This window comes from Myotis daubentonii, chromosome 3, assembly GCF_963259705.1.
Source record: "Myotis daubentonii chromosome 3, mMyoDau2.1, whole genome shotgun sequence".
In the NCBI taxonomy this organism is placed as follows: Eukaryota; Metazoa; Chordata; class Mammalia; order Chiroptera; family Vespertilionidae; genus Myotis; species Myotis daubentonii.
The window spans coordinates 199,717,276-199,787,098 of record NC_081842.1 but is presented as its reverse complement, the minus strand read 5'-3'; the positions used below and the strand labels follow the sequence as shown (position 1 = coordinate 199,787,098).

Below are 69,823 nucleotides of genomic sequence, written 5' to 3'. Positions count from 1 at the left end.
CAAGCACATCACACATTCCAAACAGACCTCTTGGTTATTTCTCCATAGATGTGTTTCTCCCTGTCTACCTCATTCGAGTAAATGCCACCATAATTCACTTGGATGTTCAGTCTAAAAACCTAGTCATCACTGGCTCCTTCCTTTCTTTCAACCGCCGCCCCCGCCCCGCTCCCCCCGCACAACCACCACCATCCTATTGATTCTACCCCAAAATACAGCCCGTATCCACCCACTTCTCCCCACCCTCGCCCAAGCCACCACCCTCTTTTGCCCGGATTATTGTAGGAGCTTCCCAACTTCCATTTCCCACCCAGCAGCCAGCAGGACCTTTCCAATCTGTAGCTGTTGATTTTAGGCTTCTGCTTCCATCTTCCCGGTCTCATTTCACCCATAATACAAGCCAACGTCTTTCCCTGGCCTTACCAAGTCCTTCATGATCTGGCCTCTACCTTCCTATCCAACACCTCACCCAGAAGCTGCAGAAGCTGCGGCCCCGCCCTGAATTTGCCAACCTGGTTTTCTCCACGGGGCTTTCGCACCAACGCTCCCCTCCTCCTGCGAGGACTTGTCCCTGAGCCTTGCTAGGCTGGCTCTCCAACACGTCTCACCTCGTAAGCCCCTTCCCAGAGTGGCCTTTCCTGACCACCAGATCGAGAGGAGCCCCAAGTCGCTTCCTATCACAGGATTCTGTTTTAATTCTTTTTATTTCTTTTCTTGATTTCAGGGAGGAAGGGAGAGGGAGAAAGAGACAGAGACATCAGTGATGAGAGAGAATCATTGATCGGCTGCCTCCTGCAGGCCCCCTCCTGGGGATCGAGCCCACAACCCGGGCATGTGCCCCTGACTGGAATCAAACCCGGGACCCTTCAGTCCACAGGCTGACGCTCTATCCACTGAGCCAAACCAGCGAGGGCCACATGACTCTGTTTTAAATCTCTGCCTGGCTCTGGCATGTCTTCGTTTGTGTATTGTCCTCTACTAATAAACATGAGGCTCCATGAGGGGCCCTGTCCGCGGGTCTCTCTGCCTTACAGCTGAGCCTGGCACCCCTGGCACCCACTGGGGAGCCAGCGGGCCAATGCACATGAGCACCGTGCGCTGTCTGAGCTCAGACACAGACATGCACCCATAGGCGGTGTGACATGCGGTAAAGCACAAACATGAATGTACACGCCCTGGCTGGCGAAGCTCAAAGTGTCGGCCCACGCACCAAAGGGTCTCGGTTCCATTCCCGATCAAGGACACATACTTGGGTTGCACATTTGATCCCCAGCCCCAGTTCATTCCCCAGCCCCAGTGGGAGGCAACCAATCAATGTTTCTCTTTCTCTCTCTTCCTCCCCCTCCTTCCCCCTCCCTCTCTCTTCCTCTCTCCTTCCCAATCTCTCTAAGAATCAATGGAAAAAATATCCTCGGGTGATGACTAGCAAAAAACAAACAAACATGAATGTACACGTGTGCGGAGATACACACGCGCAGTGTCTGGGTCACAGCGGAGACTGTGAGCAGCGGACAAGGCGTGTCCACCTCCTCTGGTTTCTCTGGGTGTCTCTGGCCTGGCTCCTGCCTACACCGCCTCTCTCGCCACCCCTGTCCTCTTTTCCCTGTGTCCGTGTCCCATCTCTGGTTCTCCAGCTCTCTCCTCCCTCTCTGTGACTCGCTCCTCTCCAGCACTCTCTCACCTTGGTCTCTCTCTACTCCTGCTTCCCTCTGCTCTTGGATCTGTGTCTCTAACTCTGCGTCTCTGTCTCTCTGTGTCTCTGGCCTTTGTCTTTTGCTCGCACTTCCTGTGTCTTTATGTCCCTGTCTCCTGTCCCCGCTTATCTCAGAGCTGCCCTGCTCTTTGCTCTCTCCACCCTGACTCGTCTCTGTCTGCCCGCGTCCCTGTTTCTGGCTCTGTCTCTCTGACTCTCTGACTCCTCTCTCATGCTCCCTCCCGCCCTCTCCTGGCCCTACATCAGCCCTGCCACCATGTCTCATGGCTGTCTGCATCCCTGTGGCAGGGAGACCCATCATTCAGCTCTGATGGCAGCTTTATGGTCTCAGTGGGCAAACTGGTGCGCCACTCCGCCGATGCCCGCCTTCCCTGCAGGGCCCTGGTGAGCTCCACACCCTGGGCCCTGGCAGCTCTGGCCTCGGCAACAGTTTCCGATGCCCGACCAGGGCATCCTCCTTCAGTAGCTCATGGCACCAGGCACCTGCTTGGTTTGATAACCCGGGTGCTTCTGGAGAGGTCAGCCCAGACTCTGGTGGATGTGGCAGTGGTCAGGCAGGAAGGAGGCAGAACACTGCAGGCCCCAGCTTGGCTGTCTCCTGGCTCTGCCTGTCCTGAGGGACCCCTGGCGAGGTGACAGGCACTGGAGCCCTGGGTTCCTGTCCTGGCTCCACCCGCTGTGTGACCCTGGGCACCCCCATACCATGAGGTACACTGTAGGTTCCCCTGTTAATCCACCTGGTGTGTGAAAGCACCAAAAAGCACCAAAAAGGCCTGATTGCTTCAGTAGTTCTCAGTAGTTCTCAACCCGGGCAACTTTGCTCCCCAGGGGACTTGGGGCAATGTCCACAGACAATGCCTGGAGGGTAGTGGCCAGGGACGCTGCTAAACACTGGCCCTGCAGAGGACGGCCCCACACGGCAGAATTATCCAACCCAAAATGTCACAGTGCCAAGGCGGAGAAAGCCTGCTTCTCAGAACTCCCACACTCCCTGACCCCCTTTCAACTCTTAATCATTCTCTGACCAGGGGAGGGGGCCATGAGGAGACACCAGAGTTTGATCCCGGCTCTGCCTTTAATAACAGCAGCTAACAGCCATTGAGCCCTTCTGAAGAGCTGGCCGGCACCACGCGCAGAGAAACTCATTTTAGTCTCACAGTAACCACGGGAGGCCAGGCACTCTCTCCATCCCCTCCTGCGCATGAGGAGGCAGGCGGAGAGCAGGTGAGTAATGGCTCTGGGTCACACGGCTGGCAAGGACAGAGCTGGATTTGAACTGGTCATTTTGGGACCAACCCACGGGGCAGAGCCCTCCCTGGGAAAGAGCCCACACAAAAGAGGTCTCGCCCTGACCAGTTTGGCTCAGTGGCTAGAGCAGCCGTGGGCAAACTACGGCCCGCGGGCCGGATCCGGCCCGTTTGAAATGAATAAAACTAAAAAAAAAAAAAAAAGACCATACCCTTTTATGTAATGATGTTTACTTTGAATTTATATTAGTTCACACAAACACTCCATCCATGCTTTTGTTCCGGCCCTCCGGTCCAGTTTAAGAACCCATTGTGGCCCTCAAGTCAAAAAGTTTGCCCACCCCTGGGCTAGAGCATCGGCCTGTGGACTGAAGGGTCCTGGGTTCGATTCCAGTCAAGGTCATATACCTTGGTTGCGGGCACATCCCCAGTGGGGGGTGTGCAGGAGGCAGCTGATCAGTGTTTCTCTCCCATTGATGTTTCTAACTCTCTATCCCTCTCCCTTTCTCTCTGTAAAAAATCAATAAAACATATATATAAAAGAGGTCTGGGCAAGTCCTTTCCCCTCTCTGAGCCTTTATTTTGTCATCTGCCAAATAGGGTTCAAGATTGAAGTCTCGAGGTCACAGGGCTGGGAAGCGGTGGAGCAGAGCTTTGGACCTGACCCAAGGGCCGTGGTCTCAAACAGGTCCCCCGGAGCCCTCCGGGGCCACTGAGCAGCGGAGCATACGTTCTCGGGCTCAGAGGACTTAAGCGGCTGGTCAGGCCTCACCCCAGAGTTTCTGATTCAGTGGTTTGCTTTTTGAACAAGTTCCCGAGCGATGCTGACGCTGCTGGCCCAGGGGCCACGCTGGAGAACCCTCGCGGACAGCGTGGTGCTAGAGCACCTGTACCTGGGTTCGAATCCTGCCTCCGGCTCTTGCCGGCTTGATACCTTGGAGGTATTGCTTAGCCTCTTCCTCTGAAAAGCAGAAATAACAGCCGTATCTACCGCGTCGGGTTTGCTGACAGGATTAAAGAGATAATGCCGGCACCTGGTAAAAGCTCAGACATGCTCGCTGCTGAACGATCCCCAGCACAGGCAGTCCCCCTTTCTCCAGGCGGACTGACAGCTCCCAGAGGATGAAGGGCTAAAACTTCCCTTCCCGTCTCCCGGCCACCTCCCCGGGCCTGCGCACAGATGGCACAGAGGTGACAGCTCAGAACAGCAGAGGACGGACAGTGGGGTGTAGCCCACATCTGCAAGGCGTCCCCGAGGCCTCAGCGCCATAGCACAGGGCCTGCGGAGCAGGGGTGAGGGTAGAGCCAGGCAGCACTGAGGACACCCAGGCTGACCTTGACCCCAGCCTTCCTCAAGACCCTGCCCACCCCCAGTGGTCCCTTTGGGGCAAGAGTTGCTTCCCACGGCCTGATGGGATGGTTTGCACACCCTCACCCAGCCATCCCTTTGGCTACCAATCGTCAACTCAAGTCAGTCCTACTGTGCTGTGGGCCTTTAGCCACCCCAAGGATCTCAGTTTGCTCGCCTAAAACTCAAATAAGAACTCAGCATAGTGGCTAAGGGTGGGGGCTCCAGCCCCAGAATAACTGGGTTCAAACCCCACCTCAACCACTTACTAGCTGTGTGAATTTTGGCAAATCACTTCCCCTCTTGGAGTGAGTTTCGTTTTCCTCGCTGGTAAAACAGAATTGTCCACCGCTCACAAGGACGCTGTGACGGTTGCCTGAGATGATACGAACAAAGCAGTGAGCCCAGTTCCTGGAACTCAGCGGATCCAGCTATTCCGCACGTAACCTCCCCACAACACCCGCAATCTGCTGGCAGGCTTCCCTCCCCTCCTGCCCCACCCCAACGTCTAGCTTACAGACTGTCTTCACCTTCCTTCCCACTAGGGGGTGAGGAAGGCAGCTGGGAGGGTACGTCTGAACAGAAGCTTGGGAGAGGGAGGGGTGTAATCAATTATCAGCCACTGACTCATTTGAGTGTCTTTGCCCTGCTAGACTGTATGCCACAGAAAGAGCCGCTTTGGCTACTGTTTTATCCCCAGAGCCTATGACAGAGGCTAGGCACTTTATGAAGATTTGCTGGATGAATGAAAGAGGGGCCCTGACCGGTTTGGCTCAGTGGATAGAGCATCAGCCTACAGACTGAGGGGTCCCAGGTTCGATTCCGGTCAAGGGCATGTACCTTGGTTGCGGGCACATCCCCAGTGGGGGGTGTGCAGGAGGCAACTGATTGTTGCTTCTAATTCTCTATCCCTCTCTCTTCCTTTCTGTAAAAAATCAATAAAATATATTTTAAAAGAAAAAAAAGAAAGAAAGAAAGAGGGGCTCAGCTCCTTTCAGGAGAAACTCCCTCCACGGAGTGTCCTAGGTGCGGTGTGGTGAGGAAGGGAGCATTCGGGGACTCCCAGATTCTTTCCTTGCATGTTAGAGACGGAGACAGTTGGACTCGTAATTTCTTCGAATTCTGGAATCTCTGGGTGGAGAGAAGCTTTTGCGGTTGCCCAGTCCCAGTGCCTGCTCCAGCTCCTCCAAATAGTGCCCTGGGCTGGGCTCAGGAGGCCTGACAACCTAGCCCAGAAGAGAGGCTGAAGGAGAGGAAGTTCAGAGTGAAAACCCAACTTTTTCATCAAGGCAGAAAATAAAATCAAAGATCTGAGAGGGTTTGGTTCTGGGCCTGCTACTTCTGCTTCCTGGCTTTATTCTCTTAGGCAAATCCCTTCACTTCTCTGAGCCCTTAGTTTCCATACCTGTAAAATGGGGTGATAAGAACACCTAACCAGGTGGAATTTGGGGGAGGATTAAATGAGATACTATGAAACTAAGCCAAACCCATAGTAGACACTCAAACGTGTCATTATTAACATTATGCTCCTGGAGGAAGGAGAGTAATTCACTAGGTACTCTTGCCCTGCCCCTCACACCCATATTCATTTCTGAGTCTCCCTGCCCCCTTAAATATTTACATAGCTGATCTCATGTAGCCTTAAGAGGTAAATGATATATCTGATAAATATAAGACAGGGTTTGGTTTTGTTTGTTTTTTTCCACAAAGTGACCTAAGTAGCAAATACTATGTAAAGAAATAAAACCACTTGGAGTATTGTCAGCCTTGACCATTCAGAAAGCCTGACTCTGATGCGAGGATCGGTGGCTGAAGACAGGAGGAAAGAGCTTGGACTGAACTGGGTTCAAGAACAAGATTTCCCGTGGTGCATTATTTGCCCTGAGGAGGGTCCATGCCCTTTGACAAGGGAAAGCTGAACCTGAGGACTCGTGAGCTCCTTCCATTCCCCAAGTTTGATGGTAACTAACTTGCCAAGCTGGGCTTGAAGCCAGGCACACTGTAACTCCTAACATGCCTATGCTGTTTTTAAAAAAATAATTTTAACCGTCAGGACAATCCTAAATATCTGTCATTATTCCCATCTTACAGATTCATGGGTGTCACCCTCAATGTGAGCACTTTACAGCAAGACCACAGGCCCTAAGAAGTGTTTTGCTAAGAGGCAGAGCTGGGATTTGAGTCTCTACTGTGTGATATGCCCCTTCCTCTCTTTGGGACTCAGTTTCCTCATCTGTAGAATGGGCATGTTAGCTCCAGAATCTCTAAGATCCAAGTTGGGACTTTCTGTTCCTTCAAGCCCAGGTCCCCACCCAGAGAACAGTCCCTTGGGCCTGGGCGGGAGAGAAAGGCAGGTGTAGACACGACTGTCCCGCCAAAGAAGGCGGGGGGGGGGGGGGGGGGGAGGTTTGCTTTACGCAGCCGCCAGACACACGAAAACAACTAAATAAATCAGGGCCAGGAACTCCTAATCCTTCCCGGCTGTGGCTGCTACTGCGCAGCTCGGCGGCCTGGGCCCCCATTGCCTGGCCCGCTCCCTGGCGACATGGCTCGGCCAAGAGCACTGAGTTGGGCCAAGAGAGTGATGCCTGGCCGTCAAGGCGGCCTGGGCTCCAGAGAAGGGCGGGATGCCCTCCCTGCAGGGTGACTCAGGCCTCCCAGACCCCCTCCTGGGTGGGCAGGTCCCCAGCCTTGGTCTATTTTTAGAGCCGGCTCCAGGCCCGAGCTGTGAGGGGCAGGGAAGGGGGGCCTCGTGGGGGCGCAGGCGCCTGACCAACTCCTCCGCTCGGCTGGGCTCGGGAGCTCAGTCCTCAGGCGCTCCAGCCGACAACTAGAAGAGAAGGGGAGCACTTGGGTGGGAGTGGGGAGTGCGGGGTGAGGCGCAGGCCCGAGACTGCGTCCCTGACCCCTTTTCCCGGCCTCCCCGCAAGGCCTGGCAGCTCTGGGGAGCCGGGCGCCGCCTCCCAAGAAATGAGCCCTGTTAAATGGGGCCAGACAGTCGGTCTGTCCCGCTATTGAACTGGGGGCCAGAGCGGGCGGGTGACTGTGGGTGGAAACTCAGAGAGGCTTCCAGGTTGGGGATCCGGCCCCGCCCTGCCGCTGGCCACGCCCCGGCCCACTCTGGCCACGCCCCGGCCCACTCTGGCCACGCCCCGGCCCGCCCTGGCCACGCCCCGGCCCGCTCTGGCCACGCCCCTGACCTGCCTCGGGCCACACCCACGGCTCCACCCAGGCCCGCCTCCTAACTGGCCCCGCCCAGCTCTGGTCAACCTCGTATCTTGCTCCCAAGATCCAGAACGGCCTGGATGCTGGACATCTGACAGCCTGGGCCTGGGCCTGGGCCTGCCTCTGGGGCCTGGGGCAGAAGTGAAAGGAAAGGGGGCCTCCTCGCCCGGCGTGGGGTCAGGGAGAAGGAGAGCGTGGGGGAGGAAGGGCAACAATGGCGCCCTTGACGTGGCCTGGACCGGGAGGCCTCTAGGCTGAGGACGTGTCTGCGGAAGGCCTAACAGGCCGGGTGGCTGAGGCATCCCCGAGCACGGAGACACCCCTATATACACAGAGGTCTCTGGGCTGATGCTCCTATACTGGACCCCCATTGGCTGAGGTCACTGACCTGGGGTGTGGGGGCAGCTGATGGCCCCCAATACATGCGCTTGCCTGGCGAATTCAGGGACACGGGGTTTGAGGAGGCCTAAGCGGAGGCCCATCCCACTGGGGGCTGAGGGGCGGAGGATGGGAAGAGGAGCCGGTCTCCCAGCACCAGCCCTCCATCTAGTGGAAAGTTTGGGAACCTCCCTCCGGATGCAGAGGTGGGGTGGTGGGAGGGATCCATGGCACCGGAATCCCTCCGCTCCCTGGTTGTCCCACTGGCATCTGCACCCCACCATCCTGCTCAGGCTGCTCCATCTCAGGGATTCACCCACAGTCACTTGAAGATCTGTCCTCCCCACTCCCCCCCGCCACCACCACCACCAAGTCCTGTCCTTTCTTCCTTATACTTAACTATGGATAATGCCCTCTCTCTCCTCCACCACCACCACCACCACCACCACCACCACCACCACCGATCCAGGCAGCCACCATCCTTTGCCTGGATCCCTGCAGCTCCTGCCAGTGGCTCCCCTTCCTCCAATTTTACCCTCTCTCCAACTACTAGCCAACTAGTGTTTCTAAACCAGAAATCTGGTAATGCCACTTCTTTTTTTTTTTTTTTGGAGGGACTGGTTCTTTATTTTAAAAAGATACTTGTTCAATTTTCAGTATCAAAACAGTTGCACTATTGGTTTCTCTTTCTCCCAATTGGCCCCCAAAGGGACCACACCAAAGGAGAGTACACTTTAAGCCAATAAGCTGCAGGATGCGCACCTAACAGAACCTCACAGAAACCTCACTAAAAACGGGGCATTAGGTAGGGAAAGAAACTTAAAGATCAGCACACTGCCAGCCCGGACTGTAGCGAGCTCTCACAGCCAGACGGGGTGGCCAGTATGCCCCAACCCCAAAGAAGCAAGGTTTCAAAATAATACAAGATTTAAAAAGTTTTGTACATAAACTATTCAAGATTTCTCCAGCACTAACTGGTACCAAGCACAATGAGATGGCACTTTTAGAGACAGCAGCTTCAGACCCAGAGGAGGGTAATGAGATGAGTTTCATTTGTGGTAATGCCACTTCTTGATTAAAATCTTTCAATGGCTTCTCATAGTCAAGATGAACCCTAAACCTTGGCTTGGGACTTAGAAGGCTCCACCACCCAGCCCCATCTCCTTCAGTCCTAGCGGTTCTCACAGAGCAGCTAGCTGTTGGTCACACCCCCCTGTAGGCTCTTACCTTGAGACCTTCACACCTGCTGTTCCCTCTTCCTAAAACTTTTCCTTGCTGTCCTCAGGGCTCAGTTTGGCAAAAACAAACAACTCCCCTCCTTGGGAGGCCTTTCTTGGCCCCCAGGTGTGAGTTAGATATCCCCTGTCTGCGCTCCCAGGTGCCTCTCTGCCCTCTCGGAGCATCACTGGCTAGGTCTCTCCTATCTATCCACTCTGGAAGCAGGAGAATTTGTTGCAATGTTAATTTTCTTGCTTTCCTCCCAGTTCCAAGCTGGTAGCCATGCCCTTTGATTTTCCTAGCCTCGGGGAACTGTGCGGGGCTGAACACCAAAGCTGCTGGAAGCCTGATGGCTCTTCCTGACTTTTAAAAAAGCTAACCTCCTGGATGTGACTGTGCTCGGTGTTCCCAAGGGACGGGGAGAAGAGGGCAGCCTGTGTGGGCAGAGAGAGGAGAGAGAGCAGCTAGCTGGAGAGGGAGCAGGAGTGGGGGTTCCGTTGAGCAGTGGGGACCTGTGTCCAGCAGCACCACTCCTGACAGATGACCGGAGCTGTGGGAGACAGGTGGTCATGTATCTGGGGAGGCTGGAGCCCAAGCACTGGGGTACTAGCCTCAGTGCCTCCAAGTGGCAGAGGAGCAGCTGAGTTGCTGAATCTCAAGGGACCATGTAGACCAGGACAATCGCCATCTCTGTGTGACCAATGTAGACCCAAGACAAGGCCCTCCTCCCTGCGTAGGCCCAGGTGGGACAGCAGGTCCTCGCACAAGCTGCACAGCGGGCACCGGTGACGGCCGAGGTAGAATTTTCTGTCAACTCAAAGGAAAGGGCTTAGACTCTAAGCCTTAGAGTGAGTCAGATTGGAGCTGATTTAACAAAAAAAAAGGGGAGATTTCTTGAGTTTGTGCGCCAAGCATCCTACCTGCTCCACCTGTCTGTTGTATTCGCACTGCTGGGCTGAGGTGTGCGTGCCTCATGCAGGACTCAGTCCTCAGGACCCAGCACGGTGCCTGGCACAGAGTAAGCGCTCAAAACGTTATTTGTTGAATTTACTTTCCCTTGATAACTACACAAATCTTTCTAAAACCCACGTTGGTTTCAGTGATGCCCGGGAAATCCTCAAAATAAAATCCAGACCCCTATCACGGCCCCCCAGGCCCACTCTGATCAGAACCTATTCCCTCGCAGCCTCGGATGGGCAGCCCAGCATCCTCCCAGCATTCTCCTCTGCAGCCAAACCACACGGTTTGCAATTCCCCAAACTTGCCAGGTAGTTTCATGCCTCGTGCCCTGGCTTACGTGGCACCCTCCACCTGGGGTGCCCTTTCCCCTTTCTCTGCCTGCTGAGCTTTCCATTCCTTTTCAAAGCTCAGCGCAAGTGTTTCCTTCTTTTAGCCTCCCCCTGAAGGCTAAATGAGGAGACCCCCTACTCATGTCCATGTCCCTCTCCCTCTTCCTTCAGCCCCTTATCCTGGACTATGGGCTTCTCTAGTGTGGCAAGTCCCCAGTGCCCAGCACAGTGCCAGGTACACATTTGGTTCTCCATAAATGCTCACTGCCCACTAAGCACTAGCCCTGACCCTCCATGGACTCTCTAAGGGCCCTTCCTTCCCTCCGTTGGGTTTAGAAGTGATGGCATGTGAAAGAGAAGTACCTAGTGCACTGCAGGCCAGTTAAAGGGCCAGCACACTCAGATATGCGCTGCACGTGTAGCATCCATGCATGGCCACCTAGGAGCAAGTCCCCCTTAAATGGCTGCAAATGATACTGACACAAAAAGTGTACATGGCCTTCCTTCTGAACTTGGATTCTCTGTCCTCCCAACCCCCACTCTCAAGCAACCATTTGCCCTGATACTGAAAAATTCAGCAGGAGTGGGAGCTGCCGGTCCAGCAGCAAGTTAATATGCAGGGAATGAGCCTCCTGCAATATGCATGCCCTGAGGCTGGAATCCTGCGGGGCTCTCCCCTTCCCAGGCCGACACGTGCAACACCATCCCCCCTACGTACTCCCCAGGACTAGATACAGACACAGGTGGCCTGTGGCAGGGAACTGACGGCCAGAGCTTCAGCTCTGCTTCCAGGATACCCACCCTCGTGATGTCCTGTGGGAACCTTAAGCACTACATTCATTCATCATTCATTCAACAATATCCTTTAAGTTCCACTCATGTACCAGGCAATGGTGTATATATATGTCAGTGAACCTCACTCTGTTCTGCCCTCAGGCTCAGTCTAGTGAGGGAGACAGACGCTAAAGAGGAAACAGGTGCTATCATTTCAGATTGGGAGAAGCAGTACTAGGGATTAGGGCAGTGGTTCTCAACCTTCTGCCCCTTTAAATACAGTTCCTCATGTTGTGACCCAACCATAAAATTATTTTCGTTGCTACTTCATAACTGTAATGTGGCTACTGTTATGAATTGTCATGTAAATATCTGATATGCAGGATGGTCTTAGGCGACCCCTGTGAAAGGGTCCTTCCACCGCCAAAGGGGTCGCGACCCACAGGTTGAGAACCGCTGGATTAGGGTGATGTGATCAAAAATGACTCAATGGGGCAAGGGGTATGCAAGGAAGGCCTTTCTGAGGAGGTGACATTAGCGCTTCAATCGAAAGATGAGGCTCCAGAGGAGACTTTTAAGTGGCGGGTACAGAACATGCAAAGGCCCTGGGGTGGGAAAAACCATGGAATGTGTTGGAGGAGCCGAAAGAAGGCCACAAGACTAGAGCTCCATCAGTGAGGGGCGTGGTAAGAGACTCAGTCAGTGCTGTGGGAGGGGCCAGACCAGGCCACACCTCTTGGGCTGCAGTGTGGAGCCTTAACTTTATTCTAAGAGCAATGGGAGGTTCGGGGCAGAGAAAACAAAATCCATCCCTTCCCGCTGCTTCCCTCCTCCTTGGTATCCTTCCTGGAGACCGTGCCTTCCTCATCTTTACTCTGTCAGTGTCCAGCTCAGGGCCTGGCAAGATGACTTGGCATCTGACACTGTTTACTGAGTAAATGAATGACTAAGTCAGGCTCTTCTGGTTCAAGGCTAGACAGAGTGGCTCAGAGGTCAGCTGGGTAGTCCTAGGGCAGCTCAGGACAAGAGTCATCTGGGTCAGATTAAGGCATTTAGATGCCCTACTCATTGAAAAGAGTCTGGTGTTCCCCATACATAATTCATAATAGAAATGATATTAGTCCATGAAGCACAATACATACACATGTGCTGAAATGAAAACAATTTCTTTTTGGGTTTTCAGTTGCACAATTCTGGATGTGATCATCAAAGCAGAATTTCTTCCACTCGTGAGTGTGCGTGCACATGTTGCACAGCCCTTGGCCTCTCACCTTGCTTGCATGGTGGTGGCGTACTCCACGGGTCCTATCCTTCCCTCAGTCATTCAACCCCCCACCACACCTGCTCTGGTTCCGGGCCATGCAGGGAATTAGACTCGGCCTACCTGGGAGGAAAGTGGACCTTCCCCCAACACTCCACCACACACCACTGCCACCCCTTCCCTGTCACCTCCCTCCCCGGAGACAAGGCTCAGGAAACTCAAACACAGCAGATCAGTGATTCTTAGGGAGAAAGAAAGCTGGGTAGCAGAACCCTCACACGCAGGCCAGGTTCCCCAAGCCAACCCTAGGCTGAGTTCTGCCTCGACTGAGTCCAGGCCCTGCCCCTCTCCCCAGTGGGAAGTGACAAATGAGCCTGAGGCAGTGGAGGGGGGAGTCAGTAATCGAAGGCATTAACATGGTGCCCAAATTAAATATTGACTTTCTTGGTGGACTCCAGGGACTCCTGGATTGATGGCTGGGGCTGAGCCACACCACCACAGGGGATGGGGACATACCCGCCTGGAGCAGGCCCATGGCAGCTGAGGCTTGGGGTAGGGCTTACCTCTGCTCCTGTCTGATCAGGGGGAGCAGGGCAAGGGCTGCAGAGAGCCGGGGCACCTTGTCTCTGTCTCCACCTTGTGCCCTGGGTGCGCCCCATGGAGCCCAGCATCCCCTCCTCCCAGCAGGTCTGAGGTTTTGTGGAGCGCCCACCTCATCGCCTCTCCCCCACCTTCAGGAACATGGCTGGCCTGCAGCCCCCAAAATGAGCAGAATCAATCTCTGTGATGATGTCTATTATCAGGTCTCAGGACCCTGCCTCCCAGGACCGTGGGGCTGGTTATTTTTGGTCTGTCATTATGTAGGATCTTGGGGAGGGGTTAAGGGCCTCTCCATTCCTGGAAACATTCCATCACCCTCTCCAGCTAATTCACCTTCAGAGCCTACAGAGGGCCCTGAGCTTTATCTCCCTCTTTTCATAGCCCCACTTCAAGAACTGTCTACACACCATCTTCATTTCCTCCCACTCACTCTACGGCCGGCTCCCATCCAACTTCCTGCCCAGCCCTTCTGAGTTCCAGTCCTGTCCTACCACCCACTTCACACTCAAAACTCCCCCTTGACCATCTCTAAGGTATTTCAAGGTAAACATGCCCAAGGCCAAAGTCATGATTGTCTCCCCCAAATCTGGTCCTCTTCCTGTACCCCAAATCCATTGGCAAGGTCATCCAGGTGTATAAGACACAAGCTGACAGGTCATCCTTGGCTCCTCCCATCCATCCACACCAGGGCTAACAATTCCACCTACTACATACATATAGGTCCCATGCCTCCTGATGGCACCCCACTAGTTAAGTTTCCTTCACATGAATGGTCTCCTCACTGGTCTCTCCACATCCACTCTCACTCTTCAGTAACCCCCCACCCCAGTCCATTTCCCATCCACCCAGAGCAATCCTGTTAATATACAAATCTGATCATGCCAGTCCCCTGCTCAACACCCTGTTTTACATCCCACTAGTCTGAAGTCCCTTATTAGAGTCTCCACTGGACACTTAGCACACCTTAGGACCTGAGAGGGCATGGGTCTTCCTGGGATTGGTAGCCTTGGAGGAATACAGGGGAAATAATGGGAATACTGGGAGATGGCCCTGAAAAACACCAACTGTGGATCCATGAGCTGCTGTGATGGGCAAGAGAATGCCTCACGGGGAATGAGTCCAGAGAAGCAGGAGTTGGCAGCATGCCACAACCAGGCTTTCCCCCAGGCCACCTAGGCCACTTAAGTTCATTTTATTTGGTATCTAATGGAAGGAAATTAAATCCAAGTGAGTTTTAATGTGTCTGTTCAAGTGCCAGTCCCATCTGCCCCCGTTCCCCCAGGGTCTGGGGCAATAGGTGGGAAGAGGGAAGGCAGGCTCCAGGGGTGCTTGTTGGGGGAGGGGGAGTATAGCCTCCCCAAGCTCTGCTAAGGTAGGCCCAATACCAGTCCATGGGTTTCAAGACCTCCTTCTGCTTCCCCTCCCTGACCACCTGTAGATTCCAGGAACGCTGGCTCAGGGCCTGGATCCTTCCCTCCCTCGCCTCTTGAGCCCTCACCAGGATCCAGGGATGCAAGGTAGGACTCATACCTCCTTTTCACAGAGGACACAGCATCGACTTGTCCAAGGTCACTGCCTTTTCTCTGTCTGGAGCTGTGCTATCCAATACGGTAGCCGCTAGCCACATGTGGTTATGGAGCACTCACAACGTGGCCAGATTGAATTGAGATGTGCTGTACATGTAAGGCACACTAGATTTCAAAGACGTAGTACAGGAGAGGAACCAAGATGGCGGCATAGGTAAATGCCTATACTTGCCGCCTCCCCTAAAATACAGAACCACCGTCATCCAGAACCACCGGAAAGGAGGCTGAATGGAAGTCCTACAACTAGAGAAGTAAAGAAGAAAGCACACTGAAACTGGTAGGAGGTACAGAGGCGTGGAACGGACTGGTCCTGCACCCACGTGAGCCACTTCTTTAATCAAGAGGGAGATTGTCTCTTTGGAGACCGTCCGGAGAAGCAAGGGGTCCCAGCCCCACACCAGACCCCCAGCCCAGAGTCCCAGAGCTGGGAAAAGACGTCCCTGTAACTGCGGACTGTAAAAACCAATGTGGGTTAGAGCTCAGTGACACTGAGGCTGCTTGGAGGCCCAGCTGTTCCTCTTAAAGGCCGGCACCATGAACTGAACTTACAAGGTCCTGCTTCCTCTGAGCTCCAGCACCACGGCGAGGCTCTGGGGGACACATTTGTCTGGCATCGGGGCAGGAACTTGGGGGTGGCTTTCTCCCAGACAGAGGTACTCACAGGGATCATTGTTCCTTGCCAGGTCCTCCCTGGTCATAGGGCTGACTGGCAGCCATTTCTGCTTGCTCCGCCCTGGTGATTCTCTAAGACCCAGCCTCATCCAATTTACAACCCCACCCCAGCTGCCTGCAGCAGCTTTTGCATATGAATGGCCTGTCCTTGAAAATCTCAAACAAGCTGCAGCTGGGTCAGGGAGTCCCAAACCTATCAATAAAAGGCCCAAGACCCAGCACTAGCACCAGCCTTCCTTGCTTCACAGCTGGGCCTCATGTGGGCACTTCCAAACTGTATATAAAGAGGTGGAATCTGCAGATCTCTCTGTAGCTCCTGCTGGGTGGCCCCAGGCAATGGCTGACTTTGCACCTCCCCGGAGACCCAAGAGCCAGTGTACCCAGTGGTCAGTGTCAGGCCATTCCAGATTACAACTCTACACATCCATAAGTGACACACTTAAGGGGAAGACTCAGTGAGCACCAAAGCCCCACTGAAGCAAGTCCTGCACAGCAGCTCTCCCACTGTAGTTGCAGCTGGTCCCCACAGCCAATTGGCCTGGAGGTCAATTCCTCCCAGTGACACCAACAGCAATCAAGTCTCAACTACAAGACTGTGCACATAGCCCACATAGGGGTGCATCTAGAGCTCCCAGCTCAGGTGACTGGGGAGGCTGAGCCATGGGCCCTATAGAACACCTACTACACAAGGCCACTCTACCAACTCAAGGAGACATAGCAGCTCTACCCAATACATAGAAACAAACATAGGGAAGCAGCCAAAATGCAGAGACAAAGAAACATGTCACAAATGAAAGGTATGGAAGAAAGCAAACTACTGGGTATAGAGATCAAAACTACAGTTATAAGGTTACTCAAGAATCTTCTAGAAACATCCAAGGGAGTTAGTGAAACTTTCAAGGATCTTAGTGAGGCCAACACATGGAAAAGGACCAGTCAGACATTAAGCATACACTAATTGAAATAAATAATAACATACAGGGATTCAACAGTAGACTGGAGGATTCTGATAATCAAAGCAATGACGTGAAATATGAGGAAACAAACGAACATCCAACCAGAAGAGTAAAAAGAAATAAGAATCCAAAAATATGAAGATAGTGTAAGGAGCCTCTGGGACTTCAAGTGTACCAACATTCATATTATGGGGGTGCCAGAAGAAGAGAGAGCAAGATATTGAAAACCTATCTGAAGAAATAATGACAGAAAACTTCCCCTACCTGGTGAAAGAAATAGACTTACAAGTCCAGGAAGCACAGAGAGTCCCATACAAGAGGAACCCAAAGAGGACCACACCAAGACACATCACAATTAAAATGCCAAGGGCTAAAGACAAAAAAATCTTAAAAGCAGCAAGAGAAAAGCAGTTAGTTACCTACAACTGAATGCCCATACGACTGACTGTCAGCTGATTTCTCAACAGAAACTATGTAGGCCAGAGGGAGTGGCAAGAAATATTCCAAGTGATAGATAGCAAGGACCTAAAACCAAGATTACTCTACCCAGCAAAGCTATCATTTAGAATTGAAGGTCAGATAAAGAGCTTCACAGACAAGAAAAAGCTAAAGGAGTTCATCACCACCAAACCAGTATTATATGACATGTTGAAGGGTATTCTTTAAGAAGAGGAAGAAGAAAAAGATAAAAAATATGAACAACAAAATGGCAACAAATAAGTACCTATCAACAATTGAATCTAAAAATCAAAAGAAATGAATAAGAAATCTAATGAACAGAATAAACGAATAAACTGGTGAATAAAATAGAATCAGAGGCATGGAAATGAAACAGACTGACAATTCTCAGAGAGAAGGGGGGTGGGGTGGGAAGAGATTAAACAAAGATCTTATATGGATATATGCATTTCCTATGGACACAGACAACAGGGTGGTGAAGGCCTGGGGCGGGGCTGGAGCCAGGTGGAAGGAGACAATTGGGGGGTGGGGGAGGGAGGGACATCTGTAATAATCTCAACAATAAAGATTTAAAAATATATAAAATATAAAATAAATTTAAAAAAAAGATGTAGTACAAAAAAAGAATGTTGAGCCCTAGCTGGTTTGGCTCAGTGAATAGAGTGTCGGCCTGCGGAATAAAGGGTCCCAGATTCAATTCTGGTCAAGGGCATATGCCCAGGTTGTGGGCTCAGTCCCCAGTGTGGGGTATGCACGAGGTAGCCGATCAATGATTCTCTCTCATCATTGATGTTTCTCTCTCTCCCCCTCTTCCTTCCTCTCTGAGATCAATAAAAAATATATATATATTTTTAAAAAGTATCTTGTTGATAATTTGATTATGAGTTAGGCTGTCTGCTCACCTATGACCCTGCCACAGTCTGGAAGGCAAGGAGAGGCTGCAGCTGAGCTTGGGTGAGCCTCTCAGGCGGTCTCCTTATCTCTTGGGAGGGCAGCGGGTCACTTTCAGAACCCTGGACAGCGCCCAGGACTGGCTTCCCACTTGGGGTCCTAGAATAGCACCCAGGCCCAGGAAGGACTAACCAGGGAGGGGTAGATAAGCTCACATTGATTTCTGGATACCCAGTGAGGAAGGCTGGGTTCACTCAGGCATATAGAGAACATGCCCCAGCAATGAGCCTCCTGTCCTGGTCCTCTGACACCAAGCCAGCCTGTCCCTTCCCCCCACACCCACCCTGAGCCTGGAACCTGAGGCTCCACCACACCCAGCTCCCTGCAGCCATGAAGATCAGGCACCGAGAAGCTGTGCTCAAGCTCCCTGTCCTACCAGGGGATATTAATGACGGTGAGGTCCCAGCCCTGCCTCTGACTGTGGCCTTGAGCAAGTCACGCCCTTCTCTGGCCTCGTCCCATCCACAAAATGGGCAACCTAAAACCTTCCAGCCAGGTTGTGGTGAGGGGTCAGGGGCTGTGTGTGTGAAGCTCCTAACACGAGACCACGTGCCAAGGACTAACAGCTGATACTTACCGAGCTTACTCAGTGCCAGGCACTCACTATGCTTTTTACATAGTCATTTGTTTTATCTTCTTAACGACCCGAAGAGGTAAGTGAAAGGGTTAAAGAGGATAAAACGGGGCAAAGAAAAACGTATTGTGCTTAGCAGATACCTTGCAGAAAGCTTGCAGCCTTGAGCACAGCACAGCTCAGATAACCAGAAGACACCTGGCCTGGGAGGAACCAAGGACGGACCAGACCCTGCATCAGCAGAGCGGCTTGCAGCCAGCAAAAATTAATAAAAACCTATCTCTCCCTGCTCTCTCCGCTGATGCCTTTCTCGGTCTCAGCCCACCTGCACCCAGGTGTCGGGAATAAAATCTCTTTTCATACATTATGGTCTCATGTCATAGGTGTGCGACCCCGGCCCAACTCCGGACCTTTCAGTGAGGATTAGTTCCATCGCCATTTCACGGATGGGGAAACTGAGGTCACTCAAGCCTGGCCTTTGGGTCCCAGGGAAAGGCAGCCACAACCATCACAGCCACTGGGGAAGGCCAGCTGCAAGGGGCCCCACCCACATTCCCAACCTGCTAACCCCAGGTCTCAACAGGGAAAGGGGTGCGCCCCAGGTCACCCAGGGATTCCAGGGCAAAGACAGGGTCAGAGCCCAGGCGCCCCTCACTCCAACTCAGGGCTGGACTGACCCATCACACACTCTGATGAGACCAAGCGAGGTGAACCGAGGAGATAAACAAAGCTGTTGGGATCCCAGGGCTGGGCCCTCCCCTCAGGGAAGCAAACAGCTCAGCAGCAAAATCCACAGAGTGAAGTTTATTCCCAACAAAGTTTCCCTCCCCCCTCCCCAGCCCAGGACAGAGACAGACAGGCTGGGGCCAAGATGGGGCTCCAGTGCCTGAGGGGCCCCTAAGAAACAGGGAAGGGCCCTGGCCCCCGCCAGGCGACACCGAGTCTGGCTCCCCCAGACCAGCTGAGTCCACCGCACGTCCTGCCCAGCCCTCGGGAGAGGGGAGGGGGCGCTGGCTCCCGGGTAGTTCCAAAGTGGAGTGTGAAAATAGAGAGATATATGTATTTTTATTCGCAGAGGGCAGTCTGGCGTGGCACTCACACCTCTGTCTGGAAGTCACCATCCGGTGGTTCTGTGGGCTCCCAGGCCGCTGCCCGGTGCAGGGCCAGCCGTTCTCGGGGCTTGGGGGGCAGTGAGCCCAGCGTCATAGACTTGAAGGTGCTCCAACTCTGATGTCGCCGATGTTGGGACAAGCTAGGGCGCTCCCCCGGACTGGGTTTCTCCTGTGGAGGGAGCAGGAGGGACCCATGGAGATGGAGCGATACCTTCTCACCCACTGCACAGAACAACAAACTGAGGAGGCCCAGAGAAAGCCAGTGATGCTAGTGATGCACAGAGTTACTAAGCAATCAGGTGCGAAAACAGGGTTCACATCCTGATCTGCCTGGCTCCAGAGTGGGGGTCCGGACCCCTGTGCTCTGCCCATGCTCCTCAAGACCACGGAGGAGCCCCCATCAATGCTCCCTACCCCCGTGCAACCCCAGAACTGTTGCTTATGGTATGGGTAGGCCCTTGGCGGGGGAGGCTGCGTTTGCCCAGGCAGGGGCGGTGGACAGAGCCCACTCACCCCCACCCAGCCCGGGGGGACTTACGCTGGACAGAGTCCGTTCGGCCGCCCCACCCGAGGACACACTCCAGCGCTTCTCCCTCTGTAACGGGGGCCATGGGTCAGGGTCTGACCCCCGGGGCCACTGCACCAGATGGGGCCTGAGCTTCGGGCAGGGCAGCCACAGGAAGAGCCCTCACCTTGGCCGTGGACTGGCTGCGGTAGCGGTCGAAGGTGTGGAACTTCTGGTTAAGCTCGTGGTAGAGTTCCGAGTGCCGTTTCCGGGTGTGCATCACCTTCTGGGAGCCACAGGGCGTCAGAAGCCGTGCCCGCCTGGGGCAGCACCGTGAGCCAGCCCCGCACTCAGCGCACTCGGCACCCTGGGTCCCCACATCCCTGACGGTTGCTGGCCCCTCTGGGACAAGGCCCAGCTCTCTCTTCACCCAGAGCTACGGGATAGGGCAGGGAGGGGATGCTGGGAGGACCCCACAGGTCAGGCTCTGCAGTGGGGCTTGGGCTAACTTCAGGAGTGGACCCTCCAGGGACAACCCCCACCCCCTCACCACACACATACACACAGCACTGACCTCAAAGTCCAGGTCTGAATACCGCAGCTTCTTCCTCTGGAAGGAGCAGCAAGGAGGCCGTGAAGGAGAAGAAGGTTTATTACCACACGCAGGGGCTGCCCACTGCCTGTGCCTAGGAGCTCAGAATCCTTAAAAGGCAGCCCCCGGGGTTGTGGGTAGAGGGGCTGAGGCCTGGGGGACGAGGAGAAGAGGAGCCGAGGCACCACCCTGCCACAGGGCTGCAGCTCTGCCCCAGGCCACCCTGCAAAGCACACATGCAGGCAGACGCTCACAGGAGGCACACACGGGCACACTCGCAGACACGCAACCGCACGTGGGGGCAGGGACACGATTCCCACACGGGGCCACAGAGCAGACGCTCCTGCCTCCGTGCCCTGGACTCTACCCCTCTGCCCGCCTTGCCCCTTTCTCCTTGCCAGCCCCGGGCTCCCCTCCCCCCAGAGCCCTCCATTTGTCCAGCAAACACAGGGCGAGGGTTTTTAGTCCTTTTAACCCTGCCTTGCCCTTTTCCCTCAAAAACCAGGCCCCGGCTCCCTGGCCTCCCCACCCCCTCACTGGCCTCTCTGGCCCTCATTTGCCCAAGACCCACCTCCAAGGCCCTAACAACCCACTCAGTGTCCAGTGCCACCCAAGGAGGAGGCCTTCGAGTCTCAGAATGTTGGCACGGAGCACTCACGAAACCAAGGCCAACTTTCCCCGGTTACACTGGGGAAACTGAGGTCCGTTGAGGAGAAGGGACTGGCCCCAAGGCCCTCAAGGATGCCGCTCAAACACCATCTAGCTCTCCCAAGTCCCAGGCCTGCAGACATGTCCCCCACCACCGGCCTTCAGGGCACCACTCCCCTGGCTGCCTGCTTTCCCCCACCGGCTTCCCCAGCACTAGGCCCTGCACATCTGCCCTGGACCTTCTCCTGCATGTGTGTTCTCCCTGCTCCCAGCCACGCCTCTATTTCTGGAGGCAGCACACCTCTCCCTTCCCAATGCCCACAGCTGTGCCCAATGGAATGGATTCAGAACCCGCCCCCTCCCCCCACCACAAATCCACTCCTCCACCTCTGCCTTCTTGCAGTTATGCACACCAGAACTTGGGATGCCATCCTTGACCCCTAAAGATGCTGCCACATTTATTGCCACCTCCCACACAAGGAGCCCAATGCTGGCCCCTCCTGTGTGGTCCAACCATAGGCAGGTGCCCACAGATGGAAACCATGATGCTGAGCTCACCCCCAAGCCCAATGCCGGTACTGGGTTTTGTCTTTGTTACGCCTTCCTGTTTTGCCATCTGTAACAGGAGCCGGCACCAAATGTTCAAGAAACATTTTGGGAAAAAATCTAAACTTGTGAAGCTCCTCGATGCTAACTTAACTTCCTTCGTGCGGAGGATGGGGAGCAGGATTCTGAGGCCGCGCATGAGCAGCCAACGGTGTCTGAGCCCTGACTCCTGCCCCCTTCCTTACCCCTCATCCCTCCAACTAGAATGTTCCAGAGTTCTATATCACTACCATCTGCCTGTTCCCAGTGACTCTGTGCAGGGAGCAGGTCTGAGGAGGCCAGAGGGAATGTGGGGCATCCACAGAAGCCACACAGGTGGGCAGAGAGCGGGGCTGACATTTTCTCAGAAAGGGGAGGGTCAGTTGCCACAGGCCGACAGCCATGCTGAGGCTGATTCAGGGATGATGATTGCAGCGATCCCCAATCGTCTAGCACTTTCTACCCGCCCCACAGAGATCAATGTTTTATGTCACTCAATTAGTCCTCGCAGCAACTCCATCCACAAAGAAGTTGCTGTTATCTCCACTTTACAAATGAGGAAACAGAGGCTCAGAGATATGAATGCTAAGCGAGATCTACTGAGGCTCAGAGAGAGATTTTGCTCAACATCTCACTGCTGACCAGAGCGCTCTGACCTGAACCCAGATCTGTGTGACCAGGAGGCCCAGGCTCTCAGGCCCCTTAAAGGAAGACCCATTCTAACCGTTCACCCCCAAGCAGGCACTAAAGCAAGTGAGAATGCATCGAACAGGGCACCCTCAGAGCGTGAAGTCCAAGCCCCCTTGAGGAGTTCAGAGGAGCCAGGATTCCTGTGGATTTGCCGTGGGCACTAACAGAGGAAGAGATGCACAGTGACTTGGTACAAGGATGCTGCTCTGGGGCAGTTGCTGGCTGTCCCTTCCCGGCTGCTGCCTAGGACTTAGTCTCAGGCACCTGGTGGCAGGCCTCCCAGGCACTACAGTCCCTTACCTCCAAGGAGCCCAGCTTCATGGTGGAGCCGGGCACAGTGCGGGGCATGGTCCGGCTGCGCTCTCCCGGCTCGGGCACTTGGCGGACGCTGGGCGTCGGTGGTGGCGGTTGGAAGGTCATCCCGTAGGGGTTCTGTAGAGACCCGTAGGCAGGGCCCAGCCCCAGGCCCGAGTGGTCCACGGATAAGAAGCTGGGGTAGCCTTCGGTATGGGCCAACGCCTTGGCAGAGCGTCGGGGGGTGCCTTCGGGCCGGGTCCTTGGGGGGTCCTCACCACCCCCGCCCCCACCGCCAGGCTGCAGGCTCAGAGTCCTTCGGGGCAGCACCATGTAGTCCCCCTCGGAGCCTGGCTCGCCTGGCCGGAGCCACGTGAGGTCCAGCTGCCGCAGGCTGCCCTCCCCGCACATGTACACGGGGTTGGGCTCCTGGGGGGGCGGCGGCTCCCCCAGCCCTGGCGAGGCTGCCATGGGCGTCAGGATGCTCCCGGGCAGCGTGGAGAAGCTGAGGCCACCCTCCGGACCCACAAGGCAGGACTTGGGCTCCTCGTCCTCATCCAGGGACAGGCGGGACAGGGTGCCCGTGATGGTGGACGGGTTGCAAGTGTTCACCTCCTTGAACAGAACTGGGGGCAGGAGTGGGAGGGAGGTAAGTTCTGGGGAGGAGGAACCCCAAGACGCCCCTGCCCGGACGGGTCAGGTACCAAGCCCCTGAGCTCAGATAGAGAAGGAAACTGGCGAGATGGCCGGATGACTGATACTCTCTCCCGCACCAGAGGCATTAAGAAAACAGCCGGCCCACAGACCACAGCAAGGCAGCGCACGGAACAAAGCCAAGGCCCAACTCCTACAGGCCAGCTCCTGACCTCTGACCCCACCGCCCTGAGGCTGTCACAGGGCCTTGCTCCTCCCCCTCCCTGGGCAGCTCCTCTCCGGGAGACAGACTGGAAAGGGAATCTGGTAAGAGCCCTGGAAACAATACCGCGCTGTAACAGCCACTATGTGCCCAGCACCCTGCTAGGCACTTGATGTCGCCTAACCCGTTTAAGGCTCAGAGAGGAAACTGTCTGCCCAAAGGTACACAGTAGGTGTGTTCACAGTCTTGAATCCACTAAGGGCTGCCTGGCTCTAAAGCTAAACTCTACAGTCAGACCCTTATCGGGGCCTCCCACAGTGGGGCTGGGGGCCCTCCCTTCTTTGGCCTTCCCCGGGGATCATGCTCAGCTCTGTGCCAGCAGACTTACCTGTCTGACAAGCCAGATCCACATCCTTTTCAAAGTCTGACTATAGGCAGAGAGGGACAGAGCAGGTGGGCAGAGAGAGAATCAATGTATCAGGGTGGGGGGGGGCTCAGTCCCCTCCCTACCCACCCAGAGGTGCTACCCAGGGCACACCCAACAGAGCCCCGGGGACCCCAGACATGTCCACTCCAACCCCACTTGACAGGTTTAAAAATTGAACGAGAGAAAGACTTGCCCAATGCCACCCAGGGGTCAGTGGCTGAGTCTGAACCAAACCTGGCCTCCGTCCCCTCCCTGCCATGGATGGAGAAGGTGAGGGGCCGGGAGCAGGGAAACGGGGGGGGGGGGGGGCGGGGGGGCGTGCTCAGGACCCACCCTGCCAGGCCTCGCCACTCACCAGGATCTGCAGCTGCCCGTTCTTACACGAGTCAGGGGAGTCCTCGCTCTCATCGGCCCGGCACACGCCCATCTGGCACTTCACCACGTCCTGGACCTGGGGGCAGTGGGTGCCTGCTGGCCTGAGGCCGCCACAGGGCCCCTGGCCACAGCTGGCTGTGCCTCCCACCCAGCCACGCAGGCACCCAGCCACCGAGGGGTTTGGAAGGACAGAAGCACATCCAGCCTAGGGGAAGGCTGAGGGGAGCAGGGGAGCAGGAGGCCAGGAGGCCAGGAGGCCAGGGACAAGGCTGCCCCGGGCTCTCAGCTTCCGCACCCAGGGCTGCCCAGCCGGAGGCCTGGCCGGGGCCTCCATCCTGTCTGTGTGCACGTGGGGAGATGCGAGCGCGCTGGCCTGGCCAGGCGGGTGCGAAAGGGCAGGAGGGGCCGGCCCACCTCGCGGCGCAGGAAGCAGTGCACGGCCGTGATGACGAAGCCCTGCGCAGAGTTGAAGACAGCAAAGAGGGCCTGGAAGAGCACGGAGCGGCGGTCTGTCATGGCCAGCACGGCGGACATCCAGGTGAGCGCCAGCAGGGGCAGCACCACACAGGAGCTCCAGAGTGAGGCCCTGAGGACACAGCAGAGGGTCCGTCAGGGTGACACCGGAAACGCTGAGCTGTGCCAGGCCTGCACTGAGCCCAGGGCCCGGGAGCTGCGCAGGATGGACAGGGCCCCACATGCCAAGGCCTCGGTAATGTCCCAAAGCAGAGACGGGCTGAGGAGCTGGGGCCGGAGGAACAGAACAGAGACAGAAAGGAAGAGCTATGGGGCCAGAGCAGGGACCCGAGACGTGGGGGGCAGACACAGAGACACGATGGGACTGAGCCACAGCCAGAGGCAGCATCAGGGACAGAGACGGAGAAGGTGGAACGGGGGGGGGGGGGGGGGGGGGGGAGGGGAAGGGAGACATTGCTGTGGCTTTCAGCTCCAATTTGTACAAAATCACAGCCTGGGCCACCTCCCCAGAGATTCTGGGAGAGGAAGACGAGGACAGGGACAGAGAGAGATGGCAGACACCGTGAGAGACTGAGGCAGGGGGAGACACACAGTCAGAAAGATTAAACAGGCAAAGCCACAGAGGGTGTCACAGGGCACAAATCTTTGGGGAGAAGATGGGGGCCAGGGTCGGTGCAACAAGAGGCTCCCCTCCCTTTCAGTTCCCCAAGGAGGAGGCCCCAGGCCCCCAGTGCCTGCTCAGAGGCCTGGGGATAAAAGCTGGGATCAGGGCCAAACCCACACATCCCTCGCCTCCTTGACAGGGAGGGCAGAGGGGAAAAAAGGCAGATGGGCCCTGCATCCAGCTACCAGCGCCAACCGCCCTCCTGGGTGCAGGAGGGCAGTGTGGCCCTGCTGGGCCAGGTGCCATACCCAGCCCCCTCTGCCTCATGAACACCCCAGGTGGGAGAGTCAGGCAAGCGGGGGGGACACAGCTCTGGACAAAGCAGAAAGAGGGGCAGGGGGCCAAGATCTGTCCTTCGAAGAGCGGCGGGGAGCTGCTCAGCCTGGCGTGGGGGCAGGCACCGTGGTCTCCACAGCCCCGAGGGCAGAGCCAAGACCAAGAGAGGCCTAATCACAGTCATAAGAGCTGCCATTGATTACCACCTATTCTCTGCCAGGCCCTACGCGGAACACTTTACATACATTAGTTCACACTGTGATCAAAACAACTCCAATAAACAGCCATGGGGATTATTATCCCAATTTACAGATGAAGAAACTGGAGTGTGCCCAGCTGGGCAGAGAGACCAAGCTGGGATGCAAACCCAGTTTGGCTGCCTCCAAAGCCCAGGCTTTTAACTGCTAGTTCTGATAGCCTGGGTCAGAGAGGCAGCTGGCAGCCCAAGTGACAGCGAGCTTCCTACTCCACGGAGCTTCCCAGAAATGGTGCCAGCCGCCTCCAGAGGCAGTGAGCTCCTGACCCTGGAAACGTGCAAGATAAAGCTGGACCCCGCCGGTCAGGGAGGGCAAGACGGGTTCCGGGCCCTGGGCGGGAGGCTGGCCCTGAGGCGCTTGTGGATTTGTGCATGGTTGACATTTTGAGATTCTCAGCTACCAGGGACAGGGGTATCTCAATGACAGAATTCTCTGCCTCCAAGATTCTCTATCTCCCAACTGGTTGAGATTCAATACCTCTAAAATTCTAACTTTCAGATTCCATGACAGACGCTAAGGCTCTGATTCACATTCTAACTTTCTTAGCTTCCGACTGTCTTATTCTAAGACTCTATCATTCTAATTCTAAGGTTCTATGGCCTCAAAAGTTCTAAGGACTATGAGCTTCTGCAGGCGGAGGTGGAAGCGGGTCTCCAGCTGGGCCTGGATGAAACCTAAGCTGCAGTGAGCACAGGGGTGGGAGCAAAGGGCGGGCACAGGAACCCAGCATTTTCCAGGAAGCACAGACACTCACTCCCGATACCCTCTGCCATCTGGACACCACGCTTTCCAGGGCACTGGGCTGATATCCCTCCTCCCCCCACCAAGGTCACTGCCCACCCACCTCCCCGCCCCCCGTGGGGCATAACTAACATGGCGTTCCTGGCCGAGGCTGAGCTGAGCAGGGGGCTGGGGACCGCTCCACACGCTGAGCAGGGGAGGAGCAGGCTGGCCCAGGGGCACCGCTCCAACCTCGGGGGCAGCACAGACACGGGAGAAGGGGGGAAACACATGGGAAGTGGGAGGAGAGGGGCAGCGTGAGCCCCAGAGCAGGGTGGGAGGGGGGGGCAGGTGAGAGAGAGAGAGGTGGGTTAGGGCGGGCGAGGGGCTGCAGCTGAGCACTCCGGGCGCCCACCTGGCCGGCACCCTTGACGCGCCAAGGTTAGGGAGCCCCGGTCAGTCGCATGGTCAAGCCCTGGCTCCAAGAGTGGCCAGAGCCCTCCCTCCCTATCCCACTGCCCACAAGGCCAGGTCACAGAGACGCCCCCTTACCCGGCCCTCTGCTTCTTGGACTTGTCTGAGATGCCATCTCGAGCCATGAGCTTGTTGAAGACGATGATTCCGATGAGCATGTTCACCTGGGGGCCCCGTGGAGTGGGGTGAGGGAGACAGGATCACCAGGTGCCCTCCTGGCAGGGAAAGCCCCAGGTGGGAGCTGGAGTGCAGAGAGGAGTCGACCCCCAGGGCCACACCCCTCCCCGGACACTGAAGGGGCACATACCAGGACAATGACGGCTGCAGGGCCCACAAAGGCATAGAGCAGGCCACCCTCGAGGGAGAGCCAGCAGCTGGGGGAGGAGGGGAGAGTATCAGACACCCGAGCAGGCTCCTCCCCACCCTCAAATGCCATCCCTCAGAGCCTGCTAAGCTGCCAGGCCCACATCAGCAATGAGGCCAAGCCCCAGACAGCGTTAGAGGAGCCACTGGCTCTTGCCAAGCCTCAGTTTCCCCTCTAACAAAAGTGAAGACCATCAGGCCCAGCCCCCTGGGGATCAAACAAGGCAGACCCCTGAACTAGAGACTTCTTAGAGACTAGCCAATCCCAGCACATCCGTTTACAACCAGGGAAACTGAGGCTCTGAGATGGGGCAGGATTTGCCCAAAGCCCCACAGCGGGTGTGGGCCAGAGGTACAGCCTGAAAGGCCGGAGGCCCTGTCCTGTCTGGGGCCCTAACAGGTTCAGTCACCCCACTGCCCACGATGGGAGGCCCACGTACTAGCTGGATGTACCGTATCCTTTGGTGCGGGTAAAGCCGACAGACACGGCCACCACCAGGGCAGGCAGGCCTGGGGGAGAAGAGGAGCCAGATTGAGACGGCCAGTCCTCAGGGACCTCTCATCCTCCCAGACCCCAGCCCAGGTGTCTCTTGTGCCCACAGAAAGGGGCCGTGGCCGAAGCGGAACCTATCTTGCTGCCCCTGCCCCCGACGCCCATTGGCAGAGTCCAGCACGGGCCCTGCTCACCCCAGCCCAGGCAGAGAAAGCGCTTGCGAACAAGGCGGGTGCGCATCCGTCCAATGACGGCCAAGTAGGACTGCCAAGCCTCAGTGAGCACCCAGCAAAAGGAGGAGAGGAAGAAGAAGTGCAGGAAGGCGGCTGTCATGGTGCACACACCCTACAAGGAGAGGAAAAGGAGGGAGTGGCCCTGAGCAGCAGCCAGGGTGGGAGGCGCCAGGCTTCCCACGCCCTGCGTTGGGCTGCCATAGCTGCCCACCCGAGCTCCGCCCCCCACAGAGCCCTGCCAGGCACCCCCGTCTTCCTGCACCCACACACAGCACGACACAGGCCTGGTGACATGCACACAGCATTCAGCATCCGAGAGGCGGTCGGGCAGGCTGCCCACACACAGATGGGGCTGGCAGGGAGGGGGACAGACAGGAGCACCTGCCACGTCACGGCCGGGCGGGCCCCACACCTGGCACTCACGGTGCTGGCCCTGTGCAGAGAAGGCTGAGGGGGGCATAAGGGACAGCCAGCCCAGGTCACCCACAGGCAGATGGCACAAAAGGCCTGGCTGAGGCTCTTCCATGTCCAGAGACATGAGAAGGCTCAGGCTCCACAAATGCCACCCGCCCACACATGTGCACACAGGCGCCTGACTCACGTAGACACTCACAGATGTACACAGACATCACTCGAGTACACACCCCCCTCCTCCCCAACGCCGGCACGTATGCTCACACACAATTTCCCACACCCTCACCCAACACACAGCTGGAGTGTATAACAACATCCATCGCTGAGGTGCATACACACAGACGCACGCGCCATCACCTGCAAACACTCTCTGCCCTCACCCCCGTCACCCCACGTGCACTCCCTGATACCCCCGGAGCCTGCACCTGCCTTGCTCAGCACCCGCGACTGGCCCACTAGGATCAGGATGTTAGACGCCAGGATGGACAGGCAGAAATTGAGCAAGATGATGGAGCGTTCAGATTTTATAAACCTGAGGGGACGGCAGGCAGAGACAGAGGAGCTGGCTGTCCCAGCCCAACCTGGGATGACTGGTCCCCTCCCACGCCATCTTCCCAGCATCCCACCTACCTCCAGAAGGCAGCGTAGATGGCAAGCAGGGTGAGCAGCGCCATGCAGGACACAGCACAGCCAATCACCAGGGGGACCGAGGGGGAGCCCGCCAGCTCCAGGGTCTGGGGAAGATGATCAGATGGGTCACCGGCAGTGGCAGGGCTGCCCTCCACCTCCCCACTCCCTGTCTGGTAGAGACTGGCTCCTGTGCCGTTGTCACAGCCACACACAGAAGGGGACTCACCGTTGTCCTCACAGGTACACAGAGCAGACCCAGTCACATACGTGGAGGCGTGTTTATGCTCAGTCACCCACACTCTTGCGCATTCAACCAGATACGCACATGTGTGTAACACTCACAAATGCCCACCGCCACACACCCCCAGGCACATGTCATCACTGTGAGCACCATCCCAAGGGCACAGACTTCCATGGGCAGTCCCAGAAGTACAGCTGCTCAGACACACATGTGGGGTCACCAGGTCCCTTCTGACACTGTCACAGGTGGCCACTGGCAGCCCAGGCGCCTCCTCCCGGCCTAGCCCAGGCACCCCCGACTCACCAGGTCCTTGGGCGGCTGGGCCAGCACGGCAAAGGTGGACAGGTGCTGGCACTGGCAGCGGGTGTGGGCTGCCTGGGTCTCCAGGGTCTGGCAGCTCTCGGTGTCCCAGTCCCCTGAGCTGGCATCTCTTAGGTGGGGGGAGAGGTGGAATGAGCCCCAGCCCAGCTTCATGGCCCCACCCCCAGCACTGGCCTCAGCCCAAAGAGGTGACTCCAGGGCAAGGCCACATCCGAAAGGCAGGCCGTTGAGAGCCCTTCATCCCTTAGGCCAAGGATGGCACCAAGGAGCCCTCTGGCCTTCCACACAGAGCCCCTGCCCAACTCACGCTCTGGAGTAATCCCAGCTGGCGCAGTGGGGATCTGTGGTGCCCTGGGAAGCAGAAGACATGAGTGCAGTGTGGGCCGGGGGGCTCACCACCCTGACCACCACCCGCCCTGCCACGCAAGCCCCACAGGCCAGAGGGTCCGCCTGCCATTGTGCACACCAGCTCCCCCTCAGATAGGCCTTTGGCCGCCCACGTTGGGGTCTTCCCAGGGTCCTGCTGAGCCCCCACTCACATTAATGATGTAGGAGAGCTCCACTGTGATGAGGGGCTCAGCTGGTGGCTGTGTGGGGGGCCGTACAGTCACTGTCATCACCCGGGATGTGACGGCCAGTGGGGGCCTGGGGACAGGTTCTGAGGTCAGCTCCTGCCAGCGGGTGCCCAGGCCCAGTCAGGAACCCCGAAGGTGCTTTGGATGGGGGAAGGGGGCTACCAGGGGTCAAGTCCAGGGAGAGGCCTAGAGCTCAGGGGGGCCCAGGATTTCGGGTGCGATCTGGAGCTCAGTCCAACACCCCCTGAACTGCAGGGAAGCCTCTGGGAGCTTCACAGACATCTTTGAGAAGCACCTGTATGCAGAGTCAGGCGAGGGGTCTGAGGCTGCAGGAGGGTGCGGCTGGACCTCTCTGTGGCCGGCACAGGCTCGGTCCGCCTCCTCTCACCTGGAACTGCCTGGTCCCTCGGAAGCCCCCTCCACCCTTCCCAGGGACTCACCTGGGGGGCGGCAGGATGAGGCCCAGGGTGCGGTACAGCACAGCACCAATGACAAAGTAGGAGGCAGAATCCTCGGGGTCTGCCGGGAGGAGGCGCTGATGGGAGTAGCCTGGACCAGGGGGCACTGTTCCTGGGCCCCTCCCCCTGGCAGGGCTGCTGGAAGCTGCAGAGGCAGCTGGCTTCCCTGGGGAGGAGAGGCTGAGCACCTCCTTGGGCAGGAAGAGGCGGTCCTCCGAGTGCCGCACCCAGTCCTTCATGCCCCTGCGGCCCCGCATGGGGAAGGTGATGTCGCTGGACACCGCCGAGACGGGCTCTCGCTGAATGCTGATCACTGCAGGGGGACGGGGCGGGGGACAGCAGAGACAGACAGACACATAGAGGGCAGGCACAAAGGAGAGAGACATGTGGGGGACACACACCAGGAAAGCAGATGCAGACACCAAGATCGGTACCAACCCAGAGGTGCAGAGACCCACACACAGAGAAACACAACACAGAGACGAAGGAGGGGGAGGAACATGGAGAGAAAGATACAAATAAGGAGTTAAATACGGAAAAGACAGGGCCCAAGAGAGGGCGGGACAGGAGCAGCCTCAGAACCCACCCCTCCTCCACGGGGGCCTGGGTTCCACAGCCAGCACCCTCCCCCCACCAGCCTCCCGTACCCAAGTTGTCCGTGACAATCAAGGAGCTCTGAAAGGCCTTGAGCGCATCGCCCACCAGGTGAATGAAGTCCTCCACCACCCGGAGCAGGTGCACAGAGCCAGGGGACACCTGGGGACAGGAGGTAGGTAAGGGTCCAAGACGGAGGTGAGCCACGGGGCCGGAAACCTAGAAGCCTGGCCCCTCACCTGCTGGGCATCATCCCACTTGTCCTTGTTTTCCGCGGCCACCATGAAGCTCACCACCTGGAAGAAGCGCTGGGGGGCGAGCAGCGAGTGTCAGGAAGCCCCAGGGCCAAGGGCGTCCCCGTCACACTTCCCAGCCGCACTCCCACCCCCAGCGGACTCTGCCATCGGGGCCCAGACTCCCGCTCCCTCGGTCCTCCTTCCCTCCGGCCAGGCAGGGAGGTACCTGCACGTCATCAGCTGAGGGCACGTAGGTGGCCCTCTTGAAGGTGTCAGTGACGTTCCTCAGAATGTCCACAGAGAAGAGCAGGTCCCCGCTGTAGTAGGTGCGCCGGGCCAGCAGCTCCTGCAGGCTGCGCACCACCTGCGACATGCCCTCCCCCGCCAGCATGCGCTGCCCCTTGGCCAGGTGCTCCCGAAGCTGCAGGGGACAGGTGGGCTGCTGTCATCGGAGTGTCGGGAGCTGGGACCACGCCGGGCCCATCCCACTCCAGGCCGCCCACTGTCTGCATTGGGAGGAAGGAGACGCGGGGGGGGGGGGGGGGGGGCAGAGATGCTCAAAGGAACTCATGGAGAGACAGAGTTGGAGAAAGAGACCCATAGAGAGAATCTCTAAAGATACTTTTAAAAGGCTAAAAGAGAAATAGCTAGTGAAGGAAGGTGCTAGGATGTACATATAAAGATGATAAGCGTGATACAGGATAGGGTATCCCCCACCCCAAAAAGGGTCAGGCGCACTCTGGACTGTAGCTCATTATACTCATATTCATATTCATATTCTCTCTCTCTCTCTCTGGAGTGTTGCTCATTATATTCATATTCCTTCTCTCTCTCTCTCTCTCTCCCTCTCTCTCTCTCTCTCATACAAGTTCCAAACGCAAGCACACAACTAATACCAATTATACTCAGACAAGCAAGTACACACAGGCCACATTCACTGACAACATTCTTACCCCGAGACAGGCCCTAAGTTGGGCACTGGGGACACAAAAATAAATTCAACTTTGTCCCTTGGCCATCAAGGAGCTCCCAGTCTAGCAGGACAGCACTCATTACACTTAATGACTGAAGAGCATTCATTACACTTAATGACTGAAGAGCTGAAGGAACAGAGGTAGGCACCAGGGATAAGGGAACACTCTGGAGAGTTAGGCCTTGAGATATGAGTAGGAGTTTGCCAGACAAGGAGAGGCACAGCCAGGCAGGAGTGAGCACAGCGTATATATGCCAAGGCACATGGGCATGTGTGAGAATGAAACTCCCTCCGCCCCCTACCAGCGTCTGGGGTAGATCTCGTGCGGCCCCAGCCCAGCAGGGAACACTCACTGACAGATACAGGTAGCGGTACTCGTGGGAGATGCAGCGGGCAAAGCTGGGCAGCCCCCAGTATGCCACGCCCTGGGCACTGAGGAGACAGCGGCGGCTGGCAGACCCTGCAGGGGACAGGACAGAGGGCTGGGCGTGGGACCTGAGCTCTCACCCACTTCATTCTGCACCTCAGGGTGATCCAAGAAGCTGGAAACCCAGAAGGGGGCAGCAAGAGTGACAGGGGTGGGGGCCGGAGGGGGAGCACCTGCCCCTCACCTGAGGCATTGGGGGGACACTTGTTGTAGATGATCTCGCCCGCAGCCGCCTTCTTCCACGTCATCAGCATCACGTACTCGTCCCTGCACATCTCATGGAAAGCTGTGGGTACAGGGATGGGGCTCAGCCAGGCCCACATGCTTGTTCCCCAGCCCCCAGGGTCCTGCGAGCAATACCTGGGCACCTCTTCTCACTGCAGGGCTTCACCTCCTCTCCGGTGCCCTCGCAGGGATAGCCCTGCGCGCCCGTGGCCTGGCACATGCGGAAGCGACGCTGCCAGCCCGTGTCACACGTCTTGGAGCACAGGCTCCACGAGTTCCATGGCCCCCACTTGCCATCTGTGGCTATAGGAGAAGGGGGGGCATTGAACGGCCTCAGGTGCCCCCAGGGCCGGAATGGCCACCTGCCGCCCTTGCAAGCACTCACCGGGACACTCAAGGTTGCCGCACTCGCGGGTGTCAGTGAGGGCCCCCGGACACGTGGCCCAGGCTGGACCTGCCACACTGCACTTCCGGCTGCGCTGCTGGGTCCCGTTGGCACAGGACGTGGAGCACGGGCTCCAGGGACCCCATTCTAGCCACTGACCTTCCACTGCATGGGGAGACACAAGCATGGGCGGCCGTTGAGCGAGGGGTGTGGGAACTGGTGGGGGCAGAGCACCGCAGGGAGATGGCAGGGCCTGCTAGCATTGGTACTAGAGTCAGGCCAAACCCACTAGAGAGGGGAGGATGAAGAGGGGGTAGTGGAGGGTGAAAGGGGGCTGGAATGAGCAGGGGGTGCCCGGGCCGGGTACCGCCTGCTTGTCACCAGCTCCAGGGACTCAAGGCACCTCTCCACTCAGCATGAGGCACACATTCTTTTGGCTGGGGAAACGGGCCGCCTTCTGATCGATCTTTCTCTAACTTAGGCCCAGCTTCGTGTCCTTCCACAGCCCAGGAGGCCATGAGCACCAAAGCGCTATGAACAGCAAGGGTAGCCCAGGGCTCGGGGGAAGGGCACTGGCAAGCCCCCCTTGGATGGGGTCACCATATGCCAATTCCAACCGGGTTTGGGCCAGGTCACCTCCCCCGCTGACCGTCTCCCCATGCTTGGTCATGGGGTCCCCAGAGGCAGGGCACTGAACGTGACTGCCTCCTCCGAGTCTCCCGACCCCAACCCCCACCCGGCTGGGCAGCGCCCGCCTGGAAGCCCCTGGGCGCTACTGACCCGGGCAGGCAGCCATGCTGCAGAGCTTAGTCTGCAGCTCGGGACCCTCGCAGGCCTTGCCGCCGTGCTGGGGGGGCACGCAGGTCCGCATCCGGCTCCGGGACCCCCGCCCGCAGCTGCGGGAGCACAGGCTCCAGGACCCCCACTCCTCCCACACGCCGTGCACTGCAAGGAAGCACGTGGCTGGGGGCTAGGCTGCACCTTGGCCCCGCCCACTGCCCATCCACCCACCAATCAGGAGCTCCGGCAGTTCTGCGACCGCTCCTCATTGGCTCTGTCCTGGGCCCCACCCTTTGGGGGGAGAGGTGTGGATGACAACAGTTTATAGTCCCAACTCACACTGGACACCCAGACAGGAGCCTGGGATCGGCCCAGAAGGGGAGGAGGGGATCCTCTCCTGGGAGCACAGGGAAGACCAGGAAAAGACTCAAGACCTACACGTACCCTACCTACTGTATCCCTCCCCACCCCTCCCCACCCCCAGACCCAGAGCCAGAAGCCAACACAGCAGGCCTGGAGCAGAAGTGCCCCTCTGGCCCCAAGCGCATGGACACACAAACAGACGTGAACCTCTACGTGGACACGGACACAAGAGCTCACTCCAGAACACAGCTTTGCCCCAGCCCTTTGCAAGCTCTGCCACACCCCCAGGTATTAAGACCCCCCCTTCCCAGGTAGCCCTACTGTAATTCCACAGCCAGGCCAGGCACCACTGCACTCCCTCAGGGCGTGAGGAGCAGGACTGGGCCCGCGGCCCCAGCCCAGGACTCCCCCTCCCAGCAGGCACATGCACACTCTCAGCTCCATGCCGAACTGGGGAAGGCTTCGGGGGCCACAGGAGGCTCCCTGGGGAGTGGGGTGGGGAATCAGAGGAGGGAAGGGATGATCAGGGACGGTTTCTTTCTTTCTTTTTTTTAAGGTCATTTGTCTTATATCATGAATGACAAGCTGAATTTTAATAGTCCTGGTGGGAACGGTGGGGAATAGGACGAGAATAAGGAAATACAGGGCAGTGGGAAAGTGCAGGGGTGCTGGTGTGGTCAGAGCATAGGGAACACGAAGGGCAAGGAGGGTAAAAAGATAAGCTGATTACCAGCCCCCAGGCATCTGGGGAGTGATGTGCCCAGAACCCAGCCCACTGGTGTGGGCCTTGGTCTGATCCATCTATGTCCCCATTGCCCTGGGTGGGCCTGGGCACAGCGTGGGGGACAGATTTGCTGAACGAAAGGAAGATTGACCTGCCCAAGTCCCAGGGGGGCCCTCACCTGTGGGCAGACCGTGCGGGGAGGATGGGCATACCTGGGCAAGTGGCTGAATTGTTGCAGGGCCGGGTCTCCCGCAGAGGCCCGCTGCACAGGGTCCCATAGGGGGAGGACACACAGGAGCGGGTCCGCACCTGCAGACCCTGCCCACACGTCAGGGAACACACGCTCCACGGGGACCACTCCTCAGCCGCTGGGTCACCTACAAGAGAGGGGCAGCGTCGGCGGCAGGGGGCACCTTCCAAGCATCCAGTCTCATAGGAATCCTCCTACCCTGACCCCAAGTGGCAAGCCCTTCAGGAGGCAACCCAGCCCTGCCCACAGGCCTCACGTGGCAATAAGATGCGACTGAGCTCTGGAACACAGACACAGACAGGCACATGCCAAGCACACATGCCACCGGAAGCCACACAGTCGGGCCCCCGCCGCAGAGGAAGGGAGGCGGGCCCGAGTTACCTGTCTGTGCCAGGTATACCCCAGGCTCATCTGCAGACCTCGGCCACTGGGTTTTCACCTTTGGTTCCTCTTCCGGCTCCTCACCTGGAACACGGAGGTGGTGGCAGGGGCTTAGCCAAGGCCAGCTCCATCCTGCCGGAGTGGCACAGAGAGGGCAGCCTCGCTCGCCCTCAGCCTGAGGGTCTGGAACCAACTGCAGACGATGCTGAGAGAGCATCAAGTCCTGCCCCCTGCCCCACCACCACCACTTTACAGATAAGGAAACTGAGGCTCAGAAGGCCACACAGGACTCGCCCACATCCTCACAACTTCCTTTTCCTCCTCTTGCCTCAGGCAGACTGGAGAGCATGGAGGGGAGTGGCCACTCCTTAGTGAGCTCTGGGAGGCTGTTGTGCTGTGCTGGCCACACCCATCTCTTTAATCCTCCCCAGGGAAGTAGGGACCCCCTCTCGGTTTAGAGATGAGGAAACTGAGGGCTAGAGAGGGGGAAGTGACTTGTCCAAGACCACACAACTTGGTGAGCCGGAAACCCACGCTCTTTCCCCTCACATGGCTGACTCCGAGGGCTGACAAACACCCAAGCCAGGCAGCTGTGACCACCCCGCAAGCCTGCCCCTGGGGCACGGTTCACGCCAAGCCAGGGCTGGGTCTGGGGCCTGGATGTGGCTCCCCAGGCAGCATTGGACTGTGACCTGAAGGCCCAGGTCAGAAGGCAATTCCCCTGAGACTCAAGGGCTTAGGGCAGGTGCCCACATCCAGCTGACCCTCCTTCCCACTGCCCCTTCGGCCAGGAGCAATGCTGCCTCAGCCCCAACCTCACAGGGCTCTCGGCCTTGGCAGCACCACCAGCGCTGGAGGAGGGGCTGGGAGCTCCCGTTCTCCAAAGCTGGCTCCTCCTGCTCAGACCCGAGCTCATCCAGGCCCTGCCCCACAGGCTGGTAGCAGGGATGGGCAGACACGAGTGCAGAGGGCGAAGACCCAGCTCATGTAGAGGCTGCTGGGCAAGTGGGGCTGGAACAGCATCTGGGGACCGGGCTCAGCCCACGCTGTCCCCAGACCAGAAGGCACTCCTCTCCCCAACCCCCAGGCCTTCTCCTGCTTCTAAAAGCCTTGCCAGCACGCAACAGGCACTGCGTTTAAGGCAGTGGTCCTCAACCTGTGGGTCGTGACCCCTTTGAGGGTCGAACGACCCTTTCACAGGGGTCGCCTAAGACCATCCTGCCTATCAGATATTTACATGACGATTCGTAACAGTAGCAACATGACAGTTATGAAGTAGCAACGAAAATAATTTTATGGTTGGGTCACAACATGAGGAACTGTGTTTAAAGGGCCAGGAGGTTGAGAACCACTGGTTTAAGGGAACCCAAGGGGGCTGTGCTCTTCCTGGCCCCTGGCGCCCAGTCCAGGCGCTGCGTCTGAGAGCAGCTCTTCCTGACGGGCATGAAGAGCGGCCACCTGAGGAAACTGCTGTCCAGGGGGCCTCCCACTGCCACTCAGCCCAGCGTCGAGTCTCATCAGCCAGGCCCTTCGCTCCCCTTCAGCCGCCAGTCCTACGACCAGCTCTGCACCATCCCCAGAACTTCACCATCTCTGCCTCCGGACCCTCAAACATCTTCGGAGTCAGGCGAGCCTGGATCCCGACTGGGGCGTGGACACTGCCCAGCTGTGTGACCCTGGGCAAGCGTCGCTGCCTCTCTGACCTCCTTTTGACACAATATGACACGATACTCGAATGCTCCCTGACGGCAGGCCATGAAGCCCTCAGCACACGGCTCGCACATGGCGGATGCTCAGGAGGCAGGAGCTGTCTGGTTCATTTTTATCATCTCCCCTCCCCTCCCAACGTCCACCCCTCCTTCACCCACACATGCCACCCTTCAGCCCCCGGGCCTCCTCCCTTTGAACAGTATCTGAGGGGCCTCCTGGCCTCACTTTGGGCCCTACTCCATCGGGACCACTGAGAAGGTGCTGGTGCCACGCCTGCCAGCTTCTGACTCTGCTCACCCGGCCCTCCCACCACGCCCGCGCAGCCAGTCCCCCACCCCGGAGCCGTGTGACAAGCCGCCTTCTCCACACCCACCCCCAGGCTGCTGAAGAAATCTACAGCTGTGCCAACTGGCACCACCACAGATTCAGGCTGCACATCCGCTGGGCACCCAGGCTCCTCAGCAGCCCTTCTCGGCTCCCTGCCTTCCCCACTCCCCACCTCGCTGGCTGTGTCAGACCTTGACCCCGCTCCTCAAGCCCATCTCCATCCACCCCCTCGGCGACAAGCTCGCTACAGAAAAAGCAGAAGCTATAATACAGGAGGACCACACACACACACACACTTCCTGTCCCACGCCTCCACCTCCCAACTTTCCTGCAGCTCTTCTCCTCACGAAGGCCAGCCCCTCAGCTGGTCCCGCATCCCGCTCCTCCCTTCTTCCCAGGAGGGCTCCATCCATTCCCCCTCTCCCATCAGCATTCCCTCCGCATGTTCTCCTCATCGCAGCCCAGGAATGTGCCCAGGCTGCCTCCATTCCGGGGGGAGCCCTCCTTTGACTCTCCAGCCTCCTCCGGCCACTGCCCTCCGGCTCCTCTTCGCCATCAAGGAGTGGTTCGCAGCTGGCACTCCGGTTTCTCACCTGCCACTCACGTCCTGGCTCAACTGCCACCTCGCCTGCTAATCCACTGCAGTCTGGCTCCTGACCGCATCTTCCGCTGAAGCCGTTCTGACAAAGTCACCCAGGCCTCCTTGCTGCTAAACCCTATGGACACTCTGCAGGCCTCGTCTCACCTGACCCCTGGGCAGCATTTGTCCCCGTTCATTCTTCCTGCCTGGAAACACTCCCTTCCCTGACCCTCCTGCTCTCCTCCTGCCTCTCTGCCTCCTCGGGCCCAGTCTGCCTACTGGCCCATCTTCCTGCTGCTTCAGGCATCCACACTGTCCTGTTTCCACTGCACACTCTGGATCCCTCCTGCAGGCTTCATTAACCCCTCTGAATGGCTGCTGCCAAGCCATTAACCCAGACTCCCCCCGCCCCCTTCACTCCTATCTAGTCTGCTGCCTCCTGAACAAGTCTCCCGGTGTGGGGTGAGGGCTCACACTCAGCATGTTCAAAACAGGATCATCGTCTCCTCTCAAACCTCCACTGCTTGTTCCCCACCTTTTTTGCCTGGAAAACTCCTACTTGACCTTCAAAACCCACCTCAAATGATCCCTCATCTGTGAAGTCTTCTTTGTTCCCCACTTCCCAGGCAGAATTGGCTGCCCCCTCTTCTGTGTGCCCTCTCCTCACAGATGACTCCATCTTCTGACTGTCTGAACCTCCTCCCACCCATGAGCCGTTTGAAGGAAGGCTGTGGGTGAGCCATCTCCCTGGCCGCAGTGAACGCCCACACAGAATCCGGTCCAGGGAACTATCAATCAACACACTGCTCCTAAGCTTCCTCCCCCCACCTCATGGCAGGGTCACTGGAAACAGCCATTTATAATCTTGAACATCAGCTTTGCCCAGCAGCCATCCACCTACTTATTAATGAACCTGACAGCCATTTATGAATAAACATTCTAGAGAAGCCTTCAATCTGCTGCAAATCGAGCCAAGAATCCCCTTATCCCGCTCCTGTTTTGGTGTCTTGACCATCATCGTGTCTGTGACAAACCCCCCACCAGCCTGGCATCCAGGGAGACCGTCACGCAGGAAGCAGTGACAGAGCAGCCTGGCCTGCTTGTCGGGGACTCACTGCTTCCTGTAGCCTCCAGTCCTCTGCTTGGCACTCGCCAGCCCGGTGGAGGCCGGCCCCACAGTACAACCAGACATGATGGTGGTGTTTGCTCGAACCTACCCTCATTGAAAATCAGAACCTGTCCCAGGTCCCGCTGGAGTCCCTCTCCTAGGCTCCCGGCGGCCAGAGCGGGGAAGGAGGAGTCCAAGGCCACACAGCAGGGCCCGCACCACCGCCCCCCCTCCGCCCCATCCCACCTCCCTTGGGGGAGTGGCCCGCTATTTATTTCCCCGCATGTGAGAGCCGGCTCTCGCCCAAGGGGGGAGAAGACAGATAGGGCGAGAGGTGTCACCTACTGAAACAAGCGTTTATTCAGCATATACAGCATCTACCCCGTGCAGGCCCCAGCCAGCTTGGCTCTGGGCCCAGAACAGGGGGAGTCTGAGAGGAAGCTGAGCCAAGAGGACAAGGAGGGGCCCAGGAAAGGGTGTGAGCACCCCTAAAACTCCCCAGTGTCGCACCCAGGGAGCTTGAGGCCTGACTGGACCAGGGACTCGGATGCTCACAGGCCTGCCTGCCATCTATCGGTTTTCCCTCCTGATGCCTAACGTGGGCACGGGCAGACCTGCTGCCTGGGACAGGCTTCCCGGATCAACCTCCGACCGGCTCTGCTTTGAAGGAGGGAACCCTCACTACACAACTGCTGCGAGCCAGTCGCCGGGCACGCTGCATCCTCATTCCCTCCTCATTAGGACGGGCTCTCCCATTCCCTAGTGAGGAGCGAGCCTCCAACGTCTCTCACTGAAGAGAGGCCGATGGGGATTCGAACCCAGGCCTGTCTGACTCTGGAGGCCATGCTCTTTCCACTGAACTGTGCTGGCTCTGACAAAATGCAACTCAACTTGGACCTCCTCAGAGGCACCTTTCCTAATTCCCAGGGGACCCCAAGGCACTCCCTCGCCCCACCAGAGCCCCTCAGACTTGCCTCTGTTATCCTGTTTCACACCACTCTCTACCTGGTCCTTTGCACATCTAACTCCCTTCCCCTCCCCCAAGGTGAGCCTGATTCTCCGCTGCAGGCTCCAAAGTGATTGTCTAGGAACCTGGCTCCAGACACATTCCCCTGCTGAGGAACCTTCAGTGGCTCCCAGTGCTACAGCCACAGTGTCAACCTCTGAGCCTGGCATGTTCCGGCCCCTACTGGCCTGCCCAGTCCTGTTCTCCCCTCCCCATGAGGCAGCCCAACACACTGGCAGGCCATGTGGAGAGTGGGAAGAACATAGATGTAGGGGCAAGGCAAATGTAGGTCTGATTCCCAACTCTGCCACAGTCTTGCTGTGTGCCCTTGGGCAAGTCACCTCACCTCTCTGAGCTTAAAAATCTTCAACTGAAAATAAAGATGACACTTTCTATCACAGGTTCATTGTGAGAATAAAAGGAACAAGAGATGTGGCCCACGCGGAGTATAATAACCTCTCCATGAAAAGGAGCTTGTTTTCCCTTGAATATACAAATGCTTCCCTCCCTCTACGTGCATCTGCTAACGGTGCTGCCTCCCTTCTTCCGCGTCAGTCTGCCAACATTTTCTACATGGCAAGTGCCACCTCCTCCAGGAAGCCTTCCTAGGCTGTCCACACAGGGGTTTGGGTATGCTGGTCCCTTCTCCGTGGCTTAGACCCCAGGCTGCCTCTTGCTGCAGCTGTGAGTATCCTGGATTTATCCCTCTCGTGAGCCCTGAGGTAGGGTCTCAATCTCCCTTGCCCCTCTTATACAGGGGACCTAGCTCTGAGCAGCCAGACACAAGACAGGCATTCAGCAAGCATGGGTCAGATATCTCTGAGGGCTCCTCCACCCACCCCTACAGGAGCCATGCTTGTCACCTCGGGCACAGGCAGGCAGGGTGGGCACAGGCTCGCTGTCATTTGAGCAGGACTGCAGACTCTGCCCCCCCAAACTCCACACAGTCCAGCCTCCTCAGCTTCTTTTGTCAGGAACTTGTTAAAAATAACCACGATAATAATCACTTCCACAGAGAGCGGTGAGATTTACAAAGCAGTCCCCGGCTCTCTGCGTCTTCCCCGAGGCTGACCCCGCAGCCCTGAGGAGGCACCAACTGATCCGGTGACATGCGGTTCCCCAGCCCCAGCAGTGCTTCTTGTACCCCATAGTGCGTCAGAATCCCAGGGGGGCAGGGGCAGAGGGCGGTGGCTTCTGAAACCTCTAGGCTCTGCCTCCACAGTCCAGGCTGGGTGTCCCTCTGAGACCAGAAACCCAGCCACAATGCCAACCCCCCTCCAATGACTTCTGCCCCGAGCTGCGGGCCTATCTGTCCAGCCTCCCAGCAGAGCTGGCTGGCTGGGTCCCTGCCACCAACCCCACGTGGCCAGGAGCTCCTCGAGAGCAGAGACCACATCTGACTCACGCTGTCTCCCTCATGACACCCAGCTTCTCGCTGCCTCACTTACAGCCCTCGGCCAATAGGGTGAGGCCCCAGTGTTTGCAGACGGCAGTCAGAGCCCTGGCCCCATTTCCTACCACCGTGGGGGAGGTAGTACTGTCCAGTAACCTCAGTCTATGTATCTCCTTCTACCTGGCGGGTCCACACCTCCACACCCTCGCATAGGCTGTTTCCTCTACCTCGAAAGCCCTTGCTCCTACGGGGTTTCACAAAGCACCCAACAGGAAATGACTTGGGGTGGCTCACAAAAGTGCCATGAAATAGCACCGGATCACGGACAGAGGAACGTATCCCCTTTCCATGTCTCTTTTAATTAGGGTGACTTCTGCCAATCTGCCTGGCATAGTCCGGGTTGCACCTATTGCCCTGATGTAATTAATAGCACCTCTTCCCCCTTTATCACCTCAAAAAGGTCCCGGGTTAGATGATGACTTATAAGGTCGCCTTACTTTTAATCCTTCCTAGTGCATGAAAGATGAAGACTTTAACACCTCCCCCGCACATGCTGATTTCTCTAAAAAACTGAGAGGAGGGATGAGCATTTTGCTAGAATTTGATAACGTCGTTTTGTTTACACTGTGGTTGTTTTTTGGTTATCTTCTATTTCAAATAAGTAATACACTTTTTTCCATTTATGATATAAAGTTTCTTTTTAATAAAAAGGATTTTAAAAGCCTGTCAATTTGAGGGAAAATGTCACAGGCTAGTGAATTCCTATTCACTCCTCAAAACCCAACTCAGAATCACCTTCTTTAAACTGCCTTCTCATCCCTTTGTGGTTTAACCCCTTACTCTTCCTCTCCCTTGACATCAGCACATGTACATCATACCTATTACACTAAATTATGGCAACAGTCAACTATTTAGTAAGGACGAACCACGTGCCAGGCACTGTGCTCAGCCCTTACCCACATTCTCTTGGTTAATCCCATTATTCTGTGGAATAACTCTACCTTTTACGGGGGTGAAGAAACTTGCCCTCGGTCACACAGCTAATCAGTGGTGGGGTCAGGAACTGAAGCTGGGCTGGGCGACTTCAGCCTGTGGCCTTGACCACACTGTACACTAGTGGTCACTTTCCCCCACCAAAGGGCAGAAGGGGTGTCTGCCCGAGGCCTGGCACAAACTGCACTCTGATAAAGACATGAAGACGTGTGTGACGGATGGGCTGGGGCTCGGCCCTGCTGAGATGCGGGGGAGGGGGGGGGGGCTGTGCCCCACGCTTTCCCGCGATAGAGCACAGAGCTCCAGCAGCACAGGTCGGGGCTGAAAGGATCTCCCAGGAAATGCACTGCGTGTGCTGGGTCTCCTCCACCCCATCCAGAGAGAGGCTCTGCCTCCCCCATGCCTGAGCCCCAAACAGGCAGGTCGGCCCCACTCCCTGCCACCAGACCAGGCTGGCCAAAAGCAGGGCCTGAGTGCTGAGAGGAGAAAGGCCAATGCAGGACTGGGCAGGCCAGGTCAGAGACAGGGCGTGAGCTGTATTAGAAGGATTCGGAAGTTCTGGATAAACAAGGGCAAAGGGCATTCCAGGTGAGGGAAACAGCCCAAGGAAAGGTAGGGAGGCCAGAAAGCAGGGAGTTCAGGGGCCAGTGAGGGGTCCTGGTTGAAAGAGGAGAGAATTAGAGGGCAGGCTGAAAAGCAGGTGGCAGCTGGGTCCGGGGTGGGGCTAGCAGGCCAGGCTGAGGAGTTTGAGCCACAATGGACAGTCACTGGGGCCTGGATCAGGGAAGTCACACACAGCAGCAGAGGCAGAAAGGGGATTTGAACCCGATCTTGCCTCCCTGGCCGGACACTCAGGAGACCCCAGACCCACCCTGTAGCCATGACTTAGGAATGGAACCCAGATGATGGGGAGACAAGGGTGGGACAGGGCCCCTGGGGGGAGGCAGCGAGTGTGGCAGAGGAGGGAGGGGGTTGTAAGAGTGAAAGACACTCTCTTTCAGGTGTCACTTTGCACAGCTATCCATCGGCTGGTGCCTCGTCGGGATGGGAGGGTCGGTGGGCAGGCACTGCAGGTGGTGGCCGGCCCCCACGAGCTGGGCTCTGCAGCTGGCACCCCCTCTGAAACCCACCTTCCTGCCCCGGCCTCTATCAGCCTCCATTCCAATCCTCTACCAAGCTCCTTCCTGCCTGCCTTCCCTTTCTTCCTTTCCCCCCACTTAACAGATTGCAGCGGCAAGATGGCACAAATTTATGGCTCAACTCACCAAAAATAACAAGAGATCTATCAAAGGCAGTTTGCGTGAAATTAACAGGCGCCTGTACCTTCTTGTCAAAAGCACTCAGCTCTGAGGCGAGCCCTGGCACTCCACTCCGCCACTGCCCACCAGTTCCAGGCCTCATCGCTCTTCCGGCACCAACAGCCCCACCCCACCCGGCCTTGCCACTGACCCTACTCGGGGTGTCCCAGAGGAGGTGAGCACAGCTCCCTGCCCCAGTCCCTGGCAAAGGGGCCAGGAGGAGGGTCCTGGCCTTCACCACCATCCCCACCCATCCTGTTCTCAATCTGGCAGCTCTAGGTGCCAGCCGGTCCTCCTACAGTGGGTACATGTGTCCAGCTGGCCAGTGGGGAGGAGGTGAAGAGAAGCGTGGAGATGAGGCCAAGGGCTTGGCAAAGGTTGTGCTGCCCCCAGGCACAGAGTACCCTGGGCCCCGATGACGCCACTGGCCCTCAGACACTCCCTGCCACATGGAATGAACTGAGTCTTGCCCCAGAGTGGCAAAAGGGAGGAGGTGGCAGAGAGGAAGAGTCTCTTGTTTACCAGGGGAGAGAAAGAGGCTATGCCAGCCCAGCTGTGAGCGCCAGCATGCTGTGTGAGCCCACTTATGACGGCTGATGCCCATCACTCCCGGCAACTCCCCACAGGGCCTTCCTGCAGGCAAGCCCACGGAGCAGCCTGGAAACATGCCAAGCAGGACAAGGGGCATAAACAGAGTCAGGCTTGGGAACAGCTGGGAGCCCAGAGCTCCCTGCTCAGAAAGGATACCAGGCCTCATGTCTAAGGATAACCAGCATCCAACCTCCGCCCGTCCTCAGTCACAGAGGCTGTGGCAGAGGCTGGGACGATGGTGGGGATGATGGTGCCCTTCCTATAACCAGTCCTCTCTGATCCCCAAAGACACCCTAGCTACCAACCAACCCCTGCTTCCGGCTTCAACCAAGCCCAGCTGGCTGCTCCTGGCTCCATGCTTCACGTGGCAGCCAGCCCAGATGGTGCCTGCCCAGGAGGGCAGAGCCGTGCTCCATCCACTACAGACCACTGGGCCGATGGACCACAGGGAAAGCCAGACAAAAGAACTCACCCTCTGCTGAGCAGGATGGAGGCCCCCACAGAGTGACAGGCAGTGGCGGCCAGGCAGGAAGAGCCATAAACCTCCTGATATATGCCTGGCACTCTCCACAGATGTTCGACAAAGAGGGGAAATTCAATTTCTTCCTGCAGGCACTAAATCCCAGGCCAGCCTCCGGGGCCCGCAACCTGCCCACGGCCTAGCTGTCACTGGGACAGCTTCATTGACCACTGCTAAGAGGCCACGCTGGCCGAGGAGAGAGGCCGGAGCAAGGCCATGGGGCACTTGCCAAGGTTGGGCACGATGCCAGATGTCTCATGGGGGGCTGAGAAGCCCTTTCCCAAAAGGATTGTCGTGATAAACACTCCCTCTTACTACTTCAGGGATATCTCCCCATTTCACAGACAAGAAATTGGTGCCAAAAGCGGGGAGAGGGGGGTCCACTTCAGGTAACAGTCAAAGGCAGTGCCCAACTCCATGACACTGGCCTCCAAAGCAGGGATAGGGACAGATCATACTCCTCCCATACTCCTAGCAGCCCTCCCGCGAGCCCCACCGCCTCCCTGTGGTCCTCTCTCAGGCTGATCCAGATGCTCCTTCTGACTTATATCCCTGCATGACAGCCTCATGATAGTCGGCCAACACCTGTTATCCCAAATGGGGAAACTGAGGCCCAGAGAGGGGAGGGAACTTCCGTTAGTACCAGAGCTAAGAATCAGATCCCAGATCTGCCTCCCTCCCACCCAACTCCCTGCCAGGCCCCTGGCCAGTCCCTGCCCAGCACCGGTCAGTAGGCACGCAGGGTCCAGCTGAGGAGTTTGGAGCCTTGAAGCAGCGGGAAGGGTTGGCAGAAGGGAGCTGGAGTGGAAGCAGGAGCAGGCAGGACTCAAGGGCTCGGGGAGCTTTTGCCCAGTCAGCAGGAAGCCCTAGCAGCTGGCAGCCTCAGTCCCAGAAGACCTGGGCCCAGAGTGGGGAGACAGTGGATGCTGGGAGCTGAGCCAGCCCAGGCCTCCAAGGCAGCCTAGAAGCTCGGGCCTCTCCACCCAGGCTCATTCTTCTGCATCTCCCTCTGCCCCGACCCTGGGGCCACTGCCAAAAATCAGACACCCATGTGGGCAGGAACACAGCCCCTCTCCAGCCTCCAGGCAAACTTGTCAACTTGCAATGCCAGGCCCTTCCACAGTCACTCCCAGCTTTGGGCCTTTGTACACACTGCTCACTCGGCCTGGAATGCCCTCACCACTCCTTTGGCTTGGCTCAATTCCATCTGTCCTTCAGATCTCTGCTCCTTTTCACTTCCTCCAGGAAGCCTTCCCTGACTGCCCATCTAGGCAATCCCCTCCCCGGGTTTATCATAATCACTGTCTGATCTGTGCCCCCATTCATACACCCAGACTACAAACTCTTTAAGGGGGAGGTGTAACCCTAATCCATTTGATGACCCCAACATCTAGACAAGGCTAGGCACAGAGGGGACATGGGTGAACAGCTATATGGATCTGCCAGGATGGGCACCAGCAGGCACCATCAGTCCCCTGGACACAGGCACCCTACCCAGGCCCTGCTCAGACTCACCATATCTCATCTCGGTGGTGAACAGGTCATTGCTGCTCCCCGAGTGCAAGTCGGTCTCAGCAGATGGGGGTGGGCCCCCGGGCACCAGGGCATTGGACAGGGTGTGGGCAGCAGGGGGACCTGGAGGTGTGGTGGTGGCAGGGCTGGCCCCAGCCTCACCAGGGCAACTGCAGCCCGGCTGGGCAAAGCCACAGGCCCTGCCGGCGGCACGGCCACACTCCTCACTCCAGCGGCAGAGCACACCGCAGGTGAACTGGCTGGAGTTGTTGTTGTTGATGAGCAAGACCTCGACAAAACGGAAGGCCAGGGCTGTAGGTGCCAGCAGGCGCCGGGCCTCCGAGGGCTCGGCCGACAGGCACAGCTGCACGAAGTTCTTGTCGAAGTGCAGGAAGGTGAAGGGGCCTGAGCCGCCGCACAGCTCCAACCCCGCTGCTCCCGCCTCCTCCGGCCGCCCCACCTCCGACTCCGCCTGGGCCACCGCCTCCTCCGAGCGAGGCCGCAGGCAGGTGAAGTTGACCAGGTAGTGGTCCAGGGGCAGCAGGCGGGGTGCAAAGTGGGTGCACACCTCCTCCTGGCGGTTGAAGCGCAGGTACAGGGAGTACTTGGTGGGGTCGGGGTTCTCCAGTGTCCAGGAGCAGCCCGAGGCGATGGTCGGAAAGAGGTCCTGCAGTGAGAAGGCCCCGTAGAGCACGCCGGAGGCCAGGGCGGAGCAGGCGCTGGGGTCGGGATCGAAGGCGGCGGCCAGGCGCAGGGACAGAATCACAGATAGTAAGAGGGGACAGGCTGGGGTCATCCTATGTCCCTTGCCCTGTGGAGAGAGACAGTGTCAGTGGCTCGAGGCACAGCCAGCATGAGCTCTGAATCTCCTGCGGCTAAGCTGCAGGTCGTGGGCCTCGTGGCTAAGACCACCTGCATGATCTCAGGCAAGGGACTTGCCCTCTCTGAGCCTCGTTTTCTTACCTAGAGAATGAAGACAGGGGAGAGTGCCTGAATCTCGTATGTGCTTAAGAAACATTCATTGTCGTTGTTACTATTATCCTATGGTCCTCGGTCAGCCCCATCAACCACAAGCATCTCAGCTTGACAACAGGGTCCAGCCCCCCCCCCACCCCCACCCCCAGCTGGTACTCTCCAGAACTGTTGCTCCCAGTCGCGGTGTGTCATGCGTAATCCAGCAGTAATTGTCAAAGTAGCGATGTTTGATGATTTGCTTTTTTATAAATCAAAGCGATTCAAGGTTATTCCCGGAACAATGTCATTCTCACTCACTTGCTTTACTGAGTGGGAGAAAAAAGGGGGGGCGTGACCACCAGTGTGCCAGAGACTGCGTACAACCTGAGCCATGCCCATGGGAGGACATCGCACGTATGAACATCAACAGTATTGTTGCTGTGGATTTCCTGGTGGAAACGAGCAGGAGTGGCATCTGCGAAATGGGTGCAATAATTCCCCACGAACCCATCTTCCCCTCCCGTCTTGGGTTATCCTCCAACGCCTGGCTCAGGGCCTACCACCCCCAGTGAGGCCACCATGCCGTCTCCCTGCTCTTAGCTCCCACAGCCCTGGCCTGAAAGTCCACACCACCCAATCATGACCTCTGTCCCTTGCTATTTCCCCAGGGCTGGCTCAAATCTCATGAGTCTTCAGGGTCCTAAGAATGGAAACCAGAGTTCATTGATTTCCACATTCACACCCCCCCCCGCCCCCCGCCACCGCCCCGCCCGGCAAAATGCTGCCCTAAGCTGAGCTCCCAGCAAGTGTGAATATCCTCTAGGTGTGGGAGGGCAACAGGACCCAAGTCCAACCCTGACAGACCCACCAGGCAGTCAGGCCAGAGTGGACAAGAGCTGGTGGCGGGACACCTGCCAGTGCCCCGCTCACTAGCCAGGACACAGTCACTGCCCACAGCCTGCTCAGGCCCGCTTCCAGCCCTGCCCCCAAATCGATCCACACCGCCTCCGCCTCCTCCGTGTCCACGGCATAGCTCACAGCACTGGATGGGCCCCGAGAGCCTCCTTGTTCCACATTAGAGGAAAAAAGATGAGGCTCTGAGAGGGGAGGCAGCCTGCTCAAGATCACACAAGAGTGGCCAAGCTGGAACTGGAGTTCAGGACCTGAGGCCCCAGCGCGGTTTCTCTCTCGTCCACCAGCAGCCTCTTGCTCAGTCCCCTTCCTTGCTCAGGCTTCAGGCCTGATGGACAAGCCATTATCTCTGGGAACTGAGCCACACACATAGGAATATTCACAGGTACGGCTGGATTTTCCTAAGACAAAGCTGCTCCCCAGGGATGGATCTCCCCTCAGCTGTTCAGGAGTCTAAATCATGGCCGGAGGTTGGGGCAGGGGGCAGGAATTAGAGCCTCAGAATTCCAATCCCTGTGTAGAAGGGAGCTCCTTGCTGCCCAGATCCCACATGCTACAGTTCTGAGCCAGGCCCAAGCCCTAGTCACAAATTAGGGGGGTGGGGGCAGGCAAGCACTAGGCAGCCCCATTTACTGGGGAGGAGCTGCCCCACCCTCCTCCAAAGACCCACCTGGAGTTTTTCAGCAGAAGTCAGACAAGCTATGTCTCCACGGTCCCCCCCGCAGAAAAAGGAACCAGACTCTTGGTCTTCCCCACCCTGCATCATCCCTGTCCCAAACTGTTCAGCCCGCCCAGCCTGCTGCAGCACCAGCAAAGCCAGCGGCTGATAATGATTGACATCCAATCCCCCCGCTGCCCCCAATTATTTTTAAGCAGGCTGCAAAATTCAGGCCATGGCTGGGGCTCAGCAGAGGGGAGGTGGGAGCTCATTTTAATTGGCCTCGCCTCCCCCACTTAGAGCAGGCCGGGAATCTCCCCACACAGACACCAACACACATGGGCTGGAACATCCCTGGACCCTACAGGCATGCACACAAAAGTATGTATGCATGGATGCATATCTAGACAGGTGATCACAGGTGTTCTGTGTGTAAAAAGATTCACATGCACATAGATGAGTGTAGACCACCGATGTGGGAACTCACATGCACACAGGACGGTGCACATTCACATGTATGAGGGTATAAAGAGCCAAACGTTTGTGCACAGAGGCGGAGATGCAAATGTACTCTCCAGCGTGAACACACACAGGTACTGGGTTCTCTGAGGCTCAGGACACGACAGCTGAGTGTCAGGCAGGAGCTGACCTGCTGCTCCTTCCTGTTCCTGCAGCCTCTTGGGTCCCCGCTGCTCCCTACTCCATAGTCCCAACTCCCCCACCTCCAGGGCCTCCACTGCCCCCTACTCCATAGTCCAGGCCCACCAAGAAGCACTAGGTCCACACCCTTCAGAGCCACAGCGTGGCTTCTCCAGCATTGAGCCACCTCCTCACCTGCCCAAACCCCTCCTCTGCTCAGTCTCCTTCAGACACCCCTTCACCCCAATTCCAGAATTTCCCCCGAGTACGCATGAGCCTCACGGTTGCTGCTGTGACATATGACTTTTTAGGGGCCCCTCTTTGTATCGCTCTCCACACACAAAATAACGCATGGAGCCCAACTGCAGGCGAGGTCAGAGAGCGCCTCCCCTGGGAGGGGACCTAGAGGAACCCTTGCCTCACAGGCAGCCTACCTAGTTATTAGCCAGAGTAACCTCCCTGAGCATGGCCCCTGCCCCCAGGACTGCATGCACCTTCTCCTTCGCCTCACAGAGGCCAGCGCAGGGAGAGGGCTCACAGCTCGCTCTCCCTCTCCTCGGAACCTCACCAACTCTCCCTCTTTCCTGCTGAGGTCAACTGCTGCCGCTGGGAAGGTTCTTCGGGTTGAACCACAATTTGCCACCTGTAAGCCCACAACCCTCCATGCCCGAGAACTAACTGCACAGGAAAGGGGAGGTCAGCTCTGAGCAAGCACTTCCTGGGCCTGGAAGTTAAAGGAGAATACTCCAAAGGCCTCCTCCTCCCTCAGGACCTCACGGGCTGAGATGGGGGAGTGGCTGGAGGGAGTAATCTCGGTCTCAGGGACCCCCACCCTCCTCAGGCTAACTTCATGCACGTCTGCCGCCCAGCAAGCCCGGGAACCCCATCCTCTGCCCAGGCCCACTCAGGCCCCTGCTCCCAGACCCCACAGGCCTGCCCAGCCGCGGGCTGCCCGTCTGCACCACAGGGGGAATCAGAGGGTTTCGCAGCAGCTGGAAGGACCAAGGCAGGACTCGGGGAGGGTGGGCAGCAGAGCGGCGGGGTGGGGCACCTCAAGTCCGGGACTGGGTCTCTGGGGCTCCCCAGGATCGACCCTTCTCCGCCCGGCCGGCTAGGAACAGGGGAAGCTGGGCGACCGGGCCCGGGAGCCCTGGCCGCGCTGGGGGAGGGGCGCGGCGGGGCGCTAGACGGTCGAATTCATCCACCGGCGGCTCCAATCCGCCCGCCTGTCATCACCCTCCGCCTCCCCGGCGCTCGCTGCGGGCCGAACCCAGGCCCACGCGCGGGCACGCACCCCCGTCCCGGCCTCTGGGTCCCCTGCCCACGCACCTGCGGGGGAGGGGGGAGGGGAGACCCGGAGGGGCGGGGTCCTCAAGGGCCCCCTCTCCTTGAGCTCTGGCATCCAGGCGGGGGCACACCCTCCATCCAGCCTCGGAGCTGGTGGGCAGAACCGGAGGGAGGGGGCGAGCCGCCCCCCAGGCGGCCCCTCCCTCCAGACTGGCCGAGCGTCGCCCACCCTTCCCTCGCGAGGGTCTCTCCGTCCCGGAGGGGGGCTCCGGAGCCCCCTGCACGCCGTAGGGAGGGGGGTGAGGGACGGCCCCCGGTCCCCGGGGCGGAGCCGCGTGGGCGGCGGGGGAGGGGGCGGTGACTCAGCCGCCCTCCGCCCGCCTCCCCGGAACTTTGCAGCAGCTGGAGCCGCGGTTGCTACAGGAACCGAAAGCTTTTGTTCCCCCATGTCAGGGCTGCCAGGGCTGCCAGGGCCAGAGGGGCCGCCACTCCCAGGTGGGACCCGGGCCCGGCCACACTGCCGACAGGATTTCAGCCAAACAGAACGTCGGAGCCCTTCGCTCACGCCAACGCCAGGGTTCTTCAAACTCTTGGGGTCCTCAGGTCAGGTGGCCCCCTAACTCCGATCTGGAGTGCTAACTGCCCTGGAAAGTTACTGATGGCATCTGACCTGGTGGGGGGGGGGGGACGGCGGACGTCTCTGTGCCCCATGTGCTCCTCTGTGACTGATTTCCCACGTGGGCCCCGCTAACAGGCAGCCTATCACTGGGGGACTTGACTTGGGTTTCTTTGTATTAATCTCACCTGCCAGCCTCTACCAGGTACACCTGAACAAGGGCCTCGGCAACCCTGAGCAGAGCTGACCCCAGAGTGGCCGGGTCGGGTGCTAAAGGATGGCTGAGGACGGAGAAACAACAGTCACAGGCTCCCTGGACCCACGGGGTGGCTGAGGCATTTTCTGGCTTCATTACCCTGGGGGTTGTAGTGAAGTCACTAGGACCTATTCTGCATTTCTCCTCTGGGATTAGGAGTGGAGTAGAGAGGGGCCTGACCTTGGCCTTGAAGAGGAACAGCCCAACACACCTACCATCACTGGGCATTATTAGATGCCAGACACTCTAAACAATCTAACTTCATTCTCTCAGCGACTACAGGAGGCAGTCATTGGCCCATTTTATAGAAGGCCAGCTGAGGCTCAGAAAGGTGATGCAGCTCGCCCAGGTCACACACCTTGAACCCAGGTCCTCTGACCAAAAGCTGAGTCCCTGACTGCGTACTCAGCTCCATTACCTGGGGTTGGAAGGGAGGAAAGAGGGCAGAGGCTAGTTAGGACCTCACTTTGTTGCCTACCTGGACCTATTCCTTCCTAAAGAGTGTGTGTGTTGGGGGGGATGGACGGGGTGAACGGGGTGCAGAAGAGGGGAAGACAAAAAGAGAAGGCAGAGAAGGGAAGAAGAGGGGGAGACCTTTCTCATGCTTCCACCACCACCTGGGCATACCCTGTACAGAGTCCACACTGACCCCCACCCCTGTGGCAGCGGGGGCACACTCCCCAGGTGGCTGCTGGTCCAGGGCCAGGTGGACTCCCCCACTGCCTACCCCATGCCCAAGCAAGACAGAGTCCACCGATGCCCCCACCTCCCACCCAGTAGGGACTGCCCTCGGGTAGACAGACAGGCTCCCTGGGGACAACTGCCCAAGCCCAGACAAGCCCACCTCAAATCCAGGGCCAGTCCTGCTGGTCCGCGCTCAAGGGACTCCTGAATTGCTGCTAGGATGAGCCTTCTCCTCCACCCCACCCCACCGCACCGCACCCCCAAAGTAAACGGCCTGAAGACCAGAGCAGCTTCGGCAGGGGTAGCACAAGGGAGCACCCGGCCTCGCCCAACCGCCTCTCCACAGGGACTTCCCAGCGCTGGTCCCGCAGCCACCACTGCTGCTCGGGCTGCGGGAATCTGGGGTGGCCGGCTAATGGAAAAGGGGGTGGTGGGTCCAGGGCGGCGGGCAGGGGGCGCCAGAGGACGTCCCGGGGCCCCGGCCGGCAGCAGCTGGCAAGACTGGCTGGCGGGCCCTGTCTCTCGGCCCGGGAGCCCCTCCCCCCGCCAGCACCAGACCCTTCGCCCGCTCTACACCCGCCGCGGGGACGCCTTCCCTGGGACCCCGCCGACTGCGGGAGCGGCCGCCAACTTCAAAGCCTACAGCCCCCTCCCCGCGCCCATCACACCAGCCCCCGGGGCTGCGGGAGGGTGCGTTTGGTCCCTGGCTCTATGCCCCGGGGGTGGGAGGAGAGGCATGGAGGGTGGACAGATAGACTCCAGCCAAAGATGGACACGGGAGCCAGGGATGCAGGGCCAGTCGAGATCCTGGCTGGAGAGGAGGGGGCTCTGAGCAGACGTGGGGGACACGGCCCCAAGTCCGGCTGAGGGGGGAGGGGACTTGCAGCAGAGATTGGCGAGGGATGGCGGGACACCGGACAGATAGATATGGGGGGAAGGGGCAGTCGGACAGAAATAAGAGGGGAAGCATGGTCGGCTACCGATGCGGGGCAGATGGGGACAGGAAGGGCTCCGGGCAGAGATGAAATGGAGGAGAGGAGCAGGGTCCGGCGTCCAGGCAGGAGGGGGGATTAAAGGGAGTGACATAATCGAGCTGTAGGTTGGACGGGGGGTTCTAATGAGGGTGGGGGCGCACCGCCCGGATCCACGCTGAGATAGGGAGACTGGGGACAGCGATGGGGTAAGGTCTGGGTCAGGAATGGGGGGGGGGGGCGCTTTAGCAAAGATGGGTAAGGGGGAGGGGACGGGAAAGGGACTCGCCAGAGATCGAGGGGACCTCGGCCCAGGCTTGTAAGTTCTCAAAGAGAGGGGAGTGGGTGGGTAGGTGCCGAGTGAAGTCAGTTCGGGCAGGGGAGAAAGCAGCAGCGATGGGTAGGGGAGCGCCCCGAGTCCGGGCTAGTGCGGAAACTCCGGACCCCGCGGGGAGGGCTCGGGGAGGGGCCGCATCGGGGTCTGGGGCCGAGCACTCACCTGGGCGCCGTCAGCAGCAGGAGCGGGGGCCGGCGCTGGCGGAGGCGACCAAGGGGCGCAAGTTTGCCATCCCTAAGGCGGGGGCCTGGCCGAGCGCGGGGCAGCTCGTAGCAGCCGCGCGGAGGGCCGAGGCTCCCGATCCGCGGAGCGGCGGGTGCAGAAAAGGCGCCGCGGATCAGCGCGGGGCGGGCGGGCGGGCGGGCGCCCGGCCAGGCGCGGGCTCCTGCCGCCGCCCCCCACCCCCGGTCCCCGCTCCCCCGCCCGGATCACCGTCCGCGTCTCGCACCGCCTCCTATTTGCGGGCGGCGGCCGCAGCCCCGGACTCTGGAAGCCGGCGCCGCATCCTCCTCGGTCTCCAAGAGCCGCCGCAGCTGTCTGTGCCGCCGCCTCCGCCGCCGCTGCCGAACCCGGTTCCTCCGGCTGCTCCGGCCGCTGCCCGCAGCGCGCGCCAGGCCGAGTGACGGCCGAGGCGGGACGCGGCGCCTGCGCGGGCCGGGCCCGGGAGGGGGCGCGCGCCGGGCCGGGCGCTAGGAGCCGCGGGAAAAGGGGCGGGGGGCGGGGGCGACGCGCGCCGCCTCCTGTTACAGGGGGAGCAGCGCCAGCCGAGCCAAGCGCGCCCTCCCCTCCCCTCCCTGGGCCCCAGGCGCCGGCGCGGGAGAAGCCCAGGGTAAGCCCCCGCCCCGCCCAGGGCCTCCCCGACCAGCAGAATGAGGCGATCCACGGCGCCCCTCCAGCGATACCCTAGGCTCGAGGCATCTCAGTCAGCCAGGGTCTCAGGGGCCCTGGAGACTGAAGCATCGGCTCACCCTCCACCCCCGCCCGCATGTGCATTGCAAATTGCATATCCCGGTGCATGCAGGTGCCACTCATGTGCGCTGAACTTTGCATATGCTTATGCATACAGGTGCCTTATGTGTGCACTGCAACGTTCACTGGCTCTGTGCATGCAACTGCTACACACATGCACGGTGTGTTTACATATGCTCGGGTCCTGAATGCATGTTGCCTGTTATTGTATGTAGAGATGCTATTTGTGTGCAAGCTTACAAGTGCCACATATGTGCTCAGTGCTGTGAGTCACTTGTATGTAGGAGCCACATATGTACACTGCAGTGTGGTATGTTCGGTGCATGCTCTGGTGTAAACTCTGCAATGTTGCATGTCCCTAGGCACGGGGACGCTACCCGTGTGCAGTGTGTTACATGTTTTCCTGAGTGCCTGTCTATTCCCATAAGCGCCTTTCCCTGTGCCAGGGGCGCCTCCATGTTGCATCTGCTTGTGTAAAAGCAGCAGAAATGTACAGATCCACCCCCTCCCCACCCTGGCACTGTGCCCAGGGACAGTTGGGCTGGGCCAGAGGCTGCATGGTAAAGGCGGCACCCAGGAAAATGCCTGTGGCTCTGGGCCCTGGTTGGGTGGTTTGTGGCCTGGGCATGTTGCCACCAGGAAGATGGGCAGACCAGGGACACACCACTTTGGCCAAAGATTCATAGGTTAATTGGATGGCTCTGGTCAGAGGACAAGCCAGCAGGGAGGCAACTTTGCAGTGAGGGTGAGATGGCTTCAGGAACCCTACTTTTTAAAGGTTCTCTGGCCAGGAAAGGGCCAAACGTGGAAAGAAGGAAGTTCCCAGGCCGCCCAATCCCAACCCCACTTCTCCACTGAAGCCCCTTGAGTTGTGTCTCCCTGGAGATGGGGTAGGATGAGAAGACTCCACCCCTCCCAGGGCAGGACCAGGAAGAGGCAGAGAGAAAAGCCCCTTGTTTCCTCCCCGAGTGCCTCCCCCATCCAGCAGTCTCAGTGACATTTGTTGTGAGTGATTGTGAGAGATTATCGACTTTAATGGAAGGAGGTAATAAGGGGCAATGAAGGAATATCACCCGTCACCTTAAGGGGATTTATGAGGCTGTGTGAGGCAGGGAGGAGGGCCGGCACCTTTCCGTTCCCAGCGTGAGCCCAAGGAGGCCTGTGCCCTGGGCCCAGCGCTGGCAGGCAGGGCACCTGGCTGCTTCTGGGCCCCTCAAACACACCCCAGGTCTCTGGGTCTCGAGGTTCAGCCCCTATTGTGAAAGCCAAGCCGGGCAGCTTGCTATCTGCTTGGTGTGTTGAAGCACCCGAAGGGCAGGGAAGACCCCAGGCCTCCTTACTTGGGCATTGTGAGGGGCAATGCCGTCCCTGGGGTTGGGGCCTTAATGTGGTGGGCAAAGGTGGGGAGAATGATTGAGACATGGGGTACCCACAGGGATGTAAGAGCAGTCCCTCTGAAGCCTCTAGAACCCGATCCTACAGAGCTCTAGCCCCTTCCACTCCTAGGGAGCTGCCTCCCTCTTTATGAATATTCATGACATTAGCATACTAGAGACCCAGAGCCCAGAGAAACTCCTGCAGATGTGATGCAGCTGGATCCCTAAGGCCCTCCCCTTCCCCCCAGAATCCAGCTGGGTGCGAGGTAATAGGAGGGGCTGGGTCCTGAGAGATAGCAGCGTTTTGTGTGTTTCTCTGTTCCTTGTTAGTCCTCTGGTTTCTTGACCCCATTCTTTCAGCCACAATAAAAATAAGGATCCCCTAGGAAAGACAGGTGGTCAGATAGAGGGAAGGACTGACAGAGATAGCACCATCTACCAGGGGCTCAGGGTGGCAGAGTGAGGAGATCAGCAAGGCAGGAGGGCTATGGGAACTGGGTGGAGAGAGCAGGACCTCCTAGGGGTTGTGCAGAAGCAGGCTAGAATAGGGCAAACCTCTGGAACCCCTCCCAACGGTGCATCCCCACATCAGGGCTTCCCCACCTCCTTTCCCAGGAGCCCCTGCCCTTCCAGACTCACTCTGGTGATGATGCCACCCAGGAGGACTCAGAGTAATTACATATTGTTTCCATATTCAAATCCAGCTGGTTGAAGAAAAATTACTTTTCCAACAGCCCAGACAGGGGTGAAAAGAGCAAGTCTTAGCCCCAGGAGGGGCCTGCAGGGAGCCTGCGGCAGAGACTAGACACGGGAAGGGGCACCAGCCAGAGCTGAGCACAAAGGGCTTGGGCAGAGTGGAGGGACATCCCTCCACCTGCCCCTTCCCGCACAGACTGGGCAAAGGACAATGACCCCAGCCCTTTCCCCCATTGGGACCCGCTCTGGAGCCTCTGGTGGCCGGGAGGGGTTCAATCCCACATGGCAAGTAGAAGTCAGGCTCTCTACTCTGCTCTCACGCTGCCATGCTGGGTGACCTTGAGAAAGTCCCTTTAGCTTTCTGAGCCTCTGTTTCCTTATCTGCGAAATGGTACAAATGACCTCACCTGGGTGGAACTGATGGCTTCAGTAAGATAAAAGATATGGATTAGCAACAGTTACACCTCTGAAAGAGGCCTTTTAAAATTATTATTATTATTATTACTAGAGGCGGGGGGTCCCTCAGCCAGGCCTGCGCCCTCTCGCAATCCAGGACCCCTCGGGTAGGGTCCCTAGGCCTGGCCGGTGATCAGGGACTATCGGGGCTTTCCTTCCCCCGGCTGCCAGCAGCTGGCCCTGCCACTTCACTGCTTGCCACCTGTGCAGCACTGCCTCCCCCATCCGCCACCACCAGTCACCTCCCTCTGCGGGCAACAGGCATGGGGTGCGATCGCTTGGCTGGCCTGGGCCTCCCTCTGCGGGGTGATCATGGGGTGATGGCGGGGCCCCCCAATCAATCTCATCGCACCCACCTTGGCTGGCCTGGCGCCAGTGCATGTCACAGCGTGGTCGTCCGGAAGGTCGTCCAGACATTCTGCTGTTCAGTCATTCAGTTAATTTGCATATTCTGGTTTTATTATTATGGAAGATTATTAAATCCTCATCCAAGGACATTTCTTTCATTGATTTTTAGAGAGAGGGGACGGGAGAAAGAGACACAGAGAGAGAGATACATCGATTGGTTGCCTCCTGCACACACCCTGACAAGGACCAAAAATCCAACCCGCAACCTAGGTATGTGCCCTGTTTGGGAATCGAACCCATGACCTTTGGTGTACAGGACGATGCTCCCATTGACTGAGCCATACCAACCAGGGCTGAAATTATTTTTTATTACCAATTAATTCGTGTTTTTGTTAGCAGTAACAGCCACCAGGGGCCCAGTCTGGAGGCAGCACAGATGTCAGTGGGACAGCTCAGGGGAGGATGGGAGGTCATGGAGGGGAGCAACCCCAGCCTTCCCCGCCTGACCTCAGCCCTGCCTCCCTCTGGGCCAGCCACCGCTACGCTTCATTGCCCTTTAAACAGATGAGAAAATGTTCTTCCTGCCCAGTGATTTATTTTTCCCAAAGCCTGACGTTTCCTTCTAGCTGGTGGGACCTAGGAGCGCCCCTCTCTCAGCTCCTGCCCTCCACTGCCACTCAGCCAGGCAGGCACCCACCCACCCAGAATTCTGGGTACAACGATCTCCTTTCAGCCCCCCACTCCGACCCCAGGCACCTCTCAGGAGCTCACAACATGTCCCCAAAGACACCCAAATTCGTGTAATGGTCTCCTACCAGGGTCTGTCCCAGAGCTCGTATGACAACCCCTCACTGCTCTGATGTCACGGATGCTGGAGGGGCATTCTGGGAAAGGTGGCCTGTCCCTCTGTGCCTGGGAAAGTCCTACATGTCGAGCTTCCATCCTTCCTGCTGCAGATGCCAGGAGCCAGGGGCAACCCAGGCTGGGTGTTCGTCGCTTTCTTGGTGATGTAGATTAGGGAGAGAAGGGAGGCTTACTCGCTGCCTACCCGGATCTTCCCAAAAGGTCAGTACCTGTGTTCTCTGGCCCCTGGCCCCTAGGACAAAGGATGGAAAAGACCTTTAAGGTCCAGAGTGATCTTAATGTACATGGTCTTCTAGTGGAGGGTGGGCACAAGAGCCTGGCACTGAAATGGTGTCTGTAGTCATTCATTAAAAAACATATTGAGTGTTTACTATTGTTCTAGGCGCTGGGATCCAGGCCATCAGCAAATCCTGCGCTTCTATCTCCCAAAGCATCCCAGATCTATTCACCCTTCCCATCCCCACCGCCAACACCAGAGTCCCAGCCACCATCATCGGTGCCAAACTCTCCCGTATTTGATCTCTGGGTTCCCACTTCTTCCTCACCACCCCAATCCATTCTCCTGAGCCCACTGAGCTATCTTTTTAACATATAAATCAGCACCATTTCTTAAGCCCTTCCATGGCTCCCCACTACCCTTCCAGCCTCTCTAGAGTTATCCCCTCCCCACCCTCACCCCACCCCACACGGGGCTTGAGTAACACAGGTCTTCTTACTGTTCTTGGAAAACTCCAAACCCTTCTTCTCCCAGCACTTCCCACGGCTGACTCCTCATCAGAAAGATCTCAGTTCCAACATCACCTCCTCTAGGATGTCTCCCCTGATTACATTTCTGAAGCACCCAGGTGCTCCCTCCCATGGCCTTGTAGTTTCTTCTAACACTCACTACTCTAAAAACATGTTCTCTATTTACCTACACCATCTGTTTCCCCCACTGGACTATGAGTTCTGTAAAGGCAGAGACCTTGTCCATCCATTCGCCGTTGGCTCCTCTGGCACAAAGCGCTATGCCAGGTACGAGGTAGGTACTAATAAACATTTGTTGGCTGCATGAACGGTGAAAGGCAAGCAAAGGCCCTGCGCTCACAGAGCTTCCAGTGCGTGATCCCTGGTCGATGTTTGTCCAATAAAACAGTGTTTCACACTTTCTCATGCGATGATGCAGCGAGAGTTCAGGCCCTGTAATCGCACCGACCCGGACGTCGGCCTGTGTCCCTCACTGCTGTGTAAGCTTGGACAGGTCCCTTTGGCTCTCAAAGCCTTGGTTTTCCCATCTGTAAAATGGAAGTAAAGATCCTAACCTAGCAGAGCCGACTGAGTCACACGAGATGACAAAGCCTCAGTGCCTCTCACGGTGCCAGGCCCAGGGAGGTGTCACCTGCATGAATGTGGGCCCTTTCAGGCTTACTCAGGGCTGCAGGCTGTTCGAGATTCTCGGGTCATGGAGATGACGCAGAATGGGTCCCTGACCTTCCGGCCTTCCCAGTGTTCCCTTGCCACTCACTCCTCCCACCCCCGCCCCCCCAGGAGAGACACACACCAGCAGGAGTTATCTGCTGAGATCATGCAGCAAAGGCAGCAGCAGGAGCCACAGTGTGACCTGGACAGTGTGTGTGTGTGTGTGTGTGTGTGTGTACATGCGTGTGTGTGTGTGTGTGTGCCCTGTAGAGACAAGAATCTGGACCCACTTCTCTGCAGCACCTCCTCTCCTGTTTGGAAACCCTCTTCCTTTCCTGCCCTCCTTGTCTGTGTAAACACGCACTTACACGGATGCGTGTACAAACCCATATCCACACACTTATCCAGTCGCTGGCCCACAGACGTGTACACTTCGCTGGGATACACGGTATATAAATAACCACATACACATCCAACCCCAGGACACAGCCACCCTCCATGTTTCTTTTCTTTTTTTATTGTTTTGCAGCCTCCATGTTTCTGGCCCAGTGAGATAGAGGCCCAGCCCCTCACCCAGCAGTAAAGCAATTATGCCGGGTGAGGGGCTGGGCCTCTATCACACTGCCAACCTGTCTGGCTTATCTATCCGTCCTGTCACCTCCTGCTTCAGGCTGAGGTCAGACACAACCCCTCCACGTTGACAGGAGTCAGCCAGGCGTTCCCCTTGATAAATTCTCCCTGGGATCTAACCCCCCCCCACCCCCCACCCCCCGCTGCAGGCTTGAAGGGCCAGGAGCCCTGGCCACCACTCGAGACTCCCAGAAACGACAGCACCATACCCCGCATCCACACCCCAGGCCGGTGGACATGCAGGGGGTGCCTGAGAAGAGCTGCTCCCAGCTCCCTGCCTCGTGGAGGGGGAATAGCCTTTGTGATCTCAGCTTCCTGCCTGGTGGAGAGGGCCTGGGACACTTGGCAGGCCTGGGCACACTGGCAGCGGGGGCCCAGTGTGTTCCCACTATTTGGGATGCCTGGGTTCTCTCCCCTGGGCTCGGTGCCACCTGGATCCTGCTGGGCTGGGCTGTGCCAAGCAGGACACAATGGACATAGCAGGCAGGGGTGACCTAGAGGTCTAGAGGGACCGGCTCATCCTCCTGAGCCTCTCTGTGGGTCTGACAGTGTGCCAGCTGCTTTTAACTTATTGTCACAATTAGCCCTCGGAACAACCACTTAAAGTAATCCGGTCACCCTTCCCCATTCCACAGATGAGAAAACTGTGCTTAGAGGGAGGCAGAGCCAGACTCCGTGCCTCCTCTCATTCAGTGGCACCCTGCCTGCGGCCTGGCTCATCCCCGACCTCCTTGCCACCCCCAGAGGACAGACCAAATGCCAACCCTGGAAAACAGCTTATTCCAGAGGAGACCAGCTCCCTCAGGGTGAGAGACTTCAGGGGGTCTGACTCCCAGGGCCTGGCTCCTGCAAGGAGAGGCTGGGGCTAGACACCCAGATTTGGGGGGGAGGCAACCGGAACTGCTGAGGGTTTGGGGAAGGGCGTCACACTAGGATCCCTGACACCCACAGACCTCCCTGGCGGGCACAGCCACACTCCTCAGTGACACCGCTGCAGGCCGTCACACCCCAGGAGGTCATCCCTCTTCCCTGAGCCCACTCGACCTCACGCTGGCAGTAAAGCAGTCAAGCCTCTATCTGACTGCCACCCCTGGCCCAACTCTGACCTCTGGGGGGCCCCAGGCTTCGGGGCGAGGCCTGTGGATGGGACGGGGGGGGGTGGGAAGAGAAGGCTCCTGAATGTTGTGGTCGGAAGGGAGAGGCCCCAGGGTGCATCGCCAAGCCAGTGTTCTGTGTGTCAGAGTGGGAGTGAGTGGGGCTGAGCTCGGGTACAGGTGTGGGTGGCTGTGTGCGTCAGTGTGGGGGAAGTCTGCGTGTGTGAGTATGGTGTGTCTGTGTGCAGGTTCTGTGTGTGTCTGCCTAGGCCTCGTACAGAAGCCTGGGCCTGGCTCTGGGGATCTCTGCTCGGAGTGGGTGTGTGTTTGTATGCAGGGTGTGTGCCTTCTTCGTGCCTTTGCCTGTTGTTGGGGTTTGGGTACAACCAGAGTTTGTGGTGTTTCTTTGTGTTCAGTGTGTGCTTGAGCCTCAATGTGGTGTGTGTGTGTGCGTGTGCGTGTGCGTGTGTGCATGCGTGTGTGGGGTGGGGAGGTGTTGTCAGGCCTGTGTGTGTCTGTGCCTCTGGGCGGGGGTGTGAGTCAGGGGAGATGGCATTTGCAGGCCCGTGTGTGACTGTCTCCATGTGTCAGTGTTTGGTATGTATCTGTGCCAGCCTACGGTGTGTGTCCCTGTGTGTGCTTGGGGATGCGGGCAGCCTTCAAGTTTGGGGTGTGTGTGATACCACTTGGTGTGTGTGTGTGGGTAGTTGGGAGCCTGGGTGTCACATATATATGGCTGAGACAAGGGGCGTGGATTAGCGTGCTGGGTATGTACATGTGACATTGTGATTCTTGTCTTTGGGGACTTTTTGAACTAATGCTTTCGAGGCAGCCCGCCCCTTCCCCAGGCTGAGACCTTGGCCATGATCTCCACTCCCACCAGCTTGGTCAGCTCTGCCCCTGCCTTGGCCTGGAGAGCAAGAGGCGCCTGGCCACCCGGGCATAACAGGAAGCACAGGGACCCCTTTTCCTGCAGTGCCGCTCCCGGCTCCATCTCACAAAGGGCCGTGCCCCTGAGGCTGCGCGTGCCCCGCGTCCTGCCCAGGTCCGCCCTGAAATGTATTTTCTCTGGGGACTGGTGACCATAACGAGTCCCCTGAGCCAGTAGTGGTGGGTGAGGGTGCTGGGGCCCGCGGGCTACAGGGGGTGGGGCTGCAGAGCAGCTGAAGAGATTGCAGATTTGAATTTCAAAGGTAGCTGGGGCCCAAGTGAGCCTGCCACTGCGCGCCTGCGTGTGTGGTGTGTCTGGTGACTATTCTGTGGCTGTGCCCCTGGGAGGCCCTTGGGCGGGCTGTGAGTGTGTCAGTGAACCCAGCATTCGGGGTGTCTGTCACTGTGTGAACGTCCACAAGAGCATGTGGGCGTGTCCGTGCATCCTGTGGGCAAGCGTTTGCATCTGCGAGTGTGTGTTTTTAGGATGAGTCTGCATGAGCTTGCCTGTGTTGGTGTGTTGTGTCCCAGGCCCTGCTTGTGTCTGCAAGTGTCCACGTGTTTGGATGCTCGCTGTCCGTGTCACCGAGTGGACGTGCGCAGGGGTGTGAGGGGGTGTCTCTGTGTCTGTGCATACGTGTGGATGGGTGTTGGCATCTGTGAATGTGCATGGGCATGTTTTTGTAGAAATGAGTCAGTCTTCGTGGGGCTGGGAACCTGCGTGGGTGTGCAAGTGGGTTGGTGGGTGTGTGTGCTTGGGTGTCTATGTGGCTGCACAGGAGGCTCAAGTCAGAGCACAGGAAGGACCGCCCGGTCCCCGGCCAGTGACGACTCCTAACTTGCACATACACACATGACTCCTAACTCAGACACACCTGGCACATTCCCAAACACATGTCACACACACAGGAGTCGGGGACAGGCCCCTGACCCGGGCTCTGGGGCAAGCCTACCGGTGCATACCCAGGAATGCACACACACAAACACACACACACACACACACTAATCCAGAGATGGAGGCAAGTTCATGTGCACATCTCACACTCACTTGAACACCCTCCCCCTCCCTGAGCTTTGGACCCTTTGGTGTGAAGTGGGCTGAGGCTCAGAAGTCTCAGTGAGAAGGGGCAGCCTGAGTCACTCGAAGTCCCTTCTGTGCCGTCAGGCCCGGCTGGGCCCGGGGACCTGGAAGAGGCCACCTGCACCCTATGTCCCAGAAGCTCTGGAGCAGTGGGTGGGAGGGGGAAGCCCCCGAATCCAGTTGTTTCCAGTCATTCCCATAATGTAATCCCACAGCCAGAGGCAGGCAAGAGCCGGGAGCCGCCTCCTCATGGGAACATACAGGCTCTGTGCATGTTCCTGTGGCCGTGTGTGTGTGTGTGTGTGTGTGTGTGTGTGTGGTGATATTTGGGGGAGGACATGTGAAGCCAGAGGTTAGGCTGGAAATACATCCCTGAGAGCCTTGTAAGCTAAACCAGAGGTAGATTTTATTCGGTAAGCAACAGAGATACGGGTTTGGGACAGGAAAAAAATCATGGTCAAGTTTGTTTAAGGAAAGAGACAACTAGAGCAACGAGAAGGCTGATTTGAGGAGTCAGGACTAGAGAAGGGGACTGGTTAGAGGCTCACTCACTCATTCATTCATTCACTCAACAAATATTTACTAATCTGGGACCCCCAGGAACTCCTAGAACCTGACCACATGGCTGCTTCTAGAGGAGGAGGGGAGGCACACACATGAGTGTACGAAATGTTAGTATGACTGAGTACAGAGAAGGAAAATGGTGTCAGGTAAGGGGGCAGGAGTGAGGGGATCAGGGACGATGTCTCTGAGAAGGTGACATCTCCGCAGAGACCTGAACGGGGTGAGGGATGTTTAGAGGAAGAGGTGTCCAAACAGGAGAAACTGCAGGTGCAAAGGCCCTGAGGGGGAGCGTGCCATTTACTCAGATGGGGAGAGGCTTGTGGAAGTCAATGATTTCTATTTTGGACGTGCTGCACTGAGGTGCCTTCAGGATATCCAGGGATGGTGACCAGGAAACAGGAGAGATCTGGGTGAAGATAGGGATTAGAGAGAATGGAGGAACCCTGGGAACCGACGCAGCAGATGGAGAGCAGGGGGTGGGGAGCACGGGGCTCAAACAGGATCCCCAGAACGGCCCTGGTTCCAGCTGCCCTCCCCCCGATCCTGCCTGGGCCCACCGCCTCTCCTCACTTGCCAAACTGCTCTGCTGCCCGAGAGAGAGCCAGGGAAACAGGCGAGGTGGTTGACAGGAGCTCCTTTCTGCATGACTTCCGATGGTCCCCAGGGCTCCCTCTGCCCCCATCCTGGTCATCAGGGCCACCCCGTCCACCTTCAGTGCTTCCTTCCTCCAGCTTGAGGCGGAATCCTCAGGTCACTCCGTGGCCCCCTCTGCTGTTCTCCGTCCTGGGGAGTGGGAGCCTGGACTGAGAGTCTGGAGGGCCACAGACTTCCTAGTGGCCTCTGAGCCTCAGTTCCCCCCTGGTGTTAGGAGTTGGAGAGGCAACATCTAAAGAGGACTTTCCAGCGCGAACGAATTCCATCACAGTTCAGAGGGTCTCTGGGTGTGCTGAGAACGGCTCCACAACTGGCTTTAGTGGGGAGTGGGGAGCAGTAGCCTTATTTGTGGCATTTGCCGATTTCCAGGGTGTAAATCCTCTCACAATGGCCCACTTAAACTACCCCGGTGAAGTCAACGGGCTGGTAAAGTTCCTAGACACTCAACGATCAGCTCGCACAGGCTGGGATGAGCCGGCTCCAGCACCTTTGCCTGACCCTTTCCAGAGAGACAGAGCGGCATAAAGCCTGGGGAGGGCTTGTAGGTATCTGCCTGTGGGTGAGGAGGGAGAAAACTGGGCGTTTTCGTCCCCCATCTTCCCTCTCAACACCCAAGCCATTCCCCAGGGAAAGGCTCAGAGCCTCTTGCCTGACCCATTGCACCTCCAGCGTAATCCCTTTGACACCCTCCCAGGCCCTCTACTCACTGTACTTCCTACTCAGAGGTGGGCTGGTCCCCACGGCTGCCCCACTTTGCCTGCCTCCCCCCAGAGGGGCTCTTTTATTTGGAAACAGCGGACAGACAGCCCGGGGCCATGCCATCCTGCCCCACAGCCAGATCTCTGGAGCCAGGTGGCTTGGATGTCTGGCCCAGCTCTGCCACCAGCGCCCAGGGGCTTCCCCCCTCTCCCTGTCCTCAGTTTCCCCTTCTCTACGATAGAAGGCAAGGCCTGGCCTTCAGCGGTGCGAGCCTGCCGTTTCTATCACACCCGGTTTCAGGCCTGACGACAGACAGCTCAGCGCCTTCTCTCGCGGGCCCCCTACCATCCCTGGCTCCCCAGGCTCTCCGATAAGGGGCCCAACTCATTACATTAGGATTTCAGGTCAATTGGCAAGCAATTACATCGGCAAATTGGTGCCTCATTTGGAGCAATAACTACAGCTCCTTTAGCCAAAGTGAGATAGCTGCAGACGCGGCTTGTCCACCAGGCCTGGCCCTATCAGAGTTCCTGACGGACAGGAGCCAGGAGCCGCTTCCAGCCTGACCTGGGCCAAAGCCTGCACTTCCCCTTTAAGGATCGTTAAGCCACTGATTATGCTGATGGCATGGTCTGCCCGGGCCTTTGCTAAGGGAAGGGTAGAGAGGAAAGGGAGGGGAGGTGGGTTGAGGGGACAAGGAGGAGCTAAGGCCATCAGGGCTGGCTTCACTGAGAAAGTACAGAAGATTTGGGGAGGCAGGAAGGAGGGAAGACGAAGGGGGACAGTAATGAATGTGAACAAAAGCTTGGATGCTGGAATGGGTCAAGTGAGCTCACAGCCAATGGAGAAGCCAGTTGGGCCAGAGCACAGGATGGTGGGGGGAGCACAGGATGGTGGGGGGAGCACAGGATGGTGGGGGGAGCACAGATGGTGCGGGGAGCACAGGATAGTGGCGGGGGGGGGGGGGGGGGGACGCTGAGGCAGCAGAGCTAGATAGGGCCAGACTGGGATTGTCATTCTGGGGAATTTAAACATTCTCCTGGAGGCCTCAGGGGTGCTGGGCACTCAGGGTGCGTGGGAGAGAGGCCGAAACTCATCCTGGGCTCCTGGCCTGGGATCACCAGCAACCACCTATCCCACCTACGGCTGCCTTGGGGTCCCATCTGGTCTCCGCTCCGAACACCTCTGGAACCCACTGCCCTGTTCAGGACCACAGAGACCCTGACAGTAGCTACCAGCCCTGCCCCCATCCCCTGTCCATATTTTCCCCACGTGATCACCCTAAAGAACAAACCCAACTATATTCCTCCTCTGCTTAAACCCTCGATGGCTCCCCAGTACTTTGGACTCCCTGCCTCAGCATTCACTGTCTTTTACCATCTGGCCTCATCGTGCCATGCTCTGTCTCTCCTCTCAGCCTCTGACCATGCTGTTTCCTCTGCCTGGATCGCTCCCCCAACCCCCCTTACCAAATGCAACCTTCCAGGCCCCTCCTCTGCCTCCCAGTTCCCCCAGGAAGCACCTGTCCTTCTCTCCTCGGGCTCCCTTTGTCACCTCCGTCTTCTGTAGGACTGTTCACTCCGTACCGGAGCTGCTGGTATCAGCGTCCACCCGTCCCACTGGGCGCAGAGCTGCTCGTGGGCAGGGCCTGGAGCTGATTGCTCTGTCTCCCCTTCCAGCATCGAAGTGGATGGAGAAAGAAGAAAAAGGGATGGAATGAAAACAGTTTCCCCTGAGGATGGTGGGGAAACTGAGGCAGGGACCCAGAGAAACAGTCATAAATCTCGTGAATGCTTCACTCAGAAAGGGAGCCGGCAATGGGCATGGACAGCAGGGGGATGAGAGCATGAGTGGGGTGGGTGGGGGGGAGGATGGGGGTTAATGGGGGGATGATGACACATTTGTAATTCCTCAACTAATAAAGAACTCAAAGATTAAAAAAAAGAAGAAGGAAGAAGGAAGCCGGGTCGGTCTGCAGCTCTCTGCCCATCGGGGCCAAGCCTTGCCCCACCCTCCCGGACTTTTCCTGGACTCCCTCACCAAGCCTGCAGTACCTCACTTCAACCCGCTCCAACAGGTATTTCCATCTCTCCTTTCAAAAAATGAGATTGTTCAAAACCCCTACTCAGCTCAGGCTCCCCTAAAAGTAAAGGCAGCTCTCATGAGGGCAATGGCACAGCAAATTGAACTGCAACATGAAGGACTATGGACAGACTTAAGGAGGAACCTCCTGGCCATCAGGGCTCAGCCCCTAAAGTATTCCCTAAACTTTAGGGCCTAAAGGAATGGCCGATGGGAAGGGCGGTGGGCCCGGCCTATCCAGGGGAGACCAAGCAGAGGCCAGGGATGGAACACACACCTTCCCAAAGGCACGGGGGTGACCCGGCTGACTTTCCTGGGAGTTAGATTCTCACTTAGGCGGCTGCCACTCCGTCTTAAGGCCCATCACTCACGTTAATTACCAAGAAAAGCCGATTCCTCCTCATTTCCAGACTCCAAATGACAATATCATTAGGCTGGTAATGTGCAGAGAAATTGTGCGTGTCTGTCTTGGAACATGTCCTGAGCCAGAATGGGAGAGGGCACCCCAGCCAGGGTTTGTCTCCAAGAGGCTCCGTGGCAGAGGGCCAATCTCAGGAAGATGTGCTGTGCCACCAAGCGAAGGTGCTCTCCCTCTCTGGTCAGCGGGCACCACGGATGCTCATGAAACCGTACCAGACAATGATGTAGGTGCCGCCCACAACACACAAACTCTGGCAGATATGAACAGAGCCAGCAACTCCTTTCTCAGACTGACACAGGACACAAACCCCCTTGTCTCAGCTGAACTTGAACTCGGGCCTGTCCACTACTACATGGTCCACTGGTCCATACCCTGTTCTCTGAGCTCCCTGCCCACCTCTAGACCAAGAGGCCTGGGCACCATCTTGTCTCTGGGAGGGGATCGGCCATTCCTACACACCCTTTCCTGCCTCGGCAAAGCCAGCTCCCTGCGTGTGAGCAGCTCACAGCCCTTTACACCCCTCTCCCCGCTCTTCGTTGTGTTTAATCCTCACTCAAACACACTTACTGTACGAGGACACTGAGGCCCAGAGAGGTGAAGTGATTTTCACGAGTTCAAGTCTCAGAGCTCAGCTTGACCCCAGGCCTGCCCAAGGTCAAAGCTCAGGCCGAAAACAGAGTCTTCCCTTCAATCCACGCTGTCCTCTGGGAACAGGTCCTCTGTCTCTGCTCCCGATACAGAGAACTGGACCCAAACAGGCTCTGCCCTCCAGAGCTGAGGTTGGGGAGAGAGGCAGGGTGTGAAAATATAATTACAGCTCAGTGTGATCCGTACATGACACCAGCGAGGAGATACAAAAGGTTTATCCTGACCAGTAATCAAAGGCATGCAATTAAAGCTACAATCTGATGTGGGTTTGCCTACTGAACTGAAAACAGTTGT

The 69,823-nt window shown here is 57.7% G+C and overlaps 1 protein-coding gene across 9 annotated transcripts; it reads right to left on the bottom strand.

Annotated features, from left to right (window-relative positions):
* Window positions 1–19,041: 19,041 nt before the first annotated feature.
* On the bottom strand, window positions 19,042–55,302 carry ADGRB2 (adhesion G protein-coupled receptor B2). 9 transcript variants are annotated; one of them, XM_059690395.1, is made up of 31 exons: window positions 54,782–55,302; window positions 47,309–48,116; window positions 36,268–36,351; window positions 35,849–36,013; window positions 34,550–34,714; window positions 33,770–33,934; window positions 33,520–33,687; window positions 33,344–33,445; window positions 33,086–33,192; window positions 31,986–32,180; window positions 31,763–31,831; window positions 31,577–31,685; window positions 30,912–31,242; window positions 30,436–30,541; window positions 30,204–30,247; window positions 29,879–30,005; window positions 29,335–29,438; window positions 29,134–29,236; window positions 28,252–28,402; window positions 28,005–28,074; window positions 27,509–27,575; window positions 27,280–27,365; window positions 26,881–26,979; window positions 24,751–24,922; window positions 24,317–24,412; window positions 23,923–23,962; window positions 22,685–23,304; window positions 20,444–20,479; window positions 20,057–20,152; window positions 19,903–19,959; window positions 19,042–19,533 (listed from the first exon to the last, which is right to left on the bottom strand). In XM_059690395.1, exons 2-31 carry the CDS (start codon window positions 48,099–48,101, stop codon window positions 19,348–19,350), a joined length of 4,713 nt encoding a protein of 1,570 aa, XP_059546378.1. In that variant the 5' UTR covers window positions 48,102–48,116; window positions 54,782–55,302; the 3' UTR covers window positions 19,042–19,347. The 9 variants fall into 9 exon arrangements, with proteins under 9 accessions (XP_059546378.1, XP_059546377.1, XP_059546382.1 ...); XM_059690394.1 differs by having other exon boundaries at window positions 20,057–20,155; window positions 54,782–55,301; XM_059690399.1 differs by lacking the exon at window positions 28,252–28,402 and having other exon boundaries at window positions 20,057–20,155; window positions 29,130–29,236; window positions 54,782–55,301.
* Window positions 55,303–69,823: the final 14,521 nt, after the last annotated feature.

Coding starts and splice junctions, on each gene's coding strand:
- ADGRB2 (XM_059690394.1), bottom strand. CDS start 48,101: ATGACCCCAGCCTGTCCCCTCTTACTATCTGTGATTCTGTCCCTGCGC. Junction 28,075..28,251: donor CTTTCTCTGCCTGGGCTGGG/GTGAGCAGGGCC, acceptor CTTCTCCCCCAG/GCCTGCCTGCCCTGGTGGTG. Junction 24,413..24,750: donor ACTGCTTCCTGCGCCGCGAG/GTGGGCCGGCCC, acceptor CACTGCCCCCAG/GTCCAGGACGTGGTGAAGTG.